Genomic DNA, 52,140 nt, shown 5'->3' on the forward strand with positions numbered 1-52,140 from the left:
TTGAGACCACAAATATTCTCGGAAATTGTTTTTTAATTTCAAGTGGAGGATTGTTGGAACATTGTTTGTTGAAAACCATGAGTGGGAACTTTTGGGTGTGAATATAAAAAAACACCTAAGTCCCACATAGAAGAGTTTGAAAAAACAACTCTCAAAGTCCCACATGGAAGAGTTTTGGAAAAATAAAAATTAAGCTCCCAAGTCCCACATTGGAGAAATGAGGAACATGAGAAAAATCTCATGTTATAAATAGAGGCTTTCTCCCTTCATTTTAACTTGCACCAAGTTGAAGGCGTTTCCTCTCAACTTTTCTTTCTCCCCCTAATATTCCGCCGACGCATTTCTGGCAAACTTCTCCATTTCCGGCAAACTTCTCCCCCTTTCTTTCCGTGGCACTTAAGAGTTGGCACAAGCAGCCAAAGTGGGATTTCGAGAACTGGCACTGATAGTCAGTATTGTGGGTAAAGAATTGGCACAGGTAGCCATATTGTGGGATTTAGAGAACTGCCACTGGTAGTCAGTATTGTGGGAAGAGAATTGGCACGGGTAGCCATATTGTGGGATTTCGAGAACTGACACTGGTAGTCAGTATTGTGGGAAGAGAATTGGCACGGGTAGCCATATTGTGGAATTTCGAGAACTGTCACTGGTAGTCAGTATTGTGGGAAGAGAATTGGCACAGGTAGCCATATTGTGGGTAATTTCGAGAATTGGCACTGGTAGCCATATTGTCGTGGGTGTATTCGAGATCGGTTTTTATAGTGCAGTAAGAACTTGATAACAGAGATCTGGGCTGTTTTATCCTGGGGACGGCGTGGTTGAGAGTCTGCTTACACATTTTGGGTAGTGCCACGAAACGTCTTAAAGAGAGCGACCTGGTCGTGACTCAACCAGTAAGTATTATTTCATGCCATTTAGAATTGCTGCAAGCTACGATAACAACAACAACTCCTCCCAAAGTTGTTTTTTAAAGCTAAGAGCCACGGTGAATAAATGTTCACCATAAAACACACCAATTGAGAAGACAGTCAAGTACCTTTGACAACCAAGAAACCTTCACCTTTAAACGTAGTCTCCTTTTGAAATTTACTAGGATCTCGCATACTAAGAATACCTCCCGAATTACCCACTAATGGAATAAACTCCCAACCACAATTATTACTGCCCCATAACCCACATCATAAGAAATCATCGCACACAGACAACTTTGTTTCTTGAACACCAATAAAATCAATATTGAACTTTGTAATTAAACCTCTTATACCCCTCCTTTTTAGGTTACTCCCTAATCCTCGAACATTAAAAGACAAACAATTCATGGAATACTGACCACTTCCCTTTGATTGGATTGATCAAGACTAATCCAATCTCTTTCTTCCATAACAATAATTTTGGACAGCAATTCCACTTCCTCGTCTACATAATTAACACCAAGAGACTTCCCAAGGGACCAAATTTTTCCAACGACTTCTTCACCTTTTATGAAATAAAGATGATTTGTTGAGTGGACATTAGAGTATGTGATTGACTTGTTAATAGAAGAAGCCAAATCCCCCACCACAATATCCTTCCCTTCAACCTTTAACCCCTTTTTGCATTTCTTCTTTCATCTCTTTCCACCCTCCCGAGTCTTAAAATTAGCCAATTGATGATTCAAAAGTATTGGTTTAAGTGAAGAAAAAATATAAGAAGAAGACTTAGAAGGGAATTTCTTTTGTTTTTTCTTATTCTTGGGCAACAACAAGCTAGAAATAGAAGGTTCAGAAGATATCGGCTCACAAAGGTCTTCATTTTGGGCTACCACAGTCTTGCCTAGTAAAACTCCATTTGATTCGGTCAAACCTTCAAGTAGCTCTTTATTTAGAGTCACGTGCACCCCCTCCATATTTAATTTTGCTTATTAAAAACAAACTCAAGGTCATTTCCCATGGCCTCCAAAATCTCATAAGAAATGCACACTTGAATCTCAATACTACCCTCTTCATACATAGTAATCATTCCTTTAATTTTGGCACCCTTGCTTCTAACCCTCACAAACTTCCCCAACCAAAATCATTACCTTGGAGCAGTGTTGTTGGAACCGGACCGGACGGTCCGACCAGTCCCACCGTCGCCCGGCAACCATAACGGCCACGTTTTGGTCAATAAGTCGTCCCCCATATGGAGTCGTTTTGGACCATTAGTAATCCGGTCCAATCGAGTTGGACCGGGTTAACCCGGAACAACCCGGTATATTAAAACGGGCGGGCCAACTACCACTTAAAATTTCAAACAATTTTTTTAAAATAAGCAAATAGAAAAAACCTAAAAGCTAAAAGTCTAAAACCTAATTCCCTGAGAATAGAAAACACTCCGACGGTCTACAACAACAAAATGAGTTAGTGACCATTGTCAAAAGCAGTGAAGAACATCTTTTTCTACAGCATTATCTTCCATTATCTTCTATCATCATGTCTCCCATTGTAGTGAATTGCACAAAGAATGTTTTTTATGATTTTGCACTTTTGTGGGATTTATTTGTCCAGGGGGATTTCCTATTACACTTTAGTTTATGGTTTTGTCACTTTGTGAGACTTATTGAATTATGTGATTAAATTATTACTTTATGTGTTTATGCCTTTATAGTTTTGTCACTTTATGCCTAATTTATTATTCTTTAGTCCATTGTTATGAACTGCACTGCACTGCTTTAGTCTTTAGTCCAACAACACTGCTTTAGTCTTTATTGTTTAGCTTATGCACTGCACTATCACGTCAACATCTTGCTCTTTAGTTTAGTTTATGCACTATAAATTCATGTCAATGGCTTTTCTTAGTTTATTAGTGTAGTGCATATTGTCACAAATTATTATTTTATTAGTTCATGGTTTTGTGACTTTTATCATTTTATTGTTCTATATGTTCTATTAGTGCACTGAAAATTACTAATGCACCAAATTAATAGTTTATTTTGTTAGTTTCTTAGTTTATGCAAATTAGATGTTCTACTTAATTGTTTTAAACGTCTTATATTCTTTGTGTATATATTTAATTTTAGATATGACATCATCTGCAAGTTCTTCAAATACAACTCAAGCATTAGTTCCTAGTACTCAGTGTCTATATTTAATTTTAGATATGACATCATCTGCAAGTTCTCCAAATACAACTCAAGCATTAGCTCCTAGTACTCAGTCTGTTAGATCAAAATCAGACCCAACATGGGATCATTGTCAATTACTACAAGACGCGGAAGGAAAGAGAACCATAAAATGTTTGTATTGCTCAAAATTTTACAAAAGCGGAGGAATACATCGAATTAAACAACATCTTGTGGGAGAAAAAGGAGATGTTCTACCTTGTCTTTCAGTCCCTTTTGATGTTAAGCATCGACTAAGAGAACACTTGAATCAAGTTAGTGGTAGTAGAAAAAGAGGGACTAATCAAAATCAAGGGGAAGAAGATCCATATGAGGAAAATGTTGTACAACGTGAAGGAAATATGATTCCACCAATACCGACTACAACCAAGGGTAAAGGAACAGAAACATCAAATAAAAGATCAAATAATAGTATCAACAATTTCTATGCCCCAAGAACTACTCCAGGAGCTCAACCCTCAATCAGAATGGGCTTTGCAGGTAAAGATTTATTCATAAGGCTAATTTGGCAGTTGCTCAGCTCGATTCTTTTATGATTGTTGCATTCCATTTAATTGTACAAATTCATTTTACTATCAACCTATGATAGATGCAATTGCTGCAATTGGTTCTAGTTATAAAGGTCCTAGTTATTACGCTATTAGATCCAATTTGTTGCATGAAATGAAGAAGGAGGTCGAGTTGTTAGTTGCAAACTTTAGGAATTTTTGGAAAGAAACTGGTTGCATCATTATGACTGATGGTTGGCAAGACCAAAGAAATAGACAATTTATCAATTTTCCTGTGTACTCTCCAAAAGGAGTGACTTATGTGAGACCTGTTGATGCATCTGATGTCATTAAAGATGCTAAAACACTTTGCAATTTATTTATTGAGTTAGTTGAGTTTGTTGGAGTAAACAATGTTGTGCATTTGGTTACGGATAATGCTGCAAATTATAAAGCTGCAGGAGCTATGTTAAATGAGAAGTTTTCATCTATCTATTGGTCTCCTTGTGCTGCACATTGTCTAAATTTGACTTTAGGAGATTTTGGGAAAATGGATCATGTCAGTACCTTAGCTAAAAGTGCATCTGATATAACAAAGTTTGTGTACAATCATGGATTTTTGTTGGCATGGTTAAGGAAAAGACGAGGATGGAAAGAAATCATACGTCCTGGGGCAACTCGTTTTGCAACAACCTTCATTGCACTGAAAAGCATTCACAAGCACAAACATGATTTGCAAGCTTTGGTTACTAGTAAAGATTTCATTGATTCTATGATCGGAAAGCAAACAGATTTGTGGAGGTTGTGATGGATAATAGGTTTTGGAATGATTGTGCAATTATTGTCAATATTGTGGCTCCACTAATCCGCTTGTTAAGAATTGTTGATGCTGATGATAGACCTTCTCTACCTTATATGTATGACGGGATGCGTAGAGCAAGAAAAACAATTAAGAATGTGTTCATGAATAAAAAGTCCTTATATAAGCCTTATGCAAGAGTTATAAAGCGAAGATGGGATAAACAACTTCGAACAAAATTACATTGTGCAGCCTACTTTCTGAATCCAACATTCTATTATGATAAGGATAACTTTTATATCAAACAGAGGTTCAACAATGTTGGCTTGATGTTTTACAAGCAAAAGTTACCACTCGCAAGACTGAGTTTTTCAAACAAAGTTGCATCTATCATGACAAAGTTGGGAGTTTTGGCAATATAATGGCAATTGAAACAGATAAACACTTACGACCAGGTAAGGTTTTAATTTTTATATTTTCAGTTTATTAAAATAATATGTAATAGTTTAATACACTAATACCATACTAATCTTTTGTTATGTTTTTTGGATCAATATGATCCATATAAATGTGTAAACTAATCTTTTGTTATGTCTTTTGTAAAGTTTGGTAATACTTTAATAGCATACTAATTTTTTGTGATATTTTTTAGATCAATGGTGGTCATAATTTGGATTTAGTGCTCCTATTGTATCCCAATTAACTATTCAGATTTTTAGCCAAACAACATCTTCTTCTGGTTGTGAAAGAAATTGGAGTGTATTTAAAAGAATACACACAACGAAGAGGAATAAACTGGAACACAAAAAATTGAATGATCTAGTCTATATGCACTATAACTTGGGTTTGAAAAATAGGTTTGTTTTTAATTAACTTTATGTGCACTATAATTATGTAACTTATGTTTTGTATTGATATATCATAAATTCATAATTGTTGGAATTTTAGGGCTATTAATAAAAGAAGAGCATTTGATCATGTTGACTATGAGAGTGTGGAGAACATTGAGTTTTGGATTACTGGAGAAGAAGAAGAAGCTACATTGATTGATTATGATGAAATAGAAAAAATGTTCTATCATGACTTGTCAAATCCAATATATGATTTAACAAAGGATGATGAAGGTTTGTTTTAAACAAATTATAATGTACAACAATTTTCTAATTGTTCTACAAATTATAATGTACAACAATTTTCTAATTGTTCTACAAATTAATGTAATGTATATTTTATTTTGTAGGTATTGTTGAAGAACGAAATGTTACTATTGATGGAGAGCTTAATTTGGACTCTTTTCCTCAAGAAGATGTAGATAGTTATACTCCAACTACATATCTAACCGGCAATGTCAACTTAGGATCCAATGAAGACAATAATACTTGGATGAATTAGAATATTTAATCTCTATATGAGAGAGTTGTGTTTTGATTTTTAATTCTAATTATATAAAACTTAATCTTGTTTGAAGCATTTTTGTTTTAATTTATATGTATATGCATTATGAAAAACATAATATTGATAAGTGTGTTAATTCATATTAACTTATTTTAATTAATTATATAATATGTGATTGCATATAATATTATGACATTGTCCAGTCCAACCGGACGGTATAACCGGTCAAACCGGTTAGAACCTGTACGAGACCTCTTCTGGGTTGTTGTCCGGCTCGGGTTTCATAACACTGCCTTGGAGACATGGTGAATGTTATGTCCTGTTTACGAGTTGAGTATTGAAGGATGATGAAAGGGAATGAATGGTTTCAAAGTTTAAAATCATCACATAATGTATTTCATGGCTCCCAATTCTTCCATTTACGATCTTTCCCCGAAAAAATATAACTCGCAAACGAACTCTTAATCTTTCCTCCATCGTACAAAGTTATCACCTTGTCCATTTCCCAAGCACCTTCTCCAACCCCAAACTTTCATTCCCAAACGACCAAGCAACTAGGCATTTCCAAAATAATTGAGCTAAGTGATGTTGGGCCACAAATCATATCATTTAGTTATGATAGTAATTAACAATTTCAGTATTATACTTTGATTCTAGACACTTATTATATCAATGTGCTACTTGAATGTATGATATAATTAAATGCTTGTAGAAGAAATTATTCATCAACATCATCCCTTAATAATGAGTTTAAGCTCTAGGATTAAACGAAAATATTAAGACATTGGTCATAACAGTTGAATAAATAATAAATGACTTTCTTAAGTCAGTCACTATTGTTTCCCTCTATATCTTACTTTGTGATGTACTTCCATTTTGGAAAGGTAAACAATGATTATCACTTTGTAAATGAGCCTATGTTTTTTCTTCTTCCTTTCTTTTTCACTTTTGTTCTATTTCCTTTTTGGCTTCACTTACCCTTTTTTCCCTAAATTATGTGCATGAAGTCCAAAATATTTGAAGCCATATATTGATTTTGAAAGCCAGCCATGGCCAAACATATCAAAAAATGCTAAGGACCTCGTTAGTAAGATGCTTACACAAGACCCAAAAACATTACTTATGCTGAAGTGCTTAACTCCTGTCATATTTCCCCCACATCAAATGCTTGTAACTTATTAAACTTTATCCTAATAAATTATGCTTTTTTGACCTTCCTTCCCATAATGGAACATAATATAATGCTCTATTATGCTTTTTTGGTTCCACCTTTTAATAGAACCAACCACTTTTCACCTCATGTTATGCTATATGTTGTGTTCTATTTATAAATTGCACCAAATATATGATTGAAATTTTAATGATATTCATAACACTCAGCGGAATAAGGAAGAATCTATTTGTGTCTAAGATTATATATAACAAAAAAATTGCATATAAAATGTGTATCTGGTTGTCCGATTGTAGTTCCTGAATCTTTAAAGTTATTCTTCAATTTTATGAAAACTCTACGCCTGTATTCACACCGAGACCAATCTTTGCTATCAACTCTTTGAACCAATAAAACAGAAAATATAACACTCTAAAATTCAGAATTTCTTATTCATAAAACTCTTGTATGTAAGTGTAGCAAATAAAGAAGAGAAAAGATTGTACATAACACAACAAAATTTTCCTTTTGTTGGATGCTACACACAATGAAGAAAGAAGGGAACGTTTTTTCTTTCTCTCTCTCAAGTTCTCCATGCAGGAAAAATTATATATATTCTATATCACCTTTTTTTTTATGTATCCACGGATACATATATGTATACACAGTGCCGTGAGAAAAAAAGAATTCACTTCACTTTTGTACATTAAAAAGTAACTCTTCGTCTTTTAGAGATATCTTTATAAAAAGATTACAACTCTTTAAATAGTATCTATTAGTTTGAAATGTTGCAAACCATTTACCATATATTATTTCATAAAACAACATAATAACTCATCTTTTATTTTCAGCTACAAATCATTAATTTTTAGAATTTATTTTATTTATTATTTAATTCTTATTGCTAGCATAGAATTAAAATAATATTCTATAAATTATTTATTTGATCAAATTAAATTCTCCTATTTAATTATCAAATAATATAATTATATATCAAAGATTAGAACACTCGTTAGTGTGTGACCCTGTAGGTTCAATACTAAGCTGGTAGTAAATTAACTAAATTAATTTACTAATCAAGGTTGGTGTCTAGCAACACTCCTTAACGACCATATAGCATGAAGTAATATATATTTTACTTTCAAGAACCACTAGAAGATTAATTAAAATATTTCCTTCAATATTTACAACTCTGGGCTAACTTTAAAGTATGGTATAATTGTCAAACTTTAATAAGTTGTCATGATGACTCAAAGAAACTCATTTCTTTATTCATTGTAGTACATCGGCCAAGGTCTTGTTTTACTATAGAGCCAAAACTCATTATCAAGAGTTGATGAATTCCTTATTGATTAATCACTAATTCCACAAGCATTTAACCGTACCCAATATTCATTCAAATAACGTCCTAAGATATTATGTGTCTGAAATCAAAGTATGATAAATAACATGTTAATTACTATGTTAATCTCAGGTCAAAGGAAATTATTTCATTTCTTCTTGAGAACTTCCTTTTGACAATTTAAGGTAATCTTAACCATTAAGAATTCTCAGTTGAGTCAGTTCAATGAGCATATCCACATATGCATCATCTATATGTGCAATTTAATAAATGAGATCTATTAATATTTATCTAATAAATATCATCACATATATTGATCTATCTAAGTCATTGATGTCCTACTCTCAATGATTGTATGATCAAGAATAATTTAGACCAATTTTTTATATATAAAAGACATGTTTCTTATTTATCATAATCTCTACTATATTAACAAGTCTCTAATTTTCATCAAGTACTTTATCATATAATATAATTTAAATAAATAACAAATATAATAAAATAAAAACAGTTACTTTAATTGTATTTAATGACAAATTGGGTCTTGTGCATAAATATTGAAATATACAAATATATTTTCAACAATCTCCTACTTGCACTAGAGCCAATTAGTCATGTATCTCATTCTCATTTCCACTTGTGTTTGTCAAATTCCTTTAATCCAAGTGCCTTGGTGAATGGATCCGCAACATTATCATTTACATCTACCTTCAAAATCTTGACATCACCACGTTCAATGATTTCTCTAATGAGATTATACCTTCACAAAATATGTTTAGACTTTTGATGTGATCTCGACTCCTTTGCTTGTGCAATAGCTCCATTGTTGTCACACAATAATGGAACTGGTTCTTCTATTGGTGAACCACACCAAGTTCATATATGAATTTCTTCTTCCAGACAACCTCTTTTGCAACTTCACTTGTTGCTATATATTTTACTTCAGTTGTTGAATCTACTACTGTAGCTTGCTTGGAACTTTTCCAACTCACTACACCACCATTAAAGGTGAACACGTAACCATACATAGACTTGCTATCATCTTTATCTGATGCAAAACTTGCATCAATGTACCCCTTTAATTTAAGTTCAAAATCTCCATAAATGAGAAATTGATCTTTAGTCTTTCTTAACTATTTAAGAATAGTCTTCACAACTTTCCAATGTTCCTCACGAGGGTTTGCTTGATATCGACTAATTACACCTAATGCATAAGGAATATCAGGACATGTGCAAGTCATGGTGTGCATGATAGCTCCCACTACACTAGCATATGGTAGTTTATTCATGCGTTCTCTCTCTTTAAGAGTCTTTGCACTATCTTCTCTACTAAGAGAAACCCCAGTTCCTATTGGCAAATAGCCCCTTTTGGAGTTTTCCATGTTATACCTCTTTAAGATAGTATCAATATACACAGATTGAGAGAGGCCAAGCAACCTTTTAGATCTATCTATATAAATCTTTATTCCTAGAATATAGGTTGCTTCTCCTAAATCTTTCATGGAGAATTATTTAGATAATCAAATCTTTGTACCTTGTAATGCTGGTACATCATTTCCAATAAGTAGTATGTCATCTACATATAACAATAAGAAAATAATTATACTCCCACTAACTTTCTTGTAGACACAAGGTTCTTCTTCACATCTAATAAAATTGAACTTTTCAATTGTTTGATTAAAGCGAATGTTCCAACTTCTAAAAGCTTGTTTTAATCCATAAATGGATCGTTGTAGCTTGCAAACTCTCAATTAAGAAAAGTTGTCTTCAAGTTGTGAATCCTTCAGGTTGTGTCATGTACACATCCTTTTTTAACTCTTAATTAAGAAAAGCTGTCTTCACATCCATTTGTCATATTTCATAATCATAGTATGTTGCTATAGCAAGTAAAATCCGAATTGATTTGAGCATTGCCCCGGGAGAATAGGTTTCTTCATAATCTATTCCTTCATTTTGACGATATCCTCTGGCAACAAGGCGAGCTTTATAAGTCTCTACCTTTCCACCCGCTCCAATCTTTTTCTTATAAACTCATTTACATACTATTAGTTTAATATCCTTTGAAGCTTCAACCAAAGTCCATACTTTGTTGATCTTCATTGATTCCATTTCGGATTCCATAGCTTCTTGCTATTTCTTGTGGTCAGAACATCTCATGGCCTCATCATAGCTTATGGGGTCATCATCATTATGACCCCCATTTGATGTAATATCTTGAACCATTAGGTTTAATCTACCAGGTGCATGACGCACTCTGCTAGATCTTCTAATAGGCTCATGTATTTCAGATTCACCTTGTTCAACTTGATCTAAAACTGGTTCATTAACCAGTCTTTCAGCTATAATCGATTATTGAGTTTCAACTAACAAAGATGAAAGTCTTCGATTTAACTTTAAAACATCTAAGAATGACTGCTCAATTTTTTGTCATGTTCTTGAGCAATTATTGTTTCATTACATTCTTGAGTTTCATCAAGCTCTATTTCTTTACCATGACTACCATCTGCGAGAAGTTCCCTTTGAAGAAAGGTACCTCCTCTAGCCACAAACACTTTATGCTCATATGGTTGGTAGAAATAATATCCAATCGTTTCTTTAGGATATTCAAAGAGTCTACATTTATCAGACCTTGCTTCAAGTTTATCTATTTGTAATTTCTTAACATAAGCAAGGCATCCCCATACCTTGATATGTTTAAGACTTGGTTTTCATCCTTTCCATATCTCATATGGTGTTGTAGAAATTGCTTTTGTGGGAACTCTATTTAGCAAATATGCGCCTGTTTCTAACCATATCCCCATAAATTTATTGGAAGATTAGTGAACCCTATTATGGACCTTATCATATCCAATAAGGTTCTATTTCTTCTTTTTGACACGCCATTGTGTTGGGGTGTTCCTGGAGGTGTCCATTGAGAGATAATCCCATTTTCCTTTAGATAATCAAGAAAATCACCATTTAGGTATTCTCCTCCTCTATCTGATCTAATCACTTTGATATTCTTACCAGTTTGTTTTTCTACCTCAACATGAAATATTTTGAACATTTCAAATGTTCAGATTTATGTCTCATGAGATATATGAAACCATATCTAGACATATCATCAGTGAAAGTAATAAAATAAAAATATCCTCCCTTGACTTGAATTTTCATAGGCCCACATACATCTGTATGTATTAGTCCTAGTAATTTGGAAGTTCTCTCTCCATTTCCTAAAAATGGAGATTTAGTCATTTTTCCTTTAAGACAAGATTCACAAGTTGTATATGATTCATAATCATACTGATCAAGGTAACCTTCCTTGTGTAACTTGTTAATTCTTGTCTCTCCAATATGACCAAGCCTACAATGCCAAAGATATGTTTTATTTAATAGACTATCTCTTTTCCTCTTAGAAACATGCATAACTGGAAAGAAGTTCACATTTGATAACACATAAATATCATATTGGAGATACCCATTCGCATATAAATCATCGGAACATAATAACAACAATCTAATATTAGAACTTTTCCAATTTGCATTTTTAAAGAAATCGATCCTACGGCTAAAGCAACAACAGTTTCTCCATTCCCAACTTGGAGAGTAACTTCTCATTTCTTCAACCATCTAATGATTTATAGTCCTTGCAACGTATTGCAGATGTTAAAACTACTGTCAATATCTAATACCCATATTGAAGAATCAGTTACAGATAAAGAAAACATGAAAACATTTTTCATTAAAGTCTCACCTTGCTTCTCATGTTTCAGAGAATCAAGATACTTCTTGCAGTTTCTTTTTCAGTGACCTTTCTCTTTGCAGAAGAAACACTCGATATTGCTTTGGTCAGTTCTACCTCTCTTGTAAGGTTTGGTCACACCACCCATAGGAGCAAGCTTCTTCTTTGGTTTGAAATTTTTCTTGCCATTCCTTTTAGAGGAGTTATTGACCACCATAACAATTCCAGTTTTATGTTCAGAGGTAATTTGATTTTCATAATCAATCAACATATTAAGCATCTCATGCAGATCACAATTCATTTTGTTCATATTGAAATTAACAATAAATTGTGAAAATGATTCAGGAAGTGATTGAAGAATCAAATCTTGAGAAAGCTCTTTCCCAATTTTACATTCTGACTTCTCAAGTTGTTCAATAAGATCAATCATCTTCAACACATGACGTCCAACTTGATCCTTTGCAGGCATTGAGGATGTAAACAATCTTTTGGATAACTGGTACCTCGCAGTCCTGCTTTGACCACCGCACATCTTTTTAAGATGTCCAATGATAGCAGTTGAATCCATATCCTGGTGTTGTCTCTGAAGTTCAGAACTCATAGATGCCAAGATAATGCATTTAGCATTCAAACAATCTTCCTTGTATTTCTCATACATTTTGTTTACTTCAGCGTAATACGAGTCCAACGGAGCAGCCATAGTGGGTCCATCAATGGTATTAAGAAGTTTTTCATACATGAGAACTATTCTCATGTTACGGTACCAATCATCATAATTGGCTCCAACCAGTTTGGAGGTTTCAAGAATAAAGCGCAATGATATAGTAGATATTTTGCAAATCTAAAGCCAATAAATATATTTACAATAAATGTGAGAGAAAAAATTATAATAATAAAAGAAATCAATATTTCTTCTAATTGTCATAAATAAATTCTTTTCTAAAAAAATATGAATAAACCCCTTGGTTATCAAGTCGTTTCTCATAGATATTTTAAAGTATTTAAATTTATCACATACAATTTGATAAAATAAAATAAAAACATTCATACAAATAGTCTTCTATTAATCAGGTTATTCCTATTAGTATGTGTGTTTTAAACAATTTAATTTTACATGTCCTCTAATTGTCAGATCATTCCTTGTTATTAAATTCTAAATAAACATCACATGTTACACTTAATTTAATTTACAAGTCTCATGGTATTCAGGTCGTTTCTTTTTATTAAATTCTAAATCAACCTTACTTTTAACACATTATAACATATTAATAATGTTTAGCGTGTGCACAAAAAAATGAAATTTCACTACTTTTGAAAATATCAAGAAGTAATATCTCTTTCTCCTTTTTCTATCAATTACATGTGCACAATGTAAATTTCTCTTTCATATATATATATATATATGCACCCATGTATTATATAAAAATATCTAAACACATAGCAGCCCAAACAGAATAATCACATGTGCTAAATAATGTCTCACTCCATGTCTCAAGCTAATCAGAATGCTACATTTTATTACTTTTTGTTTTAAATTTTTTTATTTTATTCACGTGTTAATATATGATTAATTTGGGACATGGAATGAAATATCGTTTGGGATAAGTAATAGGACACTATTTGGTACAGGTAATCTCCATACTAGACACGTTACACCCAAAAAATAAAGAAAGAAAGTGCAACACAATGTTTATTGTAATTTCTTTTGTTTACTGCTGTTCAGACTAACATTTACACGTGCAGTGCCAATATAGCAGAGTGAGAACAAACTAATATAGTTACATCTAAATACACAGTGCATTCATACAAAGAGATTGTAATGACATTTACACAGATGTTATAAGAAACTTTCATAACATATGCATTCTCTTTCCATCTTATTCATAATATTTTTATATTATTAATTTGACATATTGTAACTAAGATGGTGAAAATTCTTTCTTTCCACACACAGAGAGAAGTCTCTCTTTCATAATATATGCATATTAAATATATTTGCCGTCATCTCAAGAAAAGTATATCTAAATTAAATACAAAAAACGTTGATGTGATACAGATTGATTGAAATTTTAATAATGTTCATAACACACAGTAGAATAAACATGGACCTATTTGTGTCTAAGATTATATATAACAAAAAAAATTGCATATAAAATGTGTACCCGGTTGTAGTTTCTGAATCTTTAAAGTTATTCTTCAAATTTATAAAGACTTTACGCGTGTATCCATATCGAGACCATCTTTTGCTATCAACTCTTTGAACTAATGAAACAGAAAATATAACACTCTAAAATTTAGAATTTCTTATTCACAAAACTCTTTTGTATGTAAGTGTAACAAATAAAGAAGATAAAAGATTGTATATAATACAACAAAATTTTCCTTTTGTTGGATGCTAGTAGCTACACACAATGAAGAAAGAAGGGAACGTTTTTTCTCTCTCTCAAGTTCTCTGTGGAGGGAAAATTATATATATTCTATATCACCTTTTTTTATGTATTCATGGATACATATATGTATACACTATACACAGTGCCAGTGGCAGAGCATGGAAGGGACAGGTGGGGGCAGCTGCCCCCTAGATATTTTTTTAATTTTATTAAATAATTTTTTTACCCTTTTCCTACGAGAACATATATGTTGTCCCACAAAGTGTGTCATTCCATGTGTCACTTGTTATATTTAGTCAGAAAATATGTACTTATTAAACTTTTAAATTATAAAATATGAGAGTTTTACACACTTTTTGGAGTAGATGTACTCCTTTTACCTACACATGAATGACGCCTTTAAGGATATACTAGTTGGAGCTCACATATTTATTTAATTTGTAGTTTGATAAATAAATATAGTGCAACTTGTATGACTCTTTTAAAAGTTATACATAATTGATAAAATTCTCTTACACATTTAAATATTGATGTTGCTTATAATAACATGACTTCATTTGAGTTCATAATAATTTACACTTGATGAAAGAAATTATGTATGTATTCTTAATATTACCTAAAGATACCTATTAGTCATTTAGTATTGATAATATATTTTTTTAGTCCAAAATTTCTATTCAATAACTAATGAAGATTAATTTGAGATCTCAATATCAATATTTTATTCTTGATCTCGTTAGTCATTCAAGTTTGAGTTTTTTTCTATCATATGTTGTTAGTCATATATTGCAGTATCAAGTAATTCGTCTTATTTTATCTATTATGGTTCAACTACTATATAAGTAACATTTTCGACAATGAAATCAACTAAACAAAATTATATAGTAACATAGAAGATGAATTTCTTGCACACGACATATTGAGTTATATTGAAAAAGATATAGTTGAAAAATTTATCTATCGTCTCATAATGTATGTTTCTTTATATTTTTGTATTCAATTAATTTTAATTATAAATTATAATTAAATATCATTGCCCCTCCTAAAATTTTGATCAAGATCTGTCACGGCACAGTGCCGTGAGAAAAAAAGAATTCACTCCACTTCTGTACATCAAAAAGTAACTCTTCATCTTTTGAGATATCTTTATAAAAAGATTACACCTCTTTAAATGATACCTATTAGTTTGAAATGTTGCAAACCATTTACCACTTATTGTTTCATAAAACAACATAATAACTCATCTTTTATTTTCAACTACAAATCATTAATTTTTAGAATTTATTTTCTTTATTATTTAATTCTTGGTGCTAGCATAGAATTAAAATAATATTCTATAAATTATTTATTTGATCAAATTAAATTCTCCAATTTAATTATCAAATAACATAATTATATAGCAAAGATTAGAACGTTCGTTAGTGTGTGACCACGTATGTTCAATACTAAGCTGGTAGTAAATTAACTAAATTAATTTACTAAACAAGGTTGACATCTAGTAACACTCCTTAACGACCACATGACATGAAGTAATATATATTTTACTTTCAAGAACCACTAGAAGATTAATTAAAATATTTCATTTCATCTTTACAGCTCTGGGCTAACTTTAAAGTATGATGCAATTGTCAAACTTTAATAAGTTGCCATGATGACTCAAAGAAACTCATTTCTTTATTCATTGTAGTATTTTGGCCAATATCTTGTTTAACTATAAAGCTCAAACTCATTACCAAGAGTTGATGGATTCCTTATTGATTAATCACTAATTTTACAAGCATTTAATTGTACCCAATATTCATTCAAATAATGTCCTAAGATATTATGTGTCCAAATTTAAAGTATGATAAATAACATGTTAATTACTATGTTAATCTCAGGTCAAAGAAAATTATTTCATTTCTTCTTGAGAACTTCATTTTGACAATTTAGGGTAATCTTAACCATTAAGAATTCTCAGTTGAGTCAGTTCAATGATCATATGCATATATGCATCATCTATATGTACAATTTAATAAATGGGATCTATTAATATTTGTCCAATAAATATCATCATATATATTGATCTATCTGAGTCATTAATGTCATAGTCTTAATGATTCTAAAATCAAGAACAATTTAGACCAATTTTTTTTTTATAAAATACATATTTCTCATTTATCATAATTTTATTATAATAACAAGTCTCTAATTTTAATTAAGGACTTTATCATATAATCTACTTTAAATAAATAAAAAATATAATAAAATAAATACAATTACTTTAATTATATTTAATAATAAATTGGATCTTGGGCATAAATATTGAAATATACAAATATATTTCCATCAATATATTATGTTCCTCTTGTTCTAGTACATCTACCAAATGCTTTGTAAAGTGTGTACACCAATTCCAGAAAACTAAGTGGAAGCAAAATCCCAACAGAGATGGAGAAGCATTACTTGTGGTTCACTTAATCATGAATAAGGATCATCTCCATTAATATAGAGACAATTGACTATTTTTTCTCATGTTTTAATGAAAAAATATAATTTAATGATAAATAAAAAGATGAAAGTGTCATTATATATTGTCATTTGTGTGTTATTACTTGTGTGTTATTAATGGAGTTGATCATTCCTCCTTAATTAATGGAAGAGTATGATGTGGCCTAGAAGAAAGGATCTGAAATAAGTCAATAGAATAAACAAATGGATTTTCAAGTAAGTGTTGAGTTGTCAAAAGAAGGAAAGAATTGTTGTGACATGACTAGGCAATTTATTAATTGAATTTGAAGAATGATTAACATGTAACAATTTGATGTTGACACTTCATTAATAAATTGATTGATTATTATTAATTTGCTTAATCAAGGATTTCTCAATTTTTCAAAGCAAAAGAAAAAACTTCACTCAAAGATAAAAATTAATGTCATTAAGTTACCAAAAAGAATTTACCAATGATGATTTAAGTTAAGGAGTTAGGTCTCATTAATAATAAGTATGAACAGTCTGTTAATTAAAAAATTTATGAATGAAAAAATAGTGTAAGATAGTTTTATCTCTTAAATAATGTTTATGTTTCAATTTGAATTAGTTGAGATCCAATATAATCTTCGTTAGTATTTTTTATAAGTAAAAGTTTTATTAAAAGATTGAAATATAACCTTCCATAAAATGATAGTTTAAAAAAAAATAGTTTAATAAAATTGCAAAATGAAGCTAGGAACAACTTTTAATAAGAAATATATGAAAGTTGGGAATATTAGGTACAGAAATCATGAAGTAAAAAAGTGGGGGAAATAAACCCAAAGACAAGTTGCCTATAATGCTAGGCATGGCATTTAAGATTTAAATGCATGAGAATGGACAGAGATCACATGTCATAAATGATGTTTTACTTTCTGTCCCAAACCTAACATATTAGAGTGTTACTTTTTATTATTGTTGGGATGTTTGAAATATGTTATTATATGAAGTGTTATATTGCCTAGTATTAGAATAGAGTAGAGTAACCAATGTTATATACTAGATTCAAGTCTCTTGTTATAAAGTGCACCAAATATAAGCACAAAAAATAGAAATATTCCATGAGCAAGTGAGCTCATGGGTGTGCTAGAGTTTGTAATTATTATTATCTAATAATATCTTGATAGTCGCTCAGTGCTCCAGGTGACATAGGTACAATTGGCCAACTCCGTTAACCAATTCTCTTTTTTCTTCTCTTCTAATTATTCTATGCCTTTATTTGATTGCTTGTGGTCAACGCTGTGTAACGATCGCTTCCGTTGCACCAACATGTATCAATATATGATTAGTTTGAGATAGGGAATAAAACATTATTGGTGATATGATCCTATCCAAAGTGGAATATAATTAAAATGCATTCCATGACAGAAAATAACTTGGCCAATAAGGTTCAGAGTCATTCCACATAGGAAATCACAATTAATTCATGGCTACAAATTGTTCAAAGGATACACATGCGTACCAATAGGGAAGTTTGATGAAAAATGGTTACTATTATGCTTGGTACAGATAGTACAAACCTTCCTAGAAACTAGACACACTACCTTTCATATCTCCTATATAAATAGTGAGTGAACTCTTCAAGTTTCTTACCCACAATTATCTGTGTCATTGTCACCTTGTCTTAAATTTTGTTTTTCTTGTATCCTAAGAAAGAGGGAGACATTGATGGCATTTAACAAAAGAACATTATTCTTGGCAATTCTATGTTTCCTCCTAATACAAGAGGTAATTAAAGGTTGTTTAGGATTCTTTCATGCTCATCAATAGTGTGAATATAATTACCACTATAATGAATTTACCTTAGGAGATGTTCTACAAGTATTACACAAGGAGGTTTTACCAAGGCCAGTGACATGTCTTAAATAGATACAAATACCAAACTTTTTGCCAAAATATTTTGACAAATAATAGTAATCCACTCCCTTTAATACACCATCTAATTATTGGGTGGATTTCTAAATGAAATAGATCACACATTAATTAGACTACAATAGAAAGTGTGTTAAAGAGTGTTTAACAAACTTTTTTTTAAGAGAAATAATGATTTTTTTACATGTATACCAATTTGATTGTTTTTGGGTATTTCCAAGGGACGGTGATGTGTTGTCCCAAATAATATCACAAATCATATCCCGGACCAATGAAAATATGTCATGTTAGTTAAAAAAATATTTTTTTTTTATTTTTTTTGTTCAATATCATTAGTCTAGGATATTGTTTGGCACACCATATCATTTTCCATTTAGCATTATTCATGCTTTGAGTGTGAACAATAGTTTTTGAGTGTTGTTAGTATTACCCTTGTTTGTAGTATATATGGTTTTTCATCATATTAATTTTTTCTCAAACTTTTCTTTTCCATTGGATCTTTACATTTCATGCATAGAATTTTGAATTACAATAGAAACTAATATTTAGAATTAATATAAACTTAAAATTAATTACTTATATCTATTTTTAATTTGGAATCATTTTGCAATATGTTGTGTGTTTTGTAATTCATATGGAAAATCCACTTGTTCAGTGATGTTTCAAATCGATCTTTTGAGCAATCGTTGACGATAAAGTTATACTGAAATTGATATACCTTTCCTTTCTCTTCTTCAAAAAAAATTCAGTTGGAGATCTATGTCGGAATTCAGCACACGGTTGGGGCTCAAAAAATAGGTAAGAAATTATCGTTACACATAGGTTACAAAACATTGGTGATTAAATCTTAACTTTGCTGCTAATTAATAAACTTATAAGTAGAGAGATTGTTTCTATGATTTGAACTAGTAACATCTTTGTATGTCCGGGCTCACCCGATTTTGATATAAATGTGCATATATAAATGGTATATACATGAAAACTGAAATGAGAAATGGGTGAAAATATTTCAGACTGTGCTGGGAAATGCAACTATCGTTGTAGCAAGGCATCAAGACCAAATAGGTGTCTAAGGGCATGTAACACTTGTTGTGAGAGGTGCAATTGTGTGCCACCAGGAACATCTGGGAACACTGAAGTATGTCCCTGCTATGCTAACATGGAGACAGATGGAGGAAAAAAGAAGTGCCCTTGAATTTCATTTATATTATATATCAAACTTAGTTTTATTCATTCAATTTCAAACCTATATTTCATATTAACTAGGGACTATGATGCTTATTGTGCTTGTGGTGCAATAGCACTTGCATGATTTGCAAAGTCATTAAGAGACTAGTGACTAAAACATTCATATATGTATGAGATTCATAGATATGGATGTTTATATCTTTACATTAATAATATATTGCAGTTGTTAGAACAGTATATGTGAAATTATCTTAATTAAATTCTCTCATATATCTGTTATATACTGAGTTAGGCTAAGGTAGCTTAAACTACAGAAAAAAATTTAACTGCTATGTGCAAATTAAAGGATACTAGTTGTAACATAATAGGAGAGGAGTCTGTTCCCGCTAGGAAGGCATGTACAATATGATACCAAATGCCACAAATATGGAAGATAACAAACTACCACCATAAACTAATGTTCATGGACAGAGATTACCTGTCTTAAACGATGTCTCATTCTCTGTCCCAAACCAATCAGATAGAGGCATGTGAATACAAGAAAAATTTAAAAAACAAAAAGTAACATTCTCATTGACTCGGGACAGAGAATAAGACATCATTTGGGATATGTGATCTCTATCCAATTGCCACTGTCGACCACCACCACCAAACATCACTAACCACCACTTATTAACACCAAACTATTCTTAGTCATTACATATTTTCATAACAATTCGACATGCTTATTTTTATTTTTATGTTTGGTTATTAAGAGCCCATAATTAATATACAAATACCATTAAAAGCATGTGAAGATCCACTCTACCACACTCAGCTCATACACAGATACAGTAAAGAAATATCTGATAATAACGTTAGGTAACTCACATTTTCCAGATAGATATTGACACATTTTAGGTGAAAATTAAAACTCTTTATTTATGTTATCATAAAGAGATAAAGAGAGATATTGACACATTTTTTAAACTGTATATTAATTTATCAACTCTATGTACCATTAGTAGTAGAAGAATGGCAAAAGGACTCAGAAGATCTTGTGACTTATTCTAAATAAAGCGTTGTTTAACATTATTTGTTGGTAAAACATACAAGTATGACGCATATCTCAATCACATTAGCGAATAGAGATAAATACGCAATTTTGAAGCACCAATATTCATTTATCTAAACTAGCTTCTTGACATGGATTGAAATGTTTGTCAACCCGTATTACTTATTTAGAATAATTAATAAAAGTTTGAGTTTTTTGTATTAAAAAATAGAGAAAACATCGAATTTGTATAAATAAGAGAGATAAAACCTCACAGAGTTAATAATTATTATATTCTCAAAAACTCATTAAATACTAGCCTAGATAGCTCTCTAGGGGGCTCGGAAAATACCTGAAAGACAATTACCTAGTGAATACTTGCAAGTGAATCTAACACAAAAATTTCCTTCTGGGAGAGCATTGCAACTTCATAATAATATCAACCCAAATATTATTGAAATCCTCAATGGGACAAAGAAAACAACCAAATATGCAGATTTCACAAAGGCACCCCATGCAAAGGAGAATGTGGCAACACAATCAAACTTGCTTAAAGTCAAGTTGTAACAGCAACCTATCAATCTTAATTAAATACTAAGTAGAAATGACAAAAATACTCGTCTTGTGGGTACCAAAAAATACCATCTAGAGTTGTGTCGCTCAAATGGGGTCTGGCTCATTTAAAAAAATCATTTCAGCTTAGTTGAAAAAGCGCTTAATGAAGTCATTTACCCTAACAACAAGATTAGGAAAACTAATGGTCAAACTGAAATCTCAAAAGAATTTCAAAAGGCAAGCAAAAAGGAAAGACATTATGTGGTATTAACCTTGAAGGCTAAAAATAAAAAATTCAGAGTACGAATTATTATAGATCAAAGCATAAACACTATTCATGTGTACATATACCAACTGATAAACCCACATAACTTTCTTTGCACATAACCCACTAGAACAGTAAGACTACTAGTTCATTGCATATTTCTGAGTCCAAGAACGGGCGGTGCTCTCGTATTTGGCCCTGTCCGTCTTGTACATGTGAGCAATATCTGGAACCAGAGGGTCATCAGGGTTAGGGTCTGTCAAGAGAGAGCAAATTGACAACAGGACCTGCCGAAAAATATGAGCAGTCAATGTAAGTGTGAATTCATATATATATCCTTTTACTGCTATAATCATCGTCATATGATATAATAATTTCTTCTGCATTTGAAAATTCAAAGCTCAATAAATTTGCTATTCCTTCCGGTAATTTGTTTAAAATTAGATAGGTGAGGAAGGGGACACGCCCAAGGCATAAGTGACAAGTATAAAGCATTGCACCTTGGAAACTGTGAGGGCAGGGCTCCATTGCTCTTTCAGAATGTCGAGACAAATACTTCCATTGCTGTTGATATTGGGGTGGAATACCTTTGTTTTGAAGGCAACCTACAAAAAACCAAGTTGTAAACTCATTTTCCAAATGTGAAGTAAACTACCAAAATCTTTTCAATGCAAGAAAAATTGAACTTATATTAAGGCCTCAACAAAAAAGAAGAGGGCGAATAGTCAGTCAATTCAATGAATAAATATAAAACCTGAAAACAAGCTGAGTAAATCCATATTAACATAATTCAAGTCAAAATCTATACATTACAACGAAGCAATGTCAAATAGAGAACCATAAACTCTTCATGTAGAAAAACCAAAAAGGCAAAGGAATTACTCGTAACCCCATGCATTCAAATATATCTACTTGAGTCCATTTCAATTAATGGAGGTTCTTATTTCGATATTAGTTTGGCAGCAAAGATATTGATCAAAGATCATGTCTGAATATTATCTTGACAATGGAAAATGTTTAAACTGAATGTCATTGCAAACCAACTAAAAGCAATGTTTGACAAAACTCAAGACAAACCAGAACTATAAAAAGATTGATTGAAAGAACAAAAGTGTCCAAATTTAGTCCAAAACTCCAAATACATACTAATAGGTGTTGAATCTTTTATTTGCTTATATATACTAACATAAACAGCAAGTAGTTTAGGCCTAGTTACCTTTGGTGGTTTAAATGGATAATCTGGTGGGAAGTGAATGGTCACTAGGAATACACCACCAGAATAAGGGCTGTCTGCTGGACCCATGATCGTAGCTTGCCAATGAAACAGGTCTTCCCCAACAGGGCCTGCACAAGTGTAGAAAGTATAATTATCCAGATAGATTTCCTATACAAAATAAAAGAAACCATAGGTGTTTTCATCACAAGATCTTGAGTTCTTGACCATACATGCATAAGCGATGATTAAGATTATTTCTTCCTTTATATTTTTATGACTCCCATAGTCCCATTTTCAACTTCTATTCTCAACTGAGGTCTTTGCCCTCTGTAACCCATGGGCAATAAAATACTCTTCTATCATCAGACAACTTCTGTTTTAAAATACTATATTCTTAACTAAATACTACATGCACAAATGTTATTATTAGTCAGCATGTTAGCATCAGTTTTTCACCTCACATTTCCATACCATGCATGCAAGATTATGTACCATTATCATAGTATCTTCTATTCAAATAAATCTTGATTTACTAGAGAAAGGGTGGCCCAATGACGAGGCTCCCACCTAGTGGGGTCTAGGTAGTGAAGATGTATGCAGCCTTACCATCTCAAGCAAAGAGGTTGTGTTTCTAGGATTTAAACCCATGGCTTCCAGGTCACAAGGAAACGCTGGCACTCGACCTATAAATATTGATTTACTCAACAGATAATTTGGGTATCTTGTACATGCAAAACATAACTCCCAGCCACTTTAAATCATTTGAGAGAAGTTAAACTTTATTGCAAGTTCAATAATAATAATGTTATATTCCAAAATGACAAATGAACTAGAAGAAAAAACAGAGGTTGTTAAAAAATACAGCTGAGAAGAGCATTTACGCTCAAGAGAAATTAGAACATGATAAAAATACTGAGACTAAATTTATTTTTCTTTGACATTATCTTGTCATGTATATGCACAGAACATTCACAGCTCTTAAAATACAGTAGTATGTAGTATAAAGATAAGGAAAAGAGGAGAAAGGCAGCACAAACAAACCAGCGCTGCAGGAAACAGGGGGATCTTTCTGTAGGTCCTTCAACTCCTTAGTAATACGTTTTGAAGCCATCTCAACTATACAAAGATTAACACACAAAATTAATCTTCTCGGTCCTAAATTTGCATTAAAAATAAGAATTCAAACACATTAAGCATGACCAATGCCTCAGGTTCCAAAACAAAATGAATGAACCATTTTAGCCATGAAGGCATGAAGTAAATGAAATAACCTATGACCCTTAATACCGAGGATAGTAAAAAGAGCCCGACAATGCAAGCCCACTCCAAGAAAATCAGCATTCAACTCACTTGAAAAAGACTTATTTTGCTTCAATATTAAACATACAATTATTGAGAATATTTTGTGCACAAAATCTACTTACAAATCTGTTATCCAAAGCATAAACAAAAGATAAACTGGTTACATATTGTTAAAACACCCTTTGAAAATTGAGGGCAGGCTCTACCAAGGACAGGACTATGTTGATTCAACCCGAGTTCAAAAACAGAATCCTTTTCTCGCAATATTTTTAAAAACTAAGTAGCCTTTAAATAAAAATAAAATTTTGCAACAAAAGCATATGAAGTCATTTTTGAACCAAACCCACTACAAACACCGTTCTCAAGCAACAACAACAATCAAAGAGAAAAAGTAAAATCAAACCCTAAAAACAAACCCACGATTCAGGCGTTATATAGAGAAAGCAGAGAAAGATAAAAATCGATAGAATCGAAAACCAAAGGGGATTAGTTGATTAACCTCGCAATCGCTAGGGTTTGAAAATTGATGTTTGGATTTGTGTGAGAGAGAAGATCAGAAGCGTTGGATTGAAAGCATTGTTTGTGAGTTACTTCATTATATACTCTTTCGTTCATGCGTTCTTTGCCATGCACGTGATCCAATCAAATTTCACGTTTTTTTTTTCTATTTAATATGTATACACTGACGACGGTGAAATATTTTTTACACTGTCAGTCAATCATCCACCGTTGATTTACTAATCATATTAACTTTTAAACAAAAGTAATATAAATTGATGATAAATGATATACTGACAATATAATAAACTTTACTATCAGTGCGTAGATTTTAAACTCATTTATGATTTATCCAATAAAATAAAAATATGGTTTTTGGGTTTACCAATTTCATGAGTAACCTTATTTCACCCTTTTTCAAATTCACCATCAACCCATTTTCACTTATTATGCATTAGACTGAGAAAGTCATCCCATAAAAAATTATAAATCGAAATATATGTACAAATCAAAATATTGAGAAATTGGTGTAGTGAAATAATAAATATAAATTTTGATGACTTATAAATTCATTATGAATGTAAATTATCTATGGAAAAAGTTGTTTTATAACGGTTATCTATTGATTGAATTTTAAATGAAAAATTCTGATAATATTTTTTGGATTAAAATTATATCTATCAATTTATTATCGGCCTAATTATAATTTCTTCCTTTTATGGAAGGTGAGCATAACTTTTTAAATCAAGAAGGTAAGTAAATGTAATTAAGTCAAATGTTAGGAAAATATGTATAATTTCCACAATTTTAAATTCAATATTTTCAAATGAATTTATTTATGGTTTTAGTGATCGCGGAATGTTTGTTTTCTTATACAAAGTTCCTCTAATATAGTTTGCACTTTAAAGGTTAATGTGCATTAATCTATACCAACTTTTCATATTACTTAGTTGATTGAGTATAATGATGATAATTGTGTTAACTCATTAATTATGTGGATTACATTTTAGAATGTTATTCATATATAATATTTTATGATTCCAAGTAGATAAGTATGGTAAGTGTGCAAAAATGGCACATTTGAAATTTTCACAATATATACTTTTGGATTCTTTTATAGTTTGAGGACTCCTCTAATTTTCAAATTACAACTAAGTCATGAACTAAAACCCAAATATTCCTCAATTACATTCCAAGTTTATAGAAACCCAATTACTAATAAGTCATGAACTCTTAATGAAGTCTTCATTCTAAGTTTTCAAACATTACTCCTCAAGTTTGGAGCTACTTATATTTAATGGACAAAACCAATTCTATGGTAATCCATAAGTTTTACATCGAAATTGACGAAACTATTTTTTTATTAAACCGGAAGTAAAAACATACTATATAATTAGAAAGTTCTCTTCTAAGGACATTGTAGACACCTATGAAGTTCGGAGATATTTATAGTGTCAATCTAATCTTAAACTCACTTATATTTATTGCATATATCTTTTACTAGTTATTTTATTTAGATGTGAATTCATAGAGTATGCATGGTAGACGAATAACCTTGCCTGAGACAAGGAGACTTTAAGTACTTAAATTGGGTAGAAAAATTAATCTACATAATATTTAAGCAATTTGTTAAAAATAATCATCTAATATGGATTACTAATTTGAAGGAGTAAAATTGACTAAAGTTATAAGGGGAGATATCCACTTACTTCAAGAATAATTTTTTTAAACTTACTCCCTATCGTAGCCATCAATTTTAAAAGGAAACTCAATGATGTGAATTAGTAAATATATCTAAATCATTTGATGTCTTCAAATTAATGGTTAGGATGTGGAGTAAATTTAAAATTTTTACTATCGAAGTAGATAGATCTTCTATCTCATAATTTTTATACTATTTTATTTTTATGATGACAAAACGAAAAAAATAAATGGAATAAGTGATAAATATTTTAGAATAGAAAATGTTGTAAACATTTCAAATTTTTTATGATTTCAGATCCATCCCTAAACATTTTTTTATTTTATTTTTCATTCAAATAAAGAATATATTTATATATTGTTAGGGTAAAGATTTATAAATAATTATATATTATTTAATTTTACACTACTTAGATTAATACTCAATAATGATTAAGATATGAAATATGAACAATTATTTTTGGTACATAAATATAAATGATTATAGAGTTTAAAATATATGCACCATTAATTAAAGTTTTTACATTAGTAATACTAGTGTGTACAGGTACTTCGTACCTGCCGGTGAATATTGTGTGATAGTACATATTCAATTTTTATATATTTCATTTTTTTGAATTAAAATATATTTGTTGTCTTCGGTGTACTTTATATTATATTTTTGTGTGCTTATGATAATGTTTAATTTAAGGTAAAATATATGATTATTTAATGTATTGGTAGTAGTTGCTTAGGATTATATAGTTTTTTTTTGTAAAAACTAAATAATGTTAAGGACAATATAGGAAATAAAAATTACATCATGAGAGAAATTATTTAAGTTTTGGCTTTATATATAATAGTGTGTACAGGCACTTCGTGCCTGCCGGAAAATATTGTGCGATACTACATATTCAATTTTTATATATTATATTTTTTTTGTTTATGATAATGTTTAATTTAAGGTAAGATATGTGATTAATTAATGTATTTGTGGTAGTTTCTTAGGATTATATAGTTTTTTTGTAAAAATTAAATAATGTTAAATAAAAATTACACCATGAAGAAAATTATTTCAAGTTTTGGCTTTATATATAGTATAGATATAAATATATGATCTATCATTAAATTGTAGTATTTTTTATTTAAGAATCATCAATGATGGTTAATGAAAAATTTGAAAATGTAAAAAACACTCTTAAAGTCATTATGTTTTATGTATATATATTAAATCATGATTATAATGCACCTACAATATAAAAAACCTTAAATTGTTGCATACTTTTGTAGTTTTGTTTTCTCTCAAAAATGAAATCTTCCTGGTATAAAGAATATTCATTCTGTTGTCTTCAAAATCTCTCTCTCTCAGTAGACCTACAAAAGGGACCCACCTCCCTAAACATTAGGGTTTTCAATTTCCCCATTTTCAATTCCCCAATTCATCCACATTCACCATGAACCTTTCCATAATCAGACCCAACACCTTCATCCAATAGCAACAACCCTTCAACACCTTCATTCCACGGCTTCCAATTCGAGCAATCAACCATGGCGGCGTCGAGGAACTTCATCGGCGAAACTGAACCAAAGCAATTGATGGATGAAGAGAACAACGACGATGATGATGATTATTCACCTTCTGCGAAGAAATCGAAGTTTGATAGGTTTCCGTTGAATAGTTATGAAGTAGGTGTAGTAGTTGGCGTTTTCTTTGTCTTCTCCAGTGGCTTATTCTGTATATACATCACCATGCCTGCTAATGAGTACGGTAATATCAAGCTTCCACGCACCGTTTCGGATCTTCGCTTCCTCAAGTAATTACCCTAACCCTTTTGTTCATTTTGAAACACTAAATTATGTTTTGTTCATTTTGTCTCTATACAGAATTTTAGTTTGTAGTAATTAGCGGGTGCTTTTGGTTTAGCTTGATTAGTGTTTTAAAAAATGTTATATATATAGATATATATGTGTGTGTGTGTGCGCGTGTTAGATTTTTGAAAATGTTAATAGGGATGCTTTTTAGTTAAAAACTGGTTTTAGTAAGAATTTAAGCAAATCCAAACAACGACTAAGCAGTAGAACACATGCTTTTTATGATCTTCACTTGGTCTTGCCATTTATTTTTGCATATGATGTTTCTAGAGTCATAAAAAGTGAATAACACGACATTTCAACTCAAGATTGATTGTTAACATTCTACTCTTTTTCTATGTTGTTTAGTGATCTGTAAAATAACTTGCAGTGAAATTTTCTTTTGGTAATTGAGGGAAACATTTATCTTAGGATTTGGTGATAATGTAGCCATTTTTATGCTTCCCTTGGGATAGAAACTACATGAATATATAGGAGGGATGTACTAATGTAAGACTTCTACTGGGGCTCATATGGCGAAGATGCTAAAAAAGAATAAAAATCCCAGCTCAGAAATATTGAGTTACGTGAATAATTAAAATCTCGTCTGAATATTCAAATTGTAATCTGTAGCTTGATTATGTGAATCTCTATTTAGTTACTACCTGTTCTGTTGTTTTTATGAGTAACATCGCATGTTTTTCCTCATCAGTATTTTTCTTCTCTTATCTTTTTGCAGAGATAATCTTTCAACATATGCAAGAAATCATCCGGCACAGTTCATTCTTGGTTACTGCTCCACCTACATTTTCATGCAGACTTTTATGATTCCAGGAACAATTTTCTTGTCTTTGTTAGCTGGAGCTCTTTTTGGAGTTGTACAAGGAATTCTATTAGTAGTTTTGAATGCCACTGCTGGTGCATCATCTTGCTTCTTTTTGTCTAAGTTAATTGGACGGCCTTTAATTTCTTGGTTATGGCCTGAAAAGTTAAGGTTTTTCCAAGCAGAGGTCTGTTTTTGATTCATAACTAATTAAATGTTCATTAGACAATTAGCTGGAATATTATACCGTGTTAACCTCATTTTCTTTTGTTTAATCAGATAGCAAAGCGCAGGGATAAGCTGCTGAATTACATGCTTTTTCTGAGGATAACCCCAACATTGCCAAATCTTTTCATTAATTTGGCATCACCTATTGTTGACATACCATTTCACATATTCTTTTTCGCAACGTTGATTGGTCTTATTCCAGCCTCCTATATTGCTGTCAGAGTAAGCTTTCTTGCTATTGTTGAACAATGTACTATTCCTTCTCTCTTTTCCCCTGAACTCTACACTTGCTGCTTCAAGCATTCATATTTTATGCACTAATTATTTTTTGTTTCTACCAGATTTTAAGTCACTTTCTTATAACTGTCTCTTGGCTCTACAATATGAATATTTGAAGTTTTAAACTATTATAATTCATGGTTGTATTTATGGGTATCAGACACAGGTATGTGGCATGTCTTAGAAAATGCAGAACATGATATGGTATTTATATCTAATAAACATATAAATCCATCGGAAAGGATTGTTCCAAGGAAAGTTGCCACTTTGCAATAATAAGACTAACTGTCCATGGACCACAGTCGAAGTGGTACCATTTGACTTCCATTGCCAGTGGCATCCTCCATGTAAGTTCAGAATTGGAATCTACTCCACACCTGTTTTATTTGATCCATAATCCAATTGTTCTTGTGATCATGAAGAGTAATACCAAATTTATTGAGGATTTCTCCTCCATCAAGGATTCTTGAGTCGGAGAACTGCTTCCAAACCCCTTTTATTCCTTATCAGCTCAGTTTGTGTTTCATGCTGGCCTTTTTGTTTTAGTGATTTAGCTTGAATGGATAATTGGGGTAATACGAACAGTTTAACTTGTTCCCCTACTCAAATTTTTTGGTTAATAAATAATAAGAATGGTTTTGCAGCAAAGGTATATTTTTTAATTATTTTTAATCCTATTAGCTAGGCTGATGTTAACCATTAATATAATTTTTTTTTATTTTACCATTAGAATTTTTGTTTCAAGTTCAATTCGTATGGACTTCATTTTAAATTTTAACTTGTGAGTGAAGAGGTTTTGTAGACTGTCTTCTACTTGGATTTATCCCAACTTTTTATGGTAGCTGCATTTTTGCATTTCTTACATCACACTCTTAATACCTCCATTGATGTTTTAACCAGGCTGGCCTTGCTCTTGGGGATCTAAAGTCAGTTAAGGATTTATATGATTTTAAGACATTATCAGTGCTCTTCCTCATTGGTTTTGTTTCCATAGTTCCAACACTTCTGAAGAGAAAGAAAATATATGAATGAAAGTTATACCGGCAGAGCTTGCTTAAACCTTCCTCAAAGGCAAGTCAAATGATCATTGAATTAGATTTTGAACTTAGACAGTGGATTATAGATATTGATGAGAAAGGACGTATATCAAAACAGTGTCATGTGTTCCTTTTTATTTCCCTTCATGGAGCCTCTAAATTACCCATTTATGCAGCCTTGATGTAATTAGGAAGGCTATCGTGTTTCGTGTGCTGTATGCGCAGGTGCCTTGCTCCAAGGAACTGGCTTCCTCTGTACTATATTATTTGTCAATTTAGTATGATATAGTTGCTGATTTAAGTCTATGTTCATGTCGTTAGATTGAACTCTGATGAATCATTGAAGATATCCCTGATTTGTATGCACCTTGAAATGTACTGTTGGCTTATGCAGGGCCTAACATATTAGATTAACAGATCAATTCTAGATTATAGTTGGTTCCTGAATTGTTAATAATTATGCAATGTATTGCACTATACTAGATATTACATTTGTTGTGTGCAAATACCCAAGGTTTACAAATAAACCTAGTACAGAGTATTGGAAAGGACCTGTAGGTTCTTTCGTTATAAGAAAAACTTTATATAACTTTAGATTTGAGATTTTCTATGGTGTGTATCAGTTTTTTTTGGTATAATCAATGATATCACTTAGAGTATGGGTAATGAATTAATCTTTTTCAAGATATATAACTATTCTTTTCAACAAGTGTCGCTCTCATGTATTTAATCTTTGACCTTTTGGTTTCTCTAATAATCCAATGAGGTTATCGTGTGATTATCATAGTCGGCTGAAAAGTTATTTGAAAGTAATTTTGGATGTTTAGTCTTATACTGGCTAAATATCAACTCTAGGTTGAATTTGACATTAATGGTGGAGTTATCAATCTAGTTTGCAAACATGCTTGTGTATCTCATTCAAGAATGAAGGCTTACTTTATGGCTTTGGTACTCCAAGATAATATCTTAGTGTAGTTGAATACAAAATAATTGTAATAAAAAACAGTATAACTAGTTCATGTTTTCACTCATTGAAAAAAAACACATTGTGCTACACCAAAGTAATCACATTCTCAACATTCCAAAACCAATCTTTCCATAAATCACGAGGAAACAAAACCTAATTAGTCTATGCAAATGAATCAAATCACCAATGTGTAAAGGAACTTTGATCCATGTGATTTTGGATTCAAATCTATACAATTCAAGTGTATGAAACAAAAACACTGTTGGTAAGGGTTTCAGCTTAGGCATATCACTCATCAAACCCTGTCAATGTGTTAACCATAAACTGCATGGCTTTCACTTTCATTTGTAAAGACAATATGTATTGAGCTGTTTCTATGTATAGTCCTTCCAACCCAATGGATTTGTTGTTGGGTATAAGCTTCTTTAATGCTCTAACCCTTCTCTGAATCCCACTGGCCTGTTTTCTAGAACCTTCTATTGTGAGTGTCTTCCTCTTCATTAAAATCCTTCTTCTCATTCTACCCTTGAAACTTTTCTTGGTAACTTTCTGCTTCTTGGCTTGTGCTACCAACACTTTGCTCCATTCATATGAAGAACTTTTCAAAGAGAGGGAAACAAGGAAAGGCTGAGAAGAAATTCCCATGACTAGTTTTCCACTACAGACCACAGTTAATTGAGCTCTCTCAATTTTCAATTTTCAGATGCAAACACAATGGCTATAGAAAAAGTGACACAATTAGAACATTTATAGGGTGCATTAGGCACATTTACCTGTACTGGTAGCCTTTAATTATAATTCAAAGTTTCAAACAAAACTTAAAAGGAACATGATAAATAGGTGATTCCAAAGCAAAAGAAAAGTATATCTTTCTATATTATCATGTGCCAGTTCAGCATTAACATTAAAGAAGTTAATAAAATAAAAAGACAAAAATAATAACAAACATGTGAATATTAGTGACTAGCAAAAAAAATGTTCTTAAAAGCTAAAAGTCACTCTATAAGAGCTTCTCATAAATAAGAAAGTGGGAACATCATTACAATTTTGAAAAGAAGGCCTACAAGGAGAAATTATTGCATAATCCTAAACCATGATTCTGAATACAAATCATTGGTTTTAAATAATTTTAACTATCATCGGTTAATTAATTTGGATGTATAGATGAGGAGCACATCAATTTCGGACAAGTGTAGCATTTTTGTTGCTTTAAGCATGTTCTCCAACTCAAAGCACATGCAACCACATGATTCTTTACGGCTCCACAACCCTTCTTAACCACCACCTTTCATCACACACCACCATGTCTAAAACTAATAAGACCACTCTGGATTATTCCTCACCCTACTTTATAAATTCAGTGCATTTGCAACATGCATTGTTAGGGGTCATTTTCATTCACCTTGCAGCTCAATAAACATGGCATTCCATATACAAAAACTTGAGGGGTTCATAGCATTTAGCTCATGCTTCTTGAAAGGAAACCGTCTTAAAGGGACAATAAAAGAATAAAGTGCTAAGGCTTTGTTACTTGTCAATGCTTTTATTAACAAAAAGTGGAGATTTTACATTCTAGTATTGGGATAAGGAAGATAGGCTTCTATACAACATTCATGAACCAAAAACTTCATTAGATTGTATCATAATATCATGAAAGAAGATTACAAAAGCCTAGGGTCAGGAGTAAAATAACAAACAAAATATTTTATAGTTGAATAACCATATTTTTACTTCTAATAAATAAATAACATCACAAGATCAGATAAACAAAGTGGTAGCAAGAATTTACTTTAACCTGATGTTCAAAATGACATAATGTATTTCCTATCATGATGATATCCACAAGTCATACATGGCATAGAGTTGAACCATGTCAGCACCCTTCAGGGACATTTTGTAAAGTTCCCTGATTTTTCCGCCCTCTCCAAATCTGGTAAATGTTGAAGATGACTGAGAGAGAGAAGATTTGTTAGCATTTGATGAAAGTGTTGTGGCTAACATTTTCTTCAAAAGCATCTGTAACTGACTCCAGTACTTTGCATGTAACTCAGGATAGTTAGTACTAAAAGTGTCAACATTTGTGTCTGAAACAAGGCGTCCTTCAAGCATATTAGCCAAAGCTGATTCCATCATCTGGAACAAAATGCTCAAAGTATCAAGAGACTGAAATAGATGCAATCGAAAATGGACAACGAAAAAACTATAATGCAAACTTTTTCCGAGTATAAGCATTCAGCTACTTTTAGTGAATAAATTTAAGTGGGTACACATTATGTTTATATTGGTACACGTGTAGAATGAATGGAACAATCACCAAGCCCTTATCCTACAAGATTGGAAACGTTACATAAATCAAGACACCGAGTCTGTTAAAAACCAAAATTTCAAGATAACTATTCAGTGCAAGGTTTTTCTTTAATGGCCTCTCGTTCCCAAGTCAGCTCAGTTGGTAGAGCTGAGGGATATTATGCGTGAGCACCTGAGTTCAAACCCCGACAGCTATGCTGCCCCCCTTCCCTTAAAAAAAAGAAGAAATTCTGCCTACAAAAAAGCACTTTCTCCTAAAGTTTTTCATTCAGAGAGCACAGAAGATATTTTGCACCAATTAATTCATTATGAAAAATGCAACAACCATAATTAGAAATTCAATGCTAGAAGTTAGTCGTGACAAATTAAATCATCTCAATGAAAATTTCAACAAAAAATCTATAATAATCTGAATCAAAGTACTGTGTAAAAGGAGTGAAGGAAAATACCACATTAGAGTGTAAATGGCTTGAAAGGCTTAATGAAAGAGCTGATCTCTCCATGAGAATAGTCAAATACATGTTAGGATGTGTTTTCGGGCCATAAAAGTCCATGGCCTTTTGCCAGTTCCTCTCTGCCAGAGATGCATATTGCTTGACTCGTACAGTGTTATTTTCACCTTTTGACACAATGTTTTTCTTGTTGCCATAATCCATAAATTTCAAGCAACAATCTCTCTGATAGCCAGCTAACTGGAAGTAAGCATATGCAGCCTCCTGTTTGTGTAGTTCACCCAATGACTCATACACAGATAGTGCTTCCCTAATGGCTTCGTTAGCTGAAATCTCATGCTTTCTCAATTCTTTCCTGGCTTTTCTGTCATGTGGATTGGTGTGCCTTACACGTGCATCTTCCAATGATCCATTTTCATAAACTTCTGCCGTACTATTATCTCTTGCCAAAAGCATGCCAAGGCGCAAATAAGTGTTAGCAAACTGTGTGTGTACCTCATTCCTCAGGTTGCATGTTGCAAAATCATCAGCATCATCATCGATGGCACTTAGTTCTAACCTTGCCGCCCCATAATATCTAAGAGATTCTTTATATTTCAGTTTTGCAGTTTCCAATGCATGATTGTACGCATTGTGTAAGATACTATGCAGTTTAAAATTCTCAAGTTTTGATACCATCTCCTCAGCCAAAGCCCGTTTGCCATGCCCTAAATTACAGTTTATCAATATGATGTTGGTGTGATCTGAAACTTCTTTGAATGCATCTATAGCATCTAGAAATGCCAATTCAGCCTTACTCAACTCTTTATTTTCAAGCCTGATCCGCCCCAATTCGTTGTAAACCCACCCTTTCTTTTTAACCACAGATTGCAACTCGGACAAACCAGATGGAAGTTTTAGCAATGCTTTTCTAGCTTCTTCATAACATTTTAAGGCAGCTGATAGATTGTGCTCTACATCTCCAATTAGAGGTCCATCTAGGTACTTAAATATCCCACCATTTCTTACTTTAGCTCTTTCCTTTGAAATAAATCCAGTTTGAGAGACAACACCTGAACATGAATTTTCGATCTCTGAAGATCCCTCAAGTGTTCTAGAGTTCATAGATGCCAAGGATTCATCTTCGTTCTTACTACTTTCAAGAGTATCTATACGGTTCTCGACGCCACTTCTGTGCTCAAGAATTCTGTTATCAGAATTTTTTCTCTTCTCCGTGCTATGAATGCACTCATCTCCTGTGTCTTTCAGAGGCAAAAGATTGGCATTTTTAGCAGATAACGGTTTACTGTGCTTTCTACCATAAGTCATGAAATTCACATCTGCACTACTACTGCTTGCACTGCTTCCACTATTTGCTCTGTCGCTTTGACAACTGCAATTTACCAAGGAGCATGAACTGCAGTTTTGGTTCAACTGCACCAGCTTCTTCTTCAGTCTTTTAACTTCCTTCACAACCTCAGATGACATTCTCAATTCTCTGGTTGCAGGTTTTCTCGTATCTTGTATTGAAGTTTCTTTACCCTTTATCATATGGAACTTAATATAAACATCTCCAACTAGTGCCCAAGCCTTGGACCAGAAAAAATAAGTAGAAGACTTCATCTCAATAGTAAGATAACCATTAACATTCTCATCTCTTACATTATGCACTAATGTAGTATTTTCATCTATATCAAAGTGCTTTCTCTGTAAGGATGAGCAACTAACCATTGAAGAAATAAACTTTGCATCTTCAAGATGTGATGGCATTGATCCATAAACAGAAGATGCTAAATGTATAACCTTTAAAGCCTGATGCAGTTGGCCATCCTCTATATAAGCTTCTGCAAGTGCCAAATAAGATTCTCCAAGCAAAAGAACGAGCTTCCATAACTTATGATCCAACTTGGATTTTGGAAGCCATTCTCGAATGTCACAAACTTCAATACAGTCAGCATCCCCGCAAGCACAAACTGAAACATCAAAAGAAGATGGTGGCCTATCATGATTTTCATTGAAATGATCCATCAGCTCTGGTTCATTGCTTTGAAGCTGTCTCATCCACCTCAGAGACTTAATGGCCTGTGAAACATGATGTACTGCAGCTAACTTAGATGAGATTGGATCAGCAACTGTTTGAACCATAGGTGTGGAAGCTGGGCATACTTCACATGCAGAAGAGTTAACATCAGGAGACCGGCTTGGTACAGCCCCTTCTTGGTTGCTCAAATCTATGTCATCTACTGCTACCAGTTCACCAGAAGCAGGCATGTCTGGTTGAGCAATCATCTCGGCAGAAGCTTCTGACTCAACATGCCCAACTATTTGTTCAAATTCACCTGATCTGTCATCTACATCCAGATACAATACCCCATAGATAGATGATTCAAAATTACTGTTCTCAGCATCCGAGAATGACTCCTCAGGTTCAGTAACAATTGGTACACATTCTATAGCTAGAGACTCAGAAGTTAAGTTCAGCTCATCATCATAATTTAAAATAAGCCTTGCAAATTGTTCATGCGCAATTGCTCGAACTGCCTGTTCAACAAAACATTGATCAGAAATGCAATCATCTTCAAGATATTCAACAGAAGAAAATTATGAGGGGAGGGAAGGGGGCAAGACAACGAACATTTATTCCAGAAACATACCAGATGGTCTGAGTCATCAAGAAATTCCAAACATTTTCTAAAGAACCTCACACACCTAGCCCTATTTTTAGCAGCCTGCACAACATGCAACAATAAATAAAAATTGTCTAGATACTTGCAAAGTAGGATTAAACCGGAGATAAGTTTAAATCGTTCACACCATTGAGAGGGAAAGCCTGTGAGCAATTCGATAGAGGAGGGTTCCCAGTGAATGCACTGCGTCACTTCTACCTCTACTTATTAATGATGGCAAGGAGCTTGAAGTACCATTACAATCATTAGATGAATGGTTTTTCGGAATGACAGAAAGATCAAAAAGTTGTATATCATCTTCACCTGCACCTTTATAAAGCTACAAAACTCTAAGTCAGGCTAGCTAGTGCTATTAAGGGAAATAAATTATTTTAAAAGAAATTTGCATAATAAACATAAGAGCGACAAACATAAAACATTTTAAAACTATAAAAATATCAAATATCATAGCATACCCAATAAGAACCAGGATCCTGTTTGCAATTATCCCGAAGGAACCTCAAAACAGACAGACCATTTTGCTGGACAACATAAGGATGAAATGCAGGAGTCCCATCCTCAGATATCCCTTTGAGTAGAAAAATGTCATCTGTTTTCAGTAGTTCATATTCTTGAACAACACCATTGCGATGATAACAAATGGCCAACTCAGGAACACTTGCCATGATATTGTCAAGCCAAGCATCAAGCCATGTCAAAGGTGTGACCTACCAAAATTGGGAAGACACAATTAACAAAACGTGTCAATAAAAAATAGAATGAAATTTTTTAGAAGAGTGCTCTCACCTGCCGCGTGACATCCCACAAATGCAAGCTCACAGCAACATACTTTTCATTACTAAATAAAAGTAAGTCACTTCCAAGGAGCATGCGGAAATTATGAAACTGCCAGAACAAAACTCTCAGAAAGCTATCATTAGCGACTTTTCTAACTTTTTCATCCTCTTGCACTCCTGATCGAGGTTTTTCACCAACATGTGATACCATCTTGACAGGACTGTGGTTCTTATTTCTCCTGTTCTTCTTGCTTCCCCAATAGAAGCTGTCCTGATTAACCTTTGAGTATTTCGAATTGCAATTGTATGCTTCAGCTTGAACAACATCATGATTTTCCACAATATGTGGTGTTTTTCCTCCAGGAAGAACCGAAGAATTTGATTTCCCTTCTGATGGAACATGATGAGTGGGTGGACAATCACAGGCCTCCATTCTGACTGAATGCTTAGCAAAATTCAAGAATAGAGATTGATCAACACATTTCGATTGATTATTATGCATCCTAATCAACTTTTCTCCCTCTTCAACATCTGGCCTGCACTTCATAAAATAATAAACCAAATGCTTGACTACGAAAAACAAAAGGTTGTCAATGAAGAAAAGAAAAGGCAGCTAGTGCACTAATGAACTTCAGAGATGACAAAGAATTCAATCTAGAAAATGTTGACAATTGAATGCTACAAACTTAAAAATAAAAAAGTTAAAACCCTTTTCAATTTCTTAATGACCATAACAAGAAACCATCTTTGAGTTAGCAAACATAATGTACAACACATGATAAAAAATAATGTACTATAACCAGAATATGCTTTTACTCAGATGTCCATGCATTTTCTTTCTCGTTGAACCATGGAAGTCTATTATCTTCAAGACTTCAACTACTAATCTTTTCTTCTGATCCATATTAAACTTTTTTGTTTAATTTTTTATAAGATCATGGACCAAAGAGACAATTGTCAACATAAATTATAAGCCAAAGCTGTAACTAGATGGGAGCAAGGCATTGCAAAAAAGGAGCCAATTGTAGGTCAAATACACACCCAGTGTTTAAAACAAGAGTTTGACCAATGCGATGAGCGACAATTGATAAGCGAGCTTTGGAATATGGCATTTTAAATATCTGCTTCAGAATGTCTGCTGGAGCAATCACATCAATCTCATCTCCATGATCAACCAAACCATACACTGCAAGGGCTTCACATTTTCTAGAAAAGTTTGATGCAACAGCAGTGCCTTCCCAAGGAAAATCTGTAACAGAAGTTAAATTTAAGGTGTTAACAACAATGGGAAGCATCAAAAAGTAAAAGAAGTATGAACATAATAAGCAATTTTGACATGGAGATTTCTGTAATCAGAGAAATAATAAAATAATTTTGGAGAGCCGATAAAAGAAATGACTCATCAAAAAGGGTTTGAAATCTTCCCTAGAAGTCCTGAATAGCAGGTATCATTAGGGTCATGCTACGAGCCTACATTAACTAAATATCGATATAATTTAGAACAAAAAAACAATTTTTTCGTGAAACCTACAACCTCCTTCACCCTAAACAATTTGAATTAACTAAGTAGAGCCAATTCAATTAGGTAGGGAAACCACTAAACTTCTCGAAAAATGACTTTCCAATCCAACGAGCTAGGGTTATACTCAGCTAGTGATCTTCTTCTTAAACCATGAATTATGGATGTTAATAATCTAACATAAAACAATGTTGTTCACTAGGAAACATCAAGTTGCATTTGGTATACATGTTAAAACAGGACAGAACATAACATAACATAACATAACATAACATAAAACAATGTTGTTCACAATTGCGGTGAGGAAGTAATAGTATGACCTCGGTGAGTGGTGTTGGAGTGGAGAGGAGCACCAAGAGGAAGAAGAGGTGGCGAGTTCAGATCAGTCTCTGTTGGCAGCATCCGGTACCGATATCGTGGAACATTCACTCTGCAAAATCAATAATAATAATAATAATATTAACAATAATAATAATAATAATAATAAGTGTATGAGAGTGTATGTATATGAATAAGTGTATACGTATGAGGGTTAGGGAGAAGAGTGGAACGGAAAAGATGATGGAATGATTTATCAGTAGGAACGGGGATTGAACCGCAGAGAAACCCAACGGGTTTTGGTGTAGCGATTTCCAATGTTCCCACGCACACCAGATCATCGCACTTTTCTGATTTCGACATCTTCAATGGAAATTACTTGCGCTGTGTCTCTCTTTGTGTTTCACTTTCTTTTCTGATTATTGGTTTTGCTCAATTCAAACTCTCACTCTCATCAATCATCATCACTCGCCGTCTTCGTGCCTAGTTTTATTGGACATATTATTTCTTAAATTATCATGAAACTAAATGATACATATTCTAAAAAACATATTGAAGTGTTTTTACTTTTAGAAGATGTTATAATCTCAAAAATGAATAAAAAGTGAATATTAAGGTGTTATAATTACCACCAATTTTAGTTAAAAATGTTTAAAATTATTGCTTTCACCAATTTAATTAAAAAATGCTTATAACTTGCATAAGATGTTTTTACTTTTAGAAGAAAAGATTAAAAATATTCAAAAAATTATATTAATTAATATTTTGAAAACTAAACTTAAATTATTGAGATGTTTTAATTTAATTCCTCTTCTTAAGATGTGGTTATTTCATGGTTACAAACAAAAAGAATATGGTTATATAATTTGAAGGATTGCACATGGTAGATCGCTCCATTTTAGATAAAACATTCACTCTTTGTAACAAACAGTAAAAAAATGCGGTAACAAACCTTACACTGAGGTGAACACATTTATATTTTATGAGGCCTATATAACTTATGGACATTTGTTGTCTCATAAAAGTGTGTCACTCTATTTGTCGCTGTTTGTTATTAATTAAAAAAATAATTAATTATTAAAATTTTAATTTAAATATATTTTTTTAACCAATCACAAACAATAAGACACTTTGTGAGACAAGAGATATGTTCCCATAACTCATGTACCTCGGTGCCAAGATTAATTTGTCCATTTTCATCAACTTGTTTGAGTAGTTGACTTACTGCCACATAAACAAGCCAACTATTTAAGAATCTAATATCTATGTACTTACTAAAAATTTATATATTATCAGTACATCATTCACCATTTATTTGTATTATTTTTTTAAAGAATCAATGACAATTAAAAATAAATGGTGGATAATGGATTGAAAATGGATAAAACTTTTACACCGTAAATAATATTATGTAAATTTTCTTTCTCATAAAATTTTAGTTAGACAAGTGAATGCATAAGAGTTTACCTATTTGTTGTTGTGTTCCCAAGATGCATACATTGATTTGTCCAAGCATCAACAAAGTGATAACACAACCTTGAAGAGAAACTTGAAAGCAAAAGAAGATAACGAAAAGAATGTGTATGAAAAAGAAGAAGAAACCCAATGAAAAATACCTTATCTATATATTATTGAAAGGAAAATCAATGAATGTGATTATAATTCTCTAATTATTAATTCTCAAATGGAAGAAGGAAATACATATATGACTCTTACTGCTAAAAACAGAATAACAAACAAAACAGAAAACTAACTAAAACTAACTAACTTTCCTAAAACAGAAAGTTTAAGTGCTTTTGAGTGTTATTGGATTCATACTTCAATCATTCATCATCAATATATTCCCAGAACTTACTACTTTTTATCTTGCACGTTTCTTCAATTTCCTCATAAACACCATTATAATCAAATTATCAAATGCATCTTTCACCCTTACTCATTCCTTGCATCTTGTATTCATATTAATGTGTTATTGACTGAGAAAATGTCCTACAACATTGCCCAAAGCCTTATCCTTGTTCATCAGTATGACTATTGAAAGCAAAGTGTCTTCATGAAGCAAACCTCTCACCATCTTGAGTGTAGATTTGTTTGAATAAAATTGTAGATTCATTATTAGAAATAATGTTAAAAGTAATATGGTGAATGTTATATATTGAGAAATTAAAGTTAAAATCAAAATTATTTGAAATTATTAGTAGAGTAGGTTTGTTCGTTCGACTTCTAATTGTTAGACTACATGCACAAATCATTAAAAGATAATTTGAAGGTTGCAAGCAATGTATTGAAAAAATTAGATAAAATGTAAAATATATTAAGGTAAGTTAAAGTAGAAAAGAATAATTTTTTGTGCTTGTGTTGCATTGGTTGGTAGGATTGATATGTCAATTTGGTTGAAATCTGATTGTGCTAGTAGATGGAACTCTACTTTTACAATACTTAAGAGTCCAATCAGTTATTGTTTGCCTTTAATAGATTTAGTTTGCATGATTCAAACTATATGTGTTGTCCACGAGAAGACAAATGAAATCAAACTGAAATAATGTGACTTCTTGAGACAATTTAAAAATATTAACAAGTTGATATTCAAGTATTCTTATCCACATCAAATTTGTATTTGAGAGAAATATGGACTACAAACTGTATTTTAAACTCTATCTTGAAAACTGAATATTTGATTATTTAACAAATGACTTGCAACATGAAAGCCAAAATTGAAAAGTATTGAAGTGACTATACTATGGTGTTGACATTTGGGACTATTCTTGATATATCTCAAAAATGATTTTGTGCATATTTATATGAAGAAGTTGATGCATTTTATATGGAGAAGGTGAATCAAATTAAAATGAATTCGTATGGACTATATGATGAAAGCTAAATTTGAAAAGTATTAGAATGACTATACTCTGGTGTTGAAATTTGAGACTATTCTTGATCTATCTAAAAAAATGATTTTGTGCATATTTATACGAAAAAGTTGATACATTTTATGTGGAGAAGGTGAATCAAATCAAAATGAATTTATATGGATTATATGATGAAAGCCAAATTTGAAAAGTATTGGAATCCAATAAGAGTCATTCATAAGTACAAACTACATCGTCATTACGAGGAGAAAAGGAAAGAAGTTTCACGTACCATTACGCATGTAAAACTATTTCAATTTTCAAAAAGCTCATATAAGTTGATTTTATAAATTTTATATGCATGCATAGTTTAATAAATTTCTCTATTTATTTTTTAGTATGAAAAACATAAGAACACAGAGAGAATGATATCTTATCTTATTGGAAGGATTGAAGTTGTCAATGTCCTACTCTTTCAAAGAAGGATTATGATCTATTAAACATTCCAATAATTATACTTGCATCAAAATTTGCTTTTAGCATTGACGCTTAAGTTTTGACCAAGTACAAAAGTTCTTTAAATAATAAAACAGTTTAAGCTCTCTTGTGCAAACATACTTGATTGCATGGTTTTGTTAGTAAGTTTTTTAAGCTCAAACTCTCCTCTTGATTTTAAATTGATCATTCGGTTTTGTGAATACTCAAGCTATGTTTGTTTAGGGTGAAAATTGAAGGAAAGAAAGAAAGTAAAAGGAATGAAAATAATCTTTTCCATTGTTTGATTGCCTTGAAAAGAAAGAAAGAAAAAATGGTGGGACTAAGGGTGGAAACATGTCAGACCGCCTATCAGGGGCCTATTACCTGGCCTATAATAGGCTAAGTCAGATCAGGCTTTAGGCCACCTAAAAGGCCTATTAAGCCTTACATGTCAGTCTATTTAGTTATATTATATAAGAATGTTGAAATTATATTATTTTAATATAAGTAATATTATTATATATGTGATATTAATATAAAAATGTATACAAAAATATAATTTAATTATTAGAATTAGATGGGTCCAACTAAAAGTATACCTATAAGTTCATTTAAATGTAGACATGATAGCCTATTTCATGACTATATAGTGTAATAGGCCTTTAAACATACTAATAGGTAATATCAGGCAATATCAAACCTTTAAACATGTTAGACCTAGGCTTTGAATTTTTTTAAACTAGCTAAGAGGTCAGACTTGGACTCCTATATGTTATATAGGTTGAGCATTTTTAAGGCAAAGTCTGACCTGACTTGCCTGTTTCCACCCTTAGGTGGGACACATGCCATTATGTTTTCTCTCAAATATTGGGAGGAAAACAAGTAGAAAAAATTGGACCAAGATCGTCTGTCCCAAAATATATCTCAAACTATGTCCCAAATCAATGACGATGAAGGAAAAATAGAAAAAATAATGAATATTTAATTTTTTTAATTGATATAAGATGTTTTTATTAGTTTAGGATATGGTTTGAGACATACTTTGACACAACAGATCTTTGTCCGAGAAAATTAGTGACAAATTTTCTCGTCGCTAACTCCTTATACATTTAAAAAATCATATTCGTGTTAGTCACACTTATAAATGTTGATAATTTCCCAAAATTCCATAAAAAAAAACTAACACATGCATGTCAATATCTTTATCAATAAACAACAAAACGTTAGTTTAATTGTGTAAAGTTTTGCTAGATCTATAAAAAGACCAAAAGGTCAAAAGTTTGATTCATGGGATAAACAATTATTGAGAGGTACAATCACACATCACGAAATGGATTAGTTCCTTACTCATAGGGTGACGAGATACTCTTGATAGTACAAAGAAAATATCATTATTAATAATAATTATATTATTTTCTCTTTACTTTCTTTCACGTTTCTATCATACCAAACAACTAAAAAATCACCACATTTTCTACTCATTTTTTCCTCTCAAAATTCTTCTCTCAATTTTTCTTCTCTCAATTTTTCTTCCCTCAACTTATCTTTCTTTAATTTTTCTTCTCTAAAAACCAATCACATGTCATTTTTTTACAAAATACAAAAATAATAAGGGCATTCTGATATTATTTTTTTGTGATTTTATGGAGTCAAATAATTTTTCTTATCAATTTATGATATTATAGTAATTTGTGAAATTTTGTAGAGCCACAAATATTTTTTACCGAAAAAAGATACTCTGATATTTAAAGGTAAATAAAAAATTGAGATATATTTGTATTCATGCTGTTCTAAGAAAATTCATAGACTACCAACTTTTTTTAAAGCTAACATTCTATCATTTTGATTTATGTTAATTTGTTTAAATTTTATGTCTTAAAATTTTTCTGCCATAAATTCATAGACTACCAACTTTTTTTAAAGCTATTTTTCTACCATTTTGATTTGAATTAGTTTGTTTAAAATTTACTTCTATGCAACTAAAACCTTTGCTGGGTATATTTTCAGTATGCAATAATGTGGGGTTGTGTCATCTCATATATTACTACTTAATATTCAGTGAAGACTTTACTCTTAATGCTCAATTTAATTTTAAAGTTTTTGTTACTTTCAACATTAAAAATTTAGATTAAAAGTTATAAGAAACTAACTCTGTATTGCGAAATGATATATCTAATATTTATAATAAATCTCCCGATATTTATTTATCATTTTTGACTCCTTATTCTCCCTCCTTAAAGTATAAATAAAAAATATTACATAAATTTAATATAAAGATGTATATTAATTATATTTGTGTGCAATATAACCTGATAAAATAGTTAAAAATTAATAATATATTTCATATCCCTGTATAAAATAATTTCTCTTGGATTTTTAACCATGAATTTAAATCACCTATTAATGGGACCATATACTTAATCTTTGGACAACCAAAATTTTATTTTCTATACTATATACCGAGAGTATTCTTTTACCTTGTGAATGATGAATTAATCATTTTTAGATATGTGATTGTCTATTTTAACAAGTATTGCTCTATAAAATTGAATCATTGATATTTTGATCTTTCTGGATATCTAATAAAATCTTACACCACTGAATTATCAGTAACCGGAATTGGACAAGAGGGTAAATTACTTGACCCGTGATCACAACTGCATGCTATGCTGCATTTATGTTTTGATGTGTATTTATTAATGAAATTATTGCCTATTGCACCAAAAATGATATGCGTATTCTCCAAAAATTATTGCCTATTGTACCAAAAATGATTTGCCTATTGTTCCTAACCCATAGAGTATTATCTTTAATTCTTCATTCATGCCTTTGCCATCCATCTCCATGTGATTTTCTTCATAACCACTCCTTAGTTACTAGCCTCATTAATAAGATATCATATATAGCTTATATATCATCTCTACCATCACTGATTTTCGTATTATGTTCCTTCTAATATCCCACCCTTATCAATGCTATGTCCTTATAGGGCCGTTTTAATTTTTAATCACCAAGGATTTTTGTGTCAAATAATTTTTCAAATACCAACAAGGCGTTGATTTAGTAGTGTAAGGCCACACTAAATTCTTAGGATGATCAAAATGTCAAAAATTTAATTCCTGAGAGCGACACTTATTGGAAGGGGCATCCACGAACCCTGAAAGAGATTGGTTGCTTACCATAAGGTGAAGAGATACCCTTGGTAGTATTAGAAAAACTAATATCTCAAATCATGTTTCGCACTAATAAAACATGATATGAAAATTAAAAAAATTTAAACATTTATTGTTTTTTCTTCAATTTTATTAGTGCAAGACATGATTTGAGATAGAGTTTGGTACATGAAATGTTCAATATTTTCTTCCTTTTTCCGTCTCTTTTCTCCGATTTATTAAATAACATTAAATTCATTGATAGAAGAATAAAATAAGACTTGTATATTGTCTTTTATGTATGCTTAGATACATTGTGCAAATAACGACAAGAGAATAAAAACAAAGCTAACAAGAACAAAAATCTTTGTGAATTCTTCTCTCAATCCTCTCACAAATTACAATGGATTCTTCATCAACTCAAAGACACAACAACCATGACAACAAGGTTGTCCCAAAACACTGTGAAACCTACTTCAAATACTTGTCTTCACATAGAACACCTTCATTTTCTTCACTTTCATCATTTTCTCCATCCTCTTCTTCCTTTGAATCACTCTATTTTCATGATGATACTTTCCTTAGTCCTACCACCCCACAAAGATTTTATGGTGTCCCATTTTCTTGGGAACATTTACCAGGAATACCCAAAAATCAAAATTCAAAGAAGAAGCAAGAATCTTCATTGAAACTCATTCCATTGCCCCCTCCTACTTCCACATTTCACTCTTCTAAAAAGATTAATCAAGAAGAAACCCGGATTCGGAAGAAGAATTCGATGCAAAGTACTTCTCAAAGAGATCCTTTTTTTGATGCAATGGTCAAATGTTCAAAGGATGATCATGGAGAAAAAACATGTAGAAATTTGTGGAATAATGATGCTAAGGTTTCAAGGAGTTTTAGTGATATTTTTGGTTTTATTAACTTTAATGCTTCTTGCAAAAGAACTTGTGGTGTTTCTGAATCTATAGTTTACATTCCAAACTCAAGAAGAAGCACCTATCAACATTTTTCTCCAAGGTCACTTTAAGCATTTTCTATGATCCATGATGAGTGGCTGCAAAATCTTCTTGTGTACATGTTGTTCTAAGATAGAAAAAAAGGTATTTAATTTTCTCTTTGTAAACTTTATTTTCTTTGGTTATTTGTCTCTGAAAATAAAATATGTGAGACAAGTATGTCTTTGGAAAATATGTGATGTAATATATTAACATGAGTATAGGAACCAATGCTTGTCTACTTTTGTTCAAAGATCACTCTAATTTCAGAATTGGGTTTATTGTGATTGTGAAGGGAAATAAGATTTTATAATTTCTTAAATTATTTAATTCAAAAATAAATAAAAATTTGGATTCTTGAAATTTGTTTTTGTTACATGTTATCGTCTCTACTAATTATTGGACCCTCCAGTATTCTAAATCGTAATTCAAGTGCTTTTTTATTCAATTATTTAATTTTTGGCATTAAACACCTAAAATCTAAGTAGAATATATGCTAACTTTGCTGTATTTCATGTGATTATGTGACATTATGAGTGAAATTTACACGATCCCCATGTGAGATGAGAAAATGGAACCAAACCATGGTGGAAGGAGACTGGTGCTAAATTATTGATTTGACTTCTCCATTTTCTATGCACATTTGTTATTTTGAAGTAAATGAGATTTCTTAAGATTTTCAGTGTAGTAATGGCTCTATTTGTGTGCATGTTGATGTAAATGAGGTTGTTGAGCTAACTCATCCCCTTTATCACACACATGACATATTCCACATATTATATTTAATTCCACACAATCATTTAGGTTATACAGTATCAGACTATCAGGTAATAAGTTTCTCTTTGAACTTAAATCAAATGTTTTTTTTTTTAATTTGAATTTATTGATAAACTGATGTAAGTTAGATCAAATCATATAAACTTATTTTATAAGAACATTGTCCTTATTATCCTTATCATAGTGTAAAACATAGATTTGATTTAAGTATTTCCATTAGTTAAGTTTATTAACATATTTAAATGGAATTTATTTAATGTAAGAAAAAAAGTTGTCTATAAAGAAAACTCTTATATGGTTGATGAACTAGGTCCTATTTACATATTGTACTAAAACGGAGAAAAGTAATTTAGTTTACACAATTGTCTTTCACATATTACAATATGGACAATTAACTTCCACATTTTTTTGTTTTCTTTTGCAACTCAACGCGAAAGTAGTTTCTTTCATTTAAGATTATTAAAAATTTAGTTATAATAATGGTACTTGAATGGTAAGGCTAAAACTACACGTGTACGTGGGTCACAAACAAATCCAAAGTAAAATATATGTTTTAGATAAATTAATTCAACTACCCCTAGTTGAGTGAAAGTTATTAATGTTTTGAAACACCAGTCGGATGTCACAAGGTTATCTTTTAGGTTTAATCGGTTTAAATGGTTAAACTGTCTGGTCTGACCAGGTGATTCTACACACAATTAATAATTTTTATATATAAATATATAGTTATATATAAATGTAAATTTATATAATTAGTAATTATGTATAATTATATTGAAGTAATAATAATTTCATCTTTTTTGGATCTTAATAAAACAAAACATTATATTAGTTTTCTATTTTTTTATTTTTAAGTGAACCGTATGGTTTACTTCCCAGTTTAATTCGGTTTAACACGGTTGGACCAGAATTTTTTCGATTTAAAGTGGTCCAATTTTCATTCGGTTAAGACTGTTAAATGAATGTCTTATTACATATTTGACCTTCTTTTTAAAAGAAAAAAGCCATTTAATGAAAAATACGATAAATAACATATAAAAGTAGTTTCTTTCATTTAAGATGATACTTATTATAAGGGTACTTGGTAGCCCAAAACTACATGTACGTGTCACATTATATAAAGTAAACTACGTGTGTTTTTAGATAAGTCATAAACCCTATTACCCAGTTATGTGGTCCTAGTAATTATTATTAGGGTGGGGATTTAGTTAAACATATTTTATATTTATTCATTCTATAAAAATTTAATATGGGGTGGAAACAAACCTCTTGTATCTAATGAAATGATCAGATGATAAAGAAATAAATATGAATAGAACTATTATAAATAAAACTATTTGACCTCCTTTTTTCAAGAAGAAAAAATGACATTGAATTGAAAATAGGATAAATAAGTGAATGGAAATTAAACAACCCTCTATCGTCATAATTGTTTTAGACAATCTTCGAACTCAAGGTATGGTGAATGGGTCCATCTGGTTTTTCATCCACACAAGGTGTTTCAATTCATCTACAATGCAATTATTATAAGAGATATAGTAGCTACTATCAATCCATGAATAACTAGAGGAAAGACCAATTATGTTTAGGAAAATTTTTCCTATAATTAATGTGCATCACAGTTGTAAATAAGTAAATGAATAATTTATCATTGACGGTTAAAATTAAAAATTGATAATAAAATTCATGTGCATTAATAAATGTGTATTTATTAATTCTAAAGATATGTAGATAGAATGTAAAGTGAGATTATGAGAATTCAAGAGTGTAAATAAGTCTTACATATGAATGGTTTCTCATATTTATAGAGATGTTGAGTGAATTATACTCTAGGGTGGGATGCTTTAATCACAACGAGCTATTCTGCCATGTTTTGTTAGACTGGCGTGAGCTGCTTTGTCTAGGTCGGATGATCCTGCCATGTTAGTGTTTTGACTGACATAGTGAGGACATGTAACAGGACCACCCGCCTCAGATAAAGTAACACACACCATTTTGGATAAAGACATAGCAGGATGACTCATCATGATTAAATCACATCATTCTGGAGTTTAGACTAGACTTCATTCAACATCTCTATAAATAGGGGAGATCTTTTATAAAGAAGACTTACTTACATTCTTATATTCTCACTCTTCCTTGCTTTTACATATCTTTACTCATAATGGCTTGAGTATCAAAGTACTTCTCCTATACTCACTTAAAGGGGTCCAAAACCAACTCTTACCCATATACAATAGGAAAATCAAGATTCCTACTTACCACCTTCATTATCCAAATAATGTTAGAATTTCTGACAATTTATGGGTTACAAATATAATTCTATAATTGTGTTATGGCCATTATGTAATTAGCCAAAATATAAAATGATCTTCAGTAATTAATTTGGTGGTTAAGGGCATATGTGTCATGAAATAATATAAGTGTAGATACCTTCGGGCAATTTCTAATTTGATGAAAGGACTGAATCAGAATTATTGCAACTAAAGTAGTAACCACTACGGGGTTACTTTTATGGGTTATGGTCCCAATTTGTAGAGCAACAAGTTTTATTAAGGTGTAGGGTTGATGATAATAAGGGTGGATTATGATAGTGTTATCCATAAGGGATAAAACACTATCATTAATCCACAACATAAGATAAAGAACTCTCCTCACATAAGGACCACCCTCACCATAACACACCCACTTAAGCTAAGGCATTTCTCTCATTCCCCTCTAGAGAGAAACTAAGGAAAACCATTCGGCCCTCTATCATCTGGAAGATCATCGCACCCTCATACCTTCGAGATTCTGGAAATGGCTCAACAAGGTATGTTCTTCATCTTCACCATGAACTCATTTGGGGTTTCTTCGGTCTGGAACATGGTTGTTCCATTTGGGTTTATGTATGGGTATAAACATTAGGTTACGGGAACAAAGCCATGGTCATAACGACTTCCGTGTTTAGTCTATGGATTTCGGATGGAGGTAATACTCCAACAAGTGGTATCAGAGCCATCTCAATTTGATTCATGTGTGAAATTAGGTTTTCATGTTCTTCCCCAAAATTAGGATTAATTTAGGGTTTTGATGCTTTGTTCATGCCATGGATCGATTAGGATAAGAAATTGATTGTTTTCCATGTGCATATACATTGATTCGATAATGAATCAATGTTTTTCTGTTGTTTTGTTGAATTTTGGGTGAACTTTTGGAGACAAACGATGCAAAAATCGCACTTTTCGTGTGCTGTCGCAGTGCTCGCGTTCAAGCGAGAATTGAACAGAAGCATGGTATATTTTCCGCTCAAGTGAGAAATCTCTCGCCCAAGCGGGAATAATATTTCCCAAGAATTTTTTTTTTGGGAAAAAATTTAAGATTTTTGGGGTTTTGGTATCTTTGTGCATTGACTTTGGTTATTATTTGGTTGTCCATTAAGGTTGTATGGTATTTTAAGTGAGTCAATTGAAGTGAGATGTCGCCAAAGTGACCTCTCTCATGAATATAACTCATAAGGAATATCAGATGTGAATGTGTATGATTATTCATGCGGGTATTAGCTGGCCCAAAGGAAAGTTAATATTTGGCCGAAGATCATACACACCTGTGATGATAAACATGTTATAATTCTAAAGTTTTATACATGTGACTGATGAATCAATCCAAAAAGGGGTTCGCTAGTTGACATGCCTTATTATGAATGTTTGATCATTACAACAAAAGTACCACTTGTAGTTGATATCACTATCCAAAGACTTGATATTGATGGTGCACTAGGTATCTTGATTTGGACATACCATTGTTTAAGCACATTGATAATTTTAAATTTGTGAGCATATTTTAATATTTTGTCTTTTGTTTGAATCAGCTACATCAATTGCTTCCATATCTGCAAATTTGAATTCAGTTCCGGTCCTTGATAATTTTGGGTTGTGAGCATATTTTAATATTTTGTCTTTTGTTTCAATCAGCTACATCAATTGCTTCTATATCTGCAAATTTGAATTCGGTTCCGGTCCTTAATGGTGAAAATTTTAAGGACTGGAAAGAGAACATGAAAATTGTTCTTGGCTGCATGGATCTGGACTATGCATTAAGAGTATAGCAACCCCCTTCTCCTTTGGAATCCAGTGCCTCT

At 31.7% G+C, this 52,140-nt stretch overlaps 7 protein-coding genes across 7 annotated transcripts; 4 read left to right on the forward strand and 3 right to left on the reverse strand.

Annotated features, from left to right (window-relative positions):
* Positions 1 to 3,039: 3,039 nt before the first annotated feature.
* Positions 3,040 to 4,435, forward strand: LOC109339956. Its single transcript, XM_019577516.1, has 2 exons — positions 3,040 to 3,619; positions 3,729 to 4,435. Exons 1-2 carry the CDS (start codon positions 3,040 to 3,042, stop codon positions 4,433 to 4,435), a joined length of 1,287 nt encoding a protein of 428 aa, XP_019433061.1.
* A 14,079-nt stretch (positions 4,436 to 18,514) lies between these two features.
* LOC109339959 (gibberellin-regulated protein 3-like) lies at positions 18,515 to 20,160 on the forward strand. Its single transcript, XM_019577519.1, has 3 exons — positions 18,515 to 18,663; positions 19,557 to 19,605; positions 19,821 to 20,160. The coding sequence occupies exons 1-3, from the start codon at positions 18,604 to 18,606 to the stop codon at positions 20,000 to 20,002; spliced, it is 291 nt and encodes a 96-aa protein (XP_019433064.1). The 5' UTR covers positions 18,515 to 18,603; the 3' UTR covers positions 20,003 to 20,160.
* Positions 20,161 to 21,827: 1,667 nt separating this feature from the next.
* LOC109339955 (ubiquitin-conjugating enzyme E2 28-like) lies at positions 21,828 to 24,969 on the reverse strand. The gene is made up of 5 exons (XM_019577514.1): positions 24,866 to 24,969; positions 24,106 to 24,180; positions 23,065 to 23,192; positions 22,349 to 22,453; positions 21,828 to 22,135 (listed from the first exon to the last, which is right to left on the reverse strand). The coding sequence occupies exons 2-5, from the start codon at positions 24,173 to 24,175 to the stop codon at positions 21,992 to 21,994; spliced, it is 447 nt and encodes a 148-aa protein (XP_019433059.1). The 5' UTR covers positions 24,176 to 24,180; positions 24,866 to 24,969; the 3' UTR covers positions 21,828 to 21,991.
* A 2,916-nt stretch (positions 24,970 to 27,885) lies between these two features.
* On the forward strand, positions 27,886 to 31,239 carry LOC109339961 (uncharacterized membrane protein At4g09580-like). Its single transcript, XM_019577521.1, has 4 exons — positions 27,886 to 28,358; positions 29,135 to 29,405; positions 29,498 to 29,668; positions 30,626 to 31,239. Exons 1-4 carry the CDS (start codon positions 28,093 to 28,095, stop codon positions 30,755 to 30,757), a joined length of 840 nt encoding a protein of 279 aa, XP_019433066.1. The 5' UTR covers positions 27,886 to 28,092; the 3' UTR covers positions 30,758 to 31,239.
* A 778-nt stretch (positions 31,240 to 32,017) lies between these two features.
* Positions 32,018 to 32,374, reverse strand: LOC109339957 (transcription factor UPBEAT1-like). The gene has a single exon (XM_019577517.1). It carries the CDS (start codon positions 32,372 to 32,374, stop codon positions 32,018 to 32,020), a length of 357 nt encoding a protein of 118 aa, XP_019433062.1.
* A 580-nt stretch (positions 32,375 to 32,954) lies between these two features.
* Positions 32,955 to 40,218, reverse strand: LOC109339960. The gene is made up of 9 exons (XM_019577520.1): positions 39,973 to 40,218; positions 39,770 to 39,879; positions 38,972 to 39,179; positions 37,941 to 38,466; positions 37,610 to 37,861; positions 37,282 to 37,473; positions 37,122 to 37,196; positions 34,486 to 37,008; positions 32,955 to 33,862 (listed from the first exon to the last, which is right to left on the reverse strand). Exons 1-9 carry the CDS (start codon positions 40,128 to 40,130, stop codon positions 33,557 to 33,559), a joined length of 4,350 nt encoding a protein of 1,449 aa, XP_019433065.1. The 5' UTR covers positions 40,131 to 40,218; the 3' UTR covers positions 32,955 to 33,556.
* Positions 40,219 to 46,577: 6,359 nt separating this feature from the next.
* Positions 46,578 to 47,371, forward strand: LOC109339958. The gene has a single exon (XM_019577518.1). It carries the CDS (start codon positions 46,649 to 46,651, stop codon positions 47,273 to 47,275), a length of 627 nt encoding a protein of 208 aa, XP_019433063.1. The 5' UTR covers positions 46,578 to 46,648; the 3' UTR covers positions 47,276 to 47,371.
* The last annotated feature ends 4,769 nt before the right edge of the window (positions 47,372 to 52,140 follow it).

This window comes from Lupinus angustifolius, unplaced genomic scaffold (assembly GCF_001865875.1).
Source record: "Lupinus angustifolius cultivar Tanjil unplaced genomic scaffold, LupAngTanjil_v1.0 Scaffold_122_4, whole genome shotgun sequence".
NCBI lineage: Eukaryota > Viridiplantae > Streptophyta > Magnoliopsida > Fabales > Fabaceae > Lupinus > Lupinus angustifolius.

Bases quoted from the DNA above. Each gene is read 5' to 3' on its own strand.
- LOC109339956 (XM_019577516.1), top strand. From the start codon at position 3,040: ATGACATCATCTGCAAGTTCTTCAAATACAACTCAAGCATTAGTTCCT. The intron at 3,620-3,728 runs GTAAAGATTTAT...AACCTATGATAG, and splicing joins AATCAGAATGGGCTTTGCAG to ATGCAATTGCTGCAATTGGT.
- LOC109339959 (XM_019577519.1), top strand. From the start codon at position 18,604: ATGGCATTTAACAAAAGAACATTATTCTTGGCAATTCTATGTTTCCTC. The intron at 18,664-19,556 runs GTAATTAAAGGT...AAAAAAATTCAG, and splicing joins GTTTCCTCCTAATACAAGAG to TTGGAGATCTATGTCGGAAT. The intron at 19,606-19,820 runs GTAAGAAATTAT...AAAATATTTCAG, and splicing joins GGTTGGGGCTCAAAAAATAG to ACTGTGCTGGGAAATGCAAC.
- LOC109339955 (XM_019577514.1), bottom strand. From the start codon at position 24,175: ATGGCTTCAAAACGTATTACTAAGGAGTTGAAGGACCTACAGAAAGAT. The intron at 22,454-23,064 runs GTAACTAGGCCT...GGTTTTTTGTAG, and splicing joins ATCCATTTAAACCACCAAAG to GTTGCCTTCAAAACAAAGGT. The intron at 22,136-22,348 runs GTGCAATGCTTT...ATTTTTCGGCAG, and splicing joins CTGCCCTCACAGTTTCCAAG to GTCCTGTTGTCAATTTGCTC.
- LOC109339961 (XM_019577521.1), top strand. From the start codon at position 28,093: ATGGCGGCGTCGAGGAACTTCATCGGCGAAACTGAACCAAAGCAATTG. The intron at 29,406-29,497 runs GTCTGTTTTTGA...TTGTTTAATCAG, and splicing joins TAAGGTTTTTCCAAGCAGAG to ATAGCAAAGCGCAGGGATAA. The intron at 29,669-30,625 runs GTAAGCTTTCTT...TGTTTTAACCAG, and splicing joins CCTCCTATATTGCTGTCAGA to GCTGGCCTTGCTCTTGGGGA.
- LOC109339957 (XM_019577517.1), bottom strand. From the start codon at position 32,374: ATGGGAATTTCTTCTCAGCCTTTCCTTGTTTCCCTCTCTTTGAAAAGT.
- LOC109339960 (XM_019577520.1), bottom strand. From the start codon at position 40,130: ATGTCGAAATCAGAAAAGTGCGATGATCTGGTGTGCGTGGGAACATTG. The intron at 39,880-39,972 runs GTATACACTTAT...TTGATTTTGCAG, and splicing joins CTTCTCCCTAACCCTCATAC to AGTGAATGTTCCACGATATC. The intron at 33,863-34,485 runs GTATTTTCCTTC...ATTTTGTTCCAG, and splicing joins GCCATTTACACTCTAATGTG to ATGATGGAATCAGCTTTGGC.
- LOC109339958 (XM_019577518.1), top strand. From the start codon at position 46,649: ATGGATTCTTCATCAACTCAAAGACACAACAACCATGACAACAAGGTT.